This window comes from Prorops nasuta, unplaced genomic scaffold (genome assembly GCF_024137725.1).
Source record: "Prorops nasuta isolate Cenicafe-Biocafe unplaced genomic scaffold, Cenicafe_Pnas_1.2 PNAS00011, whole genome shotgun sequence".
Lineage (NCBI taxonomy): Eukaryota > Metazoa > Arthropoda > Insecta > Hymenoptera > Bethylidae > Prorops > Prorops nasuta.
This window is the reverse complement of record NW_027116808.1, coordinates 7,235,952-7,308,040: the sequence shown is the minus strand read 5'-3', so window position 1 is coordinate 7,308,040 and position 72,089 is coordinate 7,235,952. Positions and strand designations below refer to the sequence as shown.

Here is a 72,089-nt window from a genome sequence, read left to right as displayed (position 1 = left end):
ACATAGATGGATACCTGAAAATCGATTATGTCATCAGCTATGTATAATCGAATCGCGACGAGATAGAGGATAGATCCAATGGAGACTTTTGTAGATCACCTAATGGTGAATAAAAAAGTTCGCATTGACTCTATGGCTATCTCGTCGCGATTCGAATATACAGAGCTGATGACATAATTGATTTTCAGGTATCCAGCTTTGTATAATCGAATCGCGACGAGATAACCATAGAGTCAATAGGAACTTTTTTATTCACCATGATGTGATTTACAAAAGTCTCCATTAGATCTATCGTTTATCTCGTCGCGATTCGATTATACACCGCTGGATACCTGAAAATCGATTATGTCACCAGCTATATATATATACGAATCACGACGATATAACCATAGAGTCAATAGGCCCTTTTTTATTCACCATATTGTGATCTACAATAGTCTCCATTGGATCTATCGTCTATCTCGTCGCGATTCGATTATACATAGCTGATGACATAATCGAATTTCAGGTATCCAGCTTTGTATAATCGAATGGCGACGAGATAACCATAGAGTCAATAGGGACTTTTTTATTCACCATGATGTGATCTACAAAAGACTTCATTGCATCTATCGATTATCTCGTCGCGATTCGATTATACATAGCTGGATACCTGAAAATCGATTATGTCATCAGCTATGTATAATCGAATCGCGACGAAATAGAGGATAGATCCAATGGAGACTTTTGTAGATCACCTAATGGTGAATAAAAAAGTTCCTATTCACTCTATGGCTATCTCGTCGCGACTCGATTATACATAGCTGATGACATAATTGATTTTCAGGTATCCAGCTTTGTATAATCGAATCGCGACGAGATAACCATAGAGTCAATAGGAACGTTTTTATTCACCATGGTGTGATCTACAAAAGTCTCCATTGGATCTATCGTTTATCTCGTCGCGATTCGAATATACATAGATGGATACCTGAAAATCGATTATGTCATCAGCTATGTATAATCGAATCGCGACGAAATAGAGGATAGATCCAATGGAGACTTTTGTAGATCACCTAATGGTGAATAAAAAAGTTCCTATTGACTCTATGGCTATCTCGTCGCGATTCGATTATACATAGCTGATGAAATAATCGATTTTCAGGTATCCAGCTTTGTATAATCGAATTGCGACCTGATAACCATAGAGTCAATAGGAACGTTTTTATTCACCATGATGTGATCTACAAAAGTCTCCATTGGATCTATCGTCTATCTCGTAGCGATTCGATTATACATAGCTGATGTCATAATCGATTTTCAGGTATCCAGCTTTCTATAATCGAATTGCGACCAGATAACCATAGAGTCAATAAGAACGTTTTTATTCACCATGATGTGATCTACAAAAGTCTCCATTGGATCTCGTCTATCTCGTCGCGATTCGATTATACATAGCTGATGACATAATCGATTTTCAGGTATCCAGCTTTGTATAATCGAATTGCGACCAGATAACCATAGAGTCAATAGGAACGTTTTTATTCACCATGATGTGATCTACAAAAGTCTTCATTGGATCTATCATCTATCTCGTAGCGATTCGATTATTCATAGATGGCTACCTGAAAATCGATTATGTCATCAGCTATGTATAATCGAATCGCGACGAAACAGAGGATAGATCCAATGGAGACTTTTGTAGATCACCTAATGGTGAATAAAAAAGTACCTATTGACTCTATGGCTATCTCGTCGCGATTCGATTATACATAGCTGATGACATAATCGATTTTCAGGTATCCTGCTTTGTATAATCGAATTGCGACCAGTGAACCATAGAGTCAATAGGAACGTTTTTATTCACCATGGTGTGATATACAAAAGTCTCCATTGGATCTATCGTTTATCTCGTCGCGATTCGATTATACATAGATGGATACCTGAAAATCGATTATGTCATCAGCTATTTATAATCGAATCGCGACGAAATAGAGGATAGATCCAATGGAGACTTTTGTAGATCACCTAATGGTGAATAAAAAAGTTCCTATTGACTCTATGGCTATCTCGTTGCGATTCGATTATACATAGCTGATGACATAATCGATTTTCAGGTATCCAGCTTTGTATAATCGAATTGCGACCTGATAACCATAGAGTCAATAGGAACGTTTTTATTCACCATGATGTGATCTACAAAAGTCTCCATTGGATCTATCGTCTATCTCGTAGCGATTCGATTATACATAGCTGATGTCATAATCGATTTTCAGGTATCCAGCTTTGTATAATCGAATTGCGACCAGATAACCATAGTGTCAGTAAGAACGTTTTTATTCACCATGATGTGATCTATAAAAGTCTCCATTGGATCTATCGTCTATCTCGTAGCGATTCGATTATACATAGCTGATGACATAATTGATTTTCAGGTATCCAGCTTTGTATGTTAGAATCGCGACGAGATAACCATAGAGTCAATAGGAACTTTTTTATTCACGATGGTGTGATCTACAAAAGTCTCCATTGGATCTATCGTCTATCTCGTAGCGATTCGATTATACATAGATGGATACCTGAAAATCGATTATGTCATCAGCTATGTATAATCGAATAGCGACGAAATACAGGATAGATCAAATGGAGACTTTTGTAGATCACCTAATGGTGAATAAAAAAGTTCCTATTGACTCTATGGCTCTCTCGTCGCGATTCGATTATACATAGCTGATGACATAATTGAATTTCAGGTATCCAGCTATGTATAATTGAATCGGGACGAGATAACGTTAGCGTCAATAGGAACTTTTTTATTCACCATGGTGTGATCTACAAAATTCTCCATAGGATCTATCGTTTATCTCGTCGCGATTCGATTATACATAGCTGGATTCCTGAAAATCGATTATGTCACCAGCTATGTATAATCGAATCGCGACGATATAACTATAGAGTCAATAGGCCCTTTTTTATTCACCATATTGTGATCTACAAAAGTCTCATTGACTCTATGGTTATCTCGTCGCCAATCGATTATACAAAGCTGGATACCTGAAAATCGATTATGTCATCAGCTATGTATAATCGAATCGCGAGGAGATGGACGATAGATCCAATGGAGACTTTTGTAGATCACAATATGGTGAATAAAAAAGGGCCTATTGACTCTATGGTTATATCGTCGCGATTCGATTGTACATAGCTGGATACCTGAAAATCGATTATGACACCAGCTATGTATAATCGAATCGCGACGATATAACCATAGAGTCAATAGGCCCTTTTTTATTCACCATGATGTGATCTACAAAAGTCTCCATTGGATCTATCGTCTATCTCGTAGCGATTCGATTATACGTAGCTGATGACATAATCGATTTACAGGTATCCAGCTTTGTATAATCGAATCGCGACGAGATAACCATAGAGTCAATAAGAACTTTTTTATTCACCATGATGTGATCTACAAAAGTCTATATTAGATCTATCGTTTATCTAGTCGCGATTCGATTATACACCGCTGGATACCTGAAAATCGATTATGACACCAGCTATGTATAATCGAATCGCGACGATATAACCATAGAGTCAATAGGCCCTTTTTTATTCACCATGATGTGATCTACAAAAGTCTCCATTGGATCTATCGTCTATCTCGTAGCGATTCGATTATACGTAGCTGATGACATAATCGATTTACAGGTATCCAGCTTTGTATAATCGAATCGCGACGAGATAACCATAGAGTCAATAGGAACGTTTTTATTCACCATGATGTGATCTACAAAAGACTCCATTGGATCTATCGTCTATCTCGTAGCGATTCGATTATACACCGCTGGATACCTGAAAATCGATTATGTCACCAACTATGTATAATCGAATCGCGACGATATAACCATAGAGTCAATAGGCCATTTTTATTCACCATATTGTGATCTATAAAAGTCTCCATTGGATCTATCGTCTATCTCGTCGCGATTCGATTATACATAGCTGATGACATAATCGATTTTCAGGTATCCAGCAGGATATAATTGAATCGCGACAAGATATCCATATAGTCAATAGGAACGTTTTTATTCACCATGATGTGATCTACAAAAGTCTCCATTGGATCTATCGTCTATCTCGTAGCGATTCGATTATACATAGCTGATGACATAATCGATTTCAGGTATCCAGCTTTGTATAATCGAATTGCGACCAGATAACCATAGAGTCAATAGGAACGTTTTTATTCACCATGATGTGATCTACAAAAGACTCCATTGGATCTATCGTCTATCTCGTAGCGATTCGATTATACACCGCTGGATACCTGAAAATCGATTATGTCACCAACTATGTATATACGAATCACGACGATATAACCATAGAGTCAATAGGCCCTTTTTTATTCACCATATTGTGATCTATAAAAGTCTCCATTGGATCTATCGTCTATCTCGTCGCGATTCGATTATACATAGCTGATGACAATCGATTTTCAGGTATCCAGCAGGATATAATTGAATCGCGACAAGATATCCATAGAGTCAATAGGAACGTTTTTATTCACCATGATGTGATCTACAAAAGTCTCCATTGGATCTATCGTCTATCTCGTAGCGATTCGATTATACATAGGTGATGAATTAATCGATTTTCAGGTATCCAGCTATGTATAATCTAATCACGACGAAATAACCATAGAGTCAATAGGAACTTTTTTATTCACCATGATGTGATCTACAAAAGTCTATATTAGATCTATCGTTTATCTAGTCGCGATTCGATTATACACCGCTGGATACCTGAAAATCGATTTTGTCACCAACTATGTATTGTAACGTCGTATTTCGCGGCCTGGCCAAATAAGTGCTTTCACTAAGGTTATTACCTAGAAACGAAAAGTATTACTTATGGGCCTTGGTTTGCCAGGGGATAGGCAGTGACCAGAACCGACGCACAAGGCACACGGAGGGAGTTATTGGCCGGGTAATCAAATAAGCAAATGATTAGTTTCTAAAAATACAGCTTTACTTTAATTATTACGGATCAGCAAACGTTCTCATAGATACAATAGGGTATTCCCTACGTTGTATTAAAATGACAATAGTTAATTTTATAAACTTGTTATTTATATTAAATACACCATAATGAAAAGGAGATCACGTACAATAAACCGTTTACAAGGTGTTGGGCGCCAGCTTGCTAAATCCGCTAATATGACCCTCCGTGGCTGACCGGCTTGAGACTCGTCTCATGCGGGAACCAAGACGCTTTGTAAATTTTACTTAAAATAACGGGGAAACGGCTAGGGATAGGATATTCGAACGGGCTCGCGTCGGGAAAACTTCGAGAAGGCTCTGGATCGCCTTTCTCCGACGAGGGACTACACCCCGTCCTACAACGTATTCCTAGAATACAGGGAATCCCTACGCGATTCGCGACCCGTCCATTAGCCCACTGCTCTTAAACCGCTCCCGAAAACGTAACAATTAATAAAAAGGAGCAATATCCAAATTAATTAATTAGAAAATACCTGATATACGCTCAATACAAATATAAGAAGAATCATACGAGTAATAATGCCGGACGAAACTCAAGGAAAGAGGAGTATAAGATTAAGGAAACCTGACTTCGCAAGTTCGAAGTCAGCTTTACCTGGAATCAACTATATATGCAGACAAAATGGGGATCCATGCAGGGGCCTTTATAAGGACTACCATGTGCTAGACGGTTCTTCCCAAGTTCTGCTTTCCTTCCATGCTTCCTGTATCGGGTCCATTTACCATGCTACACATTTTTTCCTTAATAACCAGGGAATCCTTTCAGTGAAATCGCTATGGCGCACTATTCCAAGTAGAGAAGAAATAGAAAATACCAAACAGGGGGGTACCCTTAACGACTCAACAAGACACAACTACGGCACACAACCGGCTACGTAGGGCCCAAAAATGCGAGTGTCGTCCGGCAATTATGGCACGCGAGACAATGTATTCTGCGCATGCGCGGATCTGTTTTCTCATCGACCGCGATTAAGATTAATACGCATGATTGTCGCTAAACCCGGCAGGTGATGTTCCCCCTCCCGTTTTCCGGACTAACTGAAAAGACGAAATACAAATAAGTGACGAACATTATACTTCGTCACAGTATATACGAATCACGACGATATAACCATAGAGTCAATAGGCCCTTTTTTATTCACCATATTGTGATCTATAAAAGTCTCCATTGGATCTATCGTCTATCTCGTTGCGATTCGAATATACATAGCTGATGACATAATCGATTTTCAGGTATCCAGCAGGATATAATTGAATCGCGACAAGATATCCATAGAGTCAATAGGAACGTTTTTATTCACCATGATGTGATCTACAAAAGTCTCCATTGGATCTATCGTCTATGTCGTAGCGATTCGATTATACATAGCTGATGACATAATTGATTTTCAGGTATCCAGCTTTGTATAATCTAATCACGACGAAATAACCATAGAGTCAATAGGCCCTTTTTTATTCCCCATATTGTGATCTACAAAAGTCTCAATTTGATCTATCGTCTATCTCGTCGCGATTCGATTATACATAGCTGATGACATAATTGATTTTCAGGTATCCAGCTTTGTATGTTAGAATCGCGACGAGATAACCATAGAGTCAATAGGAACTTTTTTATTCACGATGGTGTGATCTACAAAAGTCTCCATTGGATCTATCGTCTATCTCGTAGCGATTCGATTATACATAGATGGATACCTGAAAATCGATTATGTCATCAGCTATGTATAATCGAATAGCGACGAAATACAGGATAGATCAAATGGAGACTTTTGTAGATCACCTAATGGTGAATAAAAAAGTTCCTATTGACTCTATGGCTCTCTCGTCGCGATTCGATTATACATAGCTGATGACATAATTGAATTTCAGGTATCCAGCTATGTATAATTGAATCGCGACGAGATAACTTTAGCGTCAATAGGAACTTTTTTATTCACCATGGTGTGATCTACAAAATTCTCCATAGGATCTATCGTTTATATCGTCGCGATTCGATTATACATAGCTGGATTCCTGAAAATCGATTATGTCACCAGCTATGTATAATCGAATCGCGACGATATAACCGTAGAGTCAATAGGCCCTTTTTTATTCACCATATTATGATCTACAAAAGTCTCATTGACTCTATGGTTATCTCGTCGCCATTCGATTATACAAAGTTGGATACCTGAAAATCGATTATGTCATCAGCTATGTATAATCGAATCGCGACGAGATAGACGATAGATCCAATGGAGACTTTTGTAGATCACAATATGGTGAATAAAAAAGGGCCTATTGACTCTATGGTTATATCGTCGCGATTCGATTGTACATAGCTGGATACCTGAAAATCGATTATGACACCAGCTATGTATAATCGAATCGCGACGATATAACCATAGAGTCAATAGGCCCTTTTTTATTCACCATGATGTGATCTACAAAAGTCTCCATTGGATCTATCGTCTATCTCGTTGCGATTCGAATATACATAGCTGATGACATAATCGATTTTCAGGTATCCAGCTTTGTATAATCGAATTGCGACCAGATAACCATAGAGTCAATAGGAACGTTTTTATTCACCATGATGTGATCTACAATAGTCTCCATTGGATCTATCGTCTATCTCGTAGCGATTCGATTATACATAGATAGTGTAAACTATTTTAACTGGTCAGGAATACACAATAAATTCAATGCTCGTCGTCAGACTCTTTATTTCACACACTGACTTCTTCCTACTGTACAAGGTCTATATATATTCTAATTTCGATGCGCACGCAAATAGTCTACCGCCTATCGGCTAGTCGGCGGGAATAAGTTTGAAATTTTAAATTAATGCTTACAGCTCGGCCGTTCTGACGACTTCACCGTCCTCGGTCACGCGCGAGACTCTTTCATTCCTCATATGATTCGCGAATCCAACGCTTCATCTGCTCGGGACCAATAATTCCTTTAAATGGCCTCTGGGTGATCTGGAAGCCTTCAACGTCCTTAACAACATATCGGTCGTGATCCAGTACCTTATCTATCACGTATGGTCCCTTATACTTCGGTATAAGTTTCTTATTAATTCCAAGTGTAGTATCGACGTTTTTTATCATTACATACTCGCCCTTTTGGTACGTAGTCACAGGTTTATGACGTAAGTTGTACCGCCTTTCATTGTCCTTTTGACTAGCACAGATTTTCTCTGTTGCGACTTTCCGTAAGACCTCTAGGTCATTATTGTATTCAGTGCCCTGCTCTAGAAACTCGCGCAAGATATCAACCACTTCCCCACGTTGATTTCTGCCGAACATGAGCTGACTTGCCGTCGTACCCGTCGATCTACACATAGTATTATTAATCGCAAACTCCACCTTTCCCAGAAGCATATCCCATTTCCCCTGATCGCTAGAGAGTTTGGCCAACATCGGAACAATGACCCTGTTGAACCTCTCCACCTGCCCATTTGCACGTGGGGTACCGGTGGCAACCAACACATGTTCTATCGATGCTTTTAATAAGAACTCGCCGAACTCTTTGGACGTGAACGCTGATCCTCTGTCTGATATCACGCGTCTCGGGTAACCATAAACGCGAAAAAAATCAGTTAGATGTCTGATTGTTTCGGTTGAAGTCACCCCTCGACACGCATATAGTCGAACATACTTAGTAAAAGAGTCGACGATCGATAATATGTATTGATGCCCCTTCCCCACTTTTCCTAAGGGACCCAGGTGATCAACATGGACTGTGTCCAGGGGGACAGGATTCTTGGGAATACTATGTAATCTTCCTTCAGATTTTCCGGTGATTGGGGTATATTCGATACACTTTAGGCAATTAGCAATATAGTGTTTGACTCTATCCCTTATGCTTGGGAACCAGTATACCCTTTTGATATTTTCAACCACCTTATCAACTCCCACGTGGCCCATATCGTCGTGGCACAACCTTATTATATTCTCTTCCAAAGCGCGAGGTACATAGAACAACAGTTTATTGTCTTTACACTTTCGATATATTAGTCCATCTCTCAATTCATAAAACTTCTCCTCTGCTTTCTCCAACCTGTCTCTAATGCCGCATATCGCCTGATCCTGGGTCTGTTTTATGGCGAGTACTTGCTCAAACGTATTGCCGGATAAGACCAGAACGTTATGACAGCGGCTGAGAGCATCCACATGTGCCATTCTTTTCCCAGGTCTATGTTCGATCTGAAAATCATACGACTGTAAGAACATTGCCCACCTTGATATTCGTGGGTTTATGCTTTGCTTACTCAAAGTGAGTCGGAAGCTCTCGCAGTCGGTAAGGATCTTAAAAGGAATACCGGACAGATAAATATGATAACGTCGAATAGCATAGACAACCGCTAAGCATTCAAGTTCAAAACTATGATATTTGCTCTCAGCGACAGTCGTGCGTTTACTGAAGTAAGACACAGGTTGAAGTTTTCCGCAAGGCTGTTTTTGCAGGAGAATGGCGCCAAATCCCTGTGCACTCGCGTCGCAGTGCAATTCCGTAGTCAATTTTGGTGAATATATTGCGAGCACGGGTTCAGACGCCAAACAATTCCTTAACTTATTAAATGCATCCAGTTCTTTTTTTCCGAATACAAATTCTTTAGATTTAACAATATCGTGCAAGGGTTTTGCGATTATCGATAACTGGAATACAAATCGCCTAAAGTAACTCGCTAGTCCTACAAATTGCTGTACTTCACGCAAATTGCGTGGCGTCGGGAAATTCACAATGGTCTCCACATGCTCACCACTAGGTCGGATTCCATTTCGGTCTATTGCATACCCTAAATAAATAATTTCCGAGTCTAAAAATATACATTTGTCAAACCGGAAGTCCAATTTATGGCGCTTGGCCAATACAAAAATTTCTCGCAGGATATCGATATGCTCGCTCAAATCCTCGGACGCAACCAGGATATCGTCCAAATACAATAGCATTTTATCTTGCTCAATTAGTGGCTTAAAAATTGTCGACAAAAATCTTTGAAACGCACGCGGCGCGTTCGTCAAACCGAACGGCATCCTCAGATACTCAAACTGCCCCCATGGAGTAACAAAAGATGTGTACCTGATCGACTCATCAGCCACTCTTACGTGAAAGAACCCATTTTTAAGGTCCAATTTACTGAAATATGCCTTGTTTCTTAGCCGGTCGAGATGGTCCTCAATAAGAGGAGTTGGAAAGTTATCTTTTACTGTAATTTTGTTAATTTCACGATAGTCTACGCAAAGCCTGAGGGAGCCGTCCTTTTTCCGAACGAGCACGATTGGGCTTGCATAAGGAGATTCGCTTGGCCGAATTATGCCATCCTTTAGCAACTCGTCAAGTATGGCGCGCAGTTTTCCCTTATCAGCAAATGATAGGCGCCTTGGCCTGAACGTAATCGGTTGCGAATTTTTTAAGTTTATAGACATCTTATAATTAAGTGCAGCGGGTTCCACATGCATCCTATCAATGTCGCGATATACGTTTCTCAAGCGATTGGCTGCTTCTATACTCGCATTCATATTTATATTGAGGACATCAGCGACGTCGGTATTTGAATTTATATCGATCATCATCAATTGTTTTTCGAAAGTATCACGCTCAGGGGTTTCTGGCCCGTTTTTGGTGGAGAGTTTACTTATTTCGGTCAACGGGATGTCAATACCGTATTCAATGATATAATCCCTACCTAACAAGGCCTCAAATGGCATCGTCTCCGTCGGTACTATTAAGAACTTTATAGCCCGCCTAGCGCCATTTATATAAAAATTCCAGTCGAATAAACCTAAAATTACTAATTTTGTACCATTCAGTCCACATATATTGAATTCGCCAGCGGCTACCTCACGTCTCTCGCTTTCCGGGACATAGGTGCTCACAATCAAACTGACTGGTGAACCGGTATCGATGACTGCTGTAATATTGAAGTCTTTATTTCGGCTACCGTTTATGGGAACATTATAATTCACCGGTACCATGAAGGGTGGCGGTGCCTCGGGGAGGTAGACCAAGCTAGCAGTACTGCGTTGCGGCGTCTTCTTAGGGCACTCCTTGATGCGATGCTCCGTCGATCCACATCCAAAGCAGGATCCCTTTGCTCTCCTGGGTTTGGAGCAGGTCGTGGAGAAATGGCCTATTTCGGAACAGTTGTAACATCTCATGGTGGATCGCGTTCCCGGGGTCGTCGACTGCGACGTCTTGTCCTTAATGTCATGGCGGATTTTTTGTTCCTTCTTCAAGGTCACTTTTCGGAAGGCGTCGATGAGATCGGCTTTACGGCTGAATCGGAACATCCGCGCCTGGTCCTTCAGTCGGACATCAGGTATCCCTTCGATCGTAGCATCTATTAGTTCACTTTCCTCAACGTTGACTCTATTAGCGAGAATGGTTTTCTCGTGAAAGTATTCAATGAAGGATTCGCCGGTCTTCCACATCCTCTGCTCGAATTCTTTTCTTAATTCCAGCCTAGTTATTCGATGGCCAAACATATTTGACATTTCCGCTAATAGCTCTTGCGTTGGCATCTCTAAAAATTCTGTTTTCGAGTGGAGCCATTTAAGTGCTCGGCCTTTTAGCTTGGTGGTGATTAGGATCCTAGTCGCCTCATCCTCTAACCTGTACATTTTTTTGGCCAATTCAATTTGTTTCCTCCACTCCGTAAATGATTCGCTGTCTCCCGAGAACTCGCTGACTAGGCCCCCGATAGTATTTATGTTAACATATGAACTATGATTTTGGCTGCTACCTGCTACTGAACTGGGGGTATCGAGTCCCTGTCTGTGGGATGATAACCTCAATTCGTGTTCTAGTATCGCTTTCTCGCGTCTGAGTAGTTCTAGCTCCCGCAACACATATCCAGGTATTGCGTTATCGGTTGGTTCTGGTTCATTTTGCTCCCTTGGTCGTGTCTCTTCTCTTTCCCCGCTTCCGGTATTTGTACCGGGTTCTAGTATTTCTGCCATCCTTTCTGTAATATTTGGATCTGCTGCTAATAATCGGTTTATTAGCTCCGTTTTGGAGCCTGACGACGGTATATTAAGCGAACGGAGCACTATCTTCAGCTCCTGTACTGTGTATTCATTTATTTCTCGATTTACCATTTTGATTTAGTAAACAAGGTTTCACCTACGGTTTAGGTGTTGGGCGAATTATGTAAGACGGTTAACTTGGCTGTAACACGGGTAGAAAAACTGGTCTTCCTCAAAACAAACTGTCACCGCTACGCTTCAAATGTCGCTCGCCAATGTTCGCCGACCCACTTCTAGTGTCCCTTACCGTCGGCAATTTTGCTTTAACAATCAAAATCTCGCTTTTAAATTAACAATTGTGTCTTCCGTTCGGCCCTATTGGGGATTTCAATATTTCCCAGCACTGTGGACTGACTTCAACACGTAGTCTCAATAATCCACTGTATTGTTGACGGGACTTTAACAATTAGTGTACAATATTAATTTGCGATAAGTCAGGTCTACGCCCTGTAACCTTATAGCGTTCTAAGCACGGATCCCACTTCTGAATCTGTAAACTATTTTAACTGGTCAGGAATACACAATAAATTCAATGCTCGTCGTCAGACTCTTTATTTCACACACTGACTTCTTCCTACTGTACAAGGTCTATATATATTCTAATTTCGATGCGCACGCAAATAGTCTACCGCCTATCGGCTAGTCGGCGGGAATAAGTTTGAAATTTTAAATTAATGCTTACAATAGATACCTGAAAATCGATTATGTCATCAGCTATGTATAATCGAATCGCGACGAATTGGAGGATAGATCCAATGGAGACTTTTGTAGATCACCTAATGGTGAATAAAAAAGTTCCTATTGACTCTATGGCTATCTCGTCGCGATTCGATTATACATAGCTGATGACATAATCGATTTTCAGGTATCCAGCTTTGTATAATCGATTTGCGACCAGATAACCATAGAGTCAATAGGAACGTTTTTATTCACCATGGTGTGATCTACAAAAGTCTCCATTGGATCTATCGTTTATCTCGTCGCGATTCGATTATACATAGATGGATACCTGAAAATCGATTATGTCATCAGCTATGTATAATCGAATCGCGACGAAATAGAGGATAGATCCAATGGAGACTTTTGTAGATCACCTAATGTTGAATAAAAAAGTTCCTATTGACTCTATGGCTATCTCGTCGCGATTCGATTATACATAGCTGATGACATAATTGATTTTCAGGTATCCAGCTTTGTATAATCGAATTGCGACCAGATAACCATAGAGTCAATAGGAACGTTTTTATTCACCATGATGTGATCTACAAAAGTCTTCATTGGATCTATCGTCTATCTCGTAGCGATTCGATTATACATAGATGGATACCTGAAACTCGATTATGTCATCAGCTATGTATAATCGAATCGCGACGAAATAGAGGATAGATCCAATGGAGACTTTTGTAGATCACCTAATGTTGAATAAAAAAGTTCCTATTGACTCTATGGCTCTCTCGTCGCGATTCGATTATACATAGCTGATGACATAATTGAATTTCAGGTATCCAGCTATGTATAATTGAATCGCGACGAGATAACTTTAGCGTCAATAGTAACTTTTTTATTCACCATGGTGTGATCTACAAAATTCTCCATAGGATTTATCGTTTATCTCGTCGCAATTCGATTATACATAGCTGGATACCTGAAAATCGATTATGTCACCAGCTATGTATAATCGAATCGCGACGATATAACCGTAGAGTCAATAGGCCCTTTTTTATTCACCATATTATGATCTACAAAAGTCTCATTGACTCTATGGTTATCTCGTCGCCATTCGATTATACAAAGTTGGATACCTGAAAATCGATTATGTCATCAGCTATGTATAATCGAATCGCGACGAGATAGACGATAGATCCAATGGAGACTTTTGTAGATCACAATATTGTAGGAATATTTGAAATTAACGAACTGCCTAGTCCGTATGATTCGACTATGAGGTGTGTGATTGTTATGATTGGGTAATGAGTGAGAGTGGGAAATTGTGTGTGAATGTCGTGTAGGTCAAGTCAGTCGTGACGAAGCCTCGAAGATGCGAGCATTGTTGGATCCATGTATAACATGGTGAAGTAAAATAATTTCAGTTTCTTAAAAATTAATAACTCTATAAATTGGGGGCTCAGCCGGGATCAGAGCAACACAAAAAATTGGAAAAGCCATACAGACTAAGAAACAAATGGAGTCCGGTAGTGTTAATTTGATGAGCCTTAAGCTTCAACAGCTAAAAAGCTTTTGTGTGAACAAGGGTCTATCGACGAAAGGAACTAAAAGTGAACTCGCGAGCAGATTAATAACCGCGTACCTAAACATTCAGATTGCTGAACTGAATAATTTAATCGGGGAAGAAGTCGACGCAAATATGGCGGTCAATGGAGGAGAACTGCTACACATCGACGAAAATGGCGTGAACGACGGGACTGTTGGTATGGCTGGCGAAAGAAGTATGATGACGAATAATAATGAGAGTACAGCAAATATGCGAAGTCGCGTTGGAGATACCACTCGAGTGATAGAAATAAACGAGATTTATCAGAGAGAAATCGAGGTTTATAGACGGGAGAAAGAGTTAGCGATAAGAGAGCTAGAATTAGCAAAACGTGAAATAGAATTGCTTCGATCAGTACAGCGAGACGACAATACAGTAAGACAAGTAGTTGATGGCAGAGGTAACAACGAGACAGAACATCAGACGAGGAGGCGCACCCAGAGAAACACAGCAATTCACTCTGATAATTCGAAAATGAACATAACGGCAGTGGCGGACCTGCTCAACGATTTTACGGGGAGTGCTGAAGACTTCGAAAATTGGGACCGGCGGATCAAATTCCTTAGAGACGCATATGACTTGGACGAAAATCGGACTAAGATTTTGATCGGAATGAAGTTAAAAGGACGCGCAAGCGAATGGTTTTATTCCAAGTCTGATTATTTGGAGATGGATCCAGACCAGTTATTAAGCGAGTTACGCAGCATGTTCTACCATCGCCCAAATAAAATACTACTCCGTAGACGTTTTGAAGAAAGGAGTTGGAAGAAGAGAGAAACGTTTCACGATTATGTCCATAACAATGTCATTTTGGGGAATCGACTCGACATGAAAGAGGACGACATTTTGGGATACATCATAGACGGCATACCCGACCAGCATTTGCGAGATCTAGCACGAGTTCAAGGCTTCACGACGCGAGACGAAATGCTATTGGCGTTCGAAGAAGTTAAGCTGGAGGACCGACGAAGTAACGCAGCAAGGACCAGCGAGAGCACCGACGAAAAGGAGAAGCGTGACAAACTCAGTAATGACTATAAGAAGCGAGCGAGTGATCAAAAAGAATCTAGTTTTGTAAGGCGAAATAGCGTAATATGTTTTAATTGTGGAGATAAGAACCACGTAAGCGCGAATTGCCCAGTAAAGGATAAAGGAGTGAAGTGTTTCGAATGCAAGGCTCATGGGCACATTGCGGCGAAATGTCCAAGGCGTCAAAAGACATCAGCGAATAGCGTAGAAGTGACAGGGTGGCGACAGCACAAACAAAAAAAAGAGGTAATATTAAATAACCTTCCCATGTCAGCAATCATAGACACCGGCAACGATATCACTATATTGAAACAAAGTGAGCTCGAACGGTTGGGTTTTCCATCTCTCCACGATGAACGAATAACTTTTAGCGGCATCGGGACTCAGCAAAATACGACCATCGGTGTGTTTAAAGCACAGCTAACCATAGATGGACATGCGTACGAAATACGGGTTCACGTGATCCCTGATAATTTATCAAGATATTCTCTTTTGATCGGTAAGGACTTCTTAGATACTGTCGAACTGAACATGCGACTCGGTGTAGCTATAATAAAGCCTGTATCGGATGATAATCTGGATATACCTGAAATATACCAAATTACCATAGATCCGGAGCCGAGAAACAGCGTAAAATTTCATGCTCAGAACGAAGAAGAAAGAAAGGCCGTTATGGAATTAATAGATGAATATGAACCGGGATCGACGCGTGACATAGGAGTACGGATGAAGATAATATTAAAGGACGAGGAACCTATAAACATTAGGCCTCGAAGGTTGTCGCCAATCGAGAAGACAATAGTAAACGAAATTGTCGACGAGTGGTTAGAGGCTGGAATAATACAACCGTCTGTATCCGATTTCGCGAGCCCGGTAGTTTTGGTCAAGAAACGCGACGGGTCAAATAGGTTATGTGTGGATTATCGCCTGCTCAATAAAAAAATGTTCAAGGACCGAAATCCACTACCACTGGTGGAAGACCAGTTGGACGCCCTGCAGGACTCTAAAATATTTAGCACACTAGACTTACAAAACGGTTTTTTTCACGTTCCAATCGAAGAGGCTAGCCAAAAATATACTGCCTTCGTTGTGCCCGACGGCCACTACGAATTCAGGAAAGTACCTTTCGGATTGTGCAATTCACCGGCCGTATTCCAGAAGTTTATTAATATCGTTTTTAAAGACTTAGTACGCGATAAAACGGTTTTGTTATATATGGATGACCTTATTATACCTTCCAATGATCGTGGAAGTGGAATAGAGAAACTCAAAAAAGTCTTGAGTGTTGCTAGTAATCATGGATTAGCATTTAATTGGAAAAAATGTAAACTTCTGGAAACGACCGTGGAATATTTGGGACACGTAATAGAGAACGGTTGTATTCGTCCCACCGATCGGAAGTCGGAGGCTGTTCAGAATTTTCCAGTTCCGCTAAATGCACGCGGGATTCAGCAATTCCTTGGACTAACCGGCTATTTTAGAAAATTTATCCCCGGTTATTCAATAATCGCAAGACCGTTAACAAATCTATTACGGGCTGATGTAAAGTTCAACTTTGGCGAACCAGAATTAAATGCGTTCAATCATTTAAAAGCTCTACTGATTAAGGGGCCTGTGATACGATTATATAGGATTGGCGCAGAGACGGAATTGCATACCGATGCATCTAGCCAGGGATACGGTGCCATCCTTATGCAACGCGACGTCGATGATAACAGGATGCATCCAGTCTACTATGCTAGTAGGAAAACAACTCCCATTGAAGAAAAGTATAGCAGCTATGAATTAGAAGTCCTAGCAATCGTCAATGCAGTTAAAAAGTTCCGTGTTTATCTACTGCATATTCCCTTTAAAATCATTACGGATTGTCGTGCGTTTGCTGCTACAATGGGAAAGAAAGATCTTTGCGTACGAGTAGCCAGGTGGGCACTCTTATTAGAGGAGTTTAATTATACTTTGGAGCATCGACCAGGGAGTAGTATGGCTCACGTGGATGCCTTGAGCCGAAATGCTCTACCAACCTGCTTACTGATCGAAGAAACTAATGATTCACTCGTGGCGCGATTGAAAAAAGCACAGTAAGACGACAACGAGATTATGCGAATCATAGAACTGACGAAAGCCGGGAAGTCAAACGGTTTTATTGTGCGAAATGATGTGCTGTTGAAAGAAAATGAAGGAGAGGTCTTATTCGTTGTCCCGAAATCAATGTATACAACAATCAGCGCCCACCAGCGAGGTCACTTTTCGGTAGCAAAAACAGAATTTACAATAAAACAAGATTATTTCATACCAAACTTACGAAAAAGGATTGAAAAGGTAGTTATGAACTGTATCGATTGTATCTTAGCTGAAAAACGTGGTGGTAAGCAAGAGGGCTGGTTATGTCCGATCGACAAGGGAATGGTCCCTTTAGATACGTACCACATCGATCACTTGGGTCCTCTAGCAACGACCAAAAAATCATATAAGCATATTTTAGTTATAATTGACGGCTTTAGTAAATTCATTTGGTTATACGCAACTAAATCGACAACGACGGCCGAAGTCATTGATAAGCTGAAAAAACAATCGATTGTATTTGGGAATCCCAGAAGAATAATATCCGACCGTGGAACTGCGTTCACATCAAGCGAATTTGACGAATACTGTAGAACTGAGAATATTAAACACATTGTAACCACAACCGGAGTACCCCGCGCAAACGGCCAAGTCGAACGCGTGAATAGGACATTAATCGCGATGCTAACGAAATTGTCTTCCCCAAGACCGGAAGAATGGTTTAAACATCTTCATGTAGCGCAGCAGTACTTGAACACGGTGATACAACGGAGTATTGGTACAACACCTTTTCGTTTCTTATTCGGTACACACGCTAGACTAAAAGAGGATCATCATATTCGTGAGCTATTAGAGCAGGAATGGACAGAGGCTTTCCAAATCCACCGTGACGAGTTACGGGCAACCGCAAATGAAGAAATCCTCAAATTGCAAGAAGAAAATAGAAAAACATATAATCGCAAACGAAAGAAAGCCCAACAATACCAAGAAGGGGACTTAGTCGCTATACGTCGTACACAGCAGGCCCCTGGAACCAAACTAGCAGCTAAATATTTTGGCCCATACGAAATAGGCAAGCGTATGCGAAATAACCGGTACATTGTACATAAAGTAGGCTCACACGAAGGCCCGAGACATACGTCGTCCGCGGCTGACTATATAAAACCGTGATTAGGGGATGACGAAAGTGCAGATGACAATGTTGAGGAATTTGACGAGGTGAATATAGCCGAAAACTTATAAGATATAACCACAAAGCAAAATACATTCGGGGTCGAATGAGCTCGTAGGATGGCCGATTGTAGGAATATTTGAAATTAACGAACTGCCTAGTCCGTATGATTCGACTATGAGGTGTGTGATTGTTATAATTGGGTAATGAGTGAGAGTGGGAAATTGTGTGTGAATATCGTGTAGGTCAAGTCAGTCATGACGAAGCCTCGAAGATGCGAGCATTGTTGGATCCATGTATAACATGGTGAAATAAAATAATTTCAGTTTCTTAAAAATTAATAACTCTATAATATGGTGAATAAAAAAGGGCCTATTGACTCTATGGTTATATCGTCGCGATTCGATTATACATAGCTGGATACCTGAATATCGATTATGACACCAGCTATGTATAATCGAATCGCGACGATATAACCATAGAGTCAATAGGCCCTTTTTTATTCACCATATTGTGATCTACAAAAGTATCCATTGGATCTATCGTCTATCTCGTCGCGATTCGATTATACATAGCTGATGACATAATTGAATTTCAGGTATCCAGCTATGTATAATTGAATCGCGACGAGATAACTTTAGCGTCAATAGGAACTTTTTTATTCACCATGGTGTGATCTACAAAATACTCCATAGGATCTATCGTTTATCTCGTCGCGATTCGATTATACATAGCTGGATACCTGAAAATCGATTATGTCACCAGCTATGTATAATCGAATCGCGACGATATAACCATAGAGTCAATAGGCCCTTTTTTACTCACCATGGTGTGATCTACAAAATTCTCCATAGGATCTATCGTTTATCTCGTCGCGATTCGATTATACATAGCTGATGACATAATTGATTTTCAGGTATCCAGCTTTGTAGAGTGATACCCATTTCAGCACGTGTTTATTCGACACGTCCCGATTCGACACGTCCCGATTCAGCACGTAACTTTGGACACGTCCCGATTCGACACGTAGTTTTGAATGCGTCCCAATTCGACACGTCCCTATTCAACACGTCCCGATTTGACACGTTGCATTTGCCACGTCAGAATTTGACAATTTTATCACAATTTAATTAATAAAGCAACTGTAATAAATGTTATTAATAAATTGGCTATATTTCGATTCTGCACGTCTCGATTCTGCACGTCTCGATTCTGCACGTCGCGATTCTGCACGTCCCGATTCTGCACGTCCCGATTCTGCACGTCCTGATTCTGCACGTCGCGATTCTGCACGTCGCGATTCTGCACGTCCCGATTCTGCACGTCCCGATTCTGCACGTCCCGATTCTGCACGTCGCGATTCTGCACGTCCCGATTCGACATTATAGTCAACTCTTTTAATCTTTTAATATTCAACAGATCTTACTCTACTAATAGTCAACTGATTGTATTCAAGTAAAGAATTTCCTGTGCATATGCGCAATAAGACGTAATGACAGAAAATCTTAAAATATTTAAAAAAAGAATGGTTTAAAATTTACAATGACCATTAATTTAGAAGAAAAGAAAAATTAATATAAAGAATATCTTCCATTAAAAATAGTTGATCTAGGATGGGACTCGAACCCGAGCTCCGCGCATGATAGTGCAGACTCTTGTGCGTTAGGCTATGCTCACATTGGTAACACGTGAAGTGTTCCTACGGTATTTGAAATGTAATATTTATTTTCATTTGTGCGAAATAAACCTTGATAACCATAAACTGTAAATCATATGAAATCTTTTATTGATCGTTCTTTCAAATGTGAAATCGAATTTGGCTATGAAAATAATAAAAATTCATAAAAAAAAAATATCTATTGCGAGACTTGAACCCGAGCTCCGTGTGTGATAGTCTAGACTCTAGCCTGTTAGACTACGGTAACACTGGTAACACGTGAACCGTTCTTAGGGTATATAAATTGCAATGTTTATTTTTAACCAATTGCTAGTAAACATCATCATCATACTATTGCATATATTCATGTTAATTATGTGCAATATACAGTACGGTCGCTTACTGTGATAGGACAGATGTATTGAAAACTCACCTTATAGATACAAAACTTTATTATGACATAAATTTCAAAATTATCATAAAAATATCTATAAAATTAATTTACGCGCTAAATGTATATGTTAATATTATATACATTTTATTTTAAGAAAGCAGTACAATGTTTTTTAAGGAAATCCAAATAAATGCAACTTTGAAAAAAATAAACGAATTTGTCATTTTTAATCCATTATTTAATTACATTTTGTACAACAGTTTTAACTGTTTAATTAATTCGATTACATGATAGTTATCATTTCGCTTATATACTTTACATATATGTACACTTACAACCTTTATGAAATTTTCTAATTTTTAGACTTCTTGCTTCTATCGTTACTACAGTAAATTAGGAACGTTTGAAATTTCTGTTTAACATTGCACCAATATTCTCTGTATTACAAAAATCTGTAGCAGCATCTACCTCATCTAATTTATAAAGTGGTGCATGTTTAAATAAAAGAATTGCTAATATTGATAATATAGCTTCTAATGATCTTTTACCATCAGGCAATTCGTTTAACGATTCTGTCCAAACACCAGAAAATCCAATTTTCACTTTTAGCCTATTCGTGACATTTCATTTGTTCACTTATGTTACGTTCGCTTTATAGTTGTAATCTGCATCTCTTATCTGAAGCTGCTCTCTCTAAATTACGTTCACGTGCACGATCTGTGTCTTTCTTGCCTTAAATTATCTTTTATACAGAGAGAGAGAGAGAGAACATGTTATGCAATAGAAGATTAAGAATTATTTTATTAAAATAAAAACATCAAAGTGTTTCATATAATTAAATGTAAATATACTACTTCATACTCGTGTCTTTTAAACGTATAAATTTTAACGCATCTCGATAATAAATTTCCCGTTTGATATTATTGACAAATTGACTTGCTTTTGAGTAATAGTTCATTTGTCTCGTTTCTTCAGCGCGCCCTTATTACCACACGCTGCAAAATGTACGTAATGTGTCCCTTCACATCACTTCATTCATGCCCTCGCTAATTGAGTTACTACGCTGCATATTTCCCTTTATCAATTCATTCACGCATTGCAATCCATCATCCTGTCTACCATTAATGGTTTGGTGTGACTCGAGCAAAGTCAGTGTTGCCTGAAATTTCTCGTGAACCTGAGCAAAAAGGGAAAATGGTATTATCGTGAAATTTGGAGGAATTTCCTCCTCGAATCTCACCCGTTTCTAAAGATCTGCGATATCCTCCATTTGCGTGGAGAGATGATAAATTCTCCATCCGTTGAGCTTTTGCAAAACGTGCTTTTGCTGAGATAATTCCGCAGCTGTTGGTTTTTTTTCCTCGCTGGTACTCACGTCATTCGGCCTTCTATAATGGTGAAGCCTGCTGCCGCATCTGTTCTTCCCAGTGTTTCCTAAGGGGTTTGGCCAAACTTTTAAACCATTTCTACCATTGGCAGGAACATTTTCTAGAAAATAGAGTATAGAATCGTACCTAACAAACTCGGTGTGTGCCTTATTCTTACTGGAATTGGAGTAGTGGTCGAGGAAGCTGGTGATCTTGCGCCACGTCGAATATCAGAGGAGTTTGCCCTCTTTCAGTTAATTTATCCTTTTGATCGTCCTTCATAAGGTATTGATCTGGAACTTGAATCGATTGAGTAGCAGGATGGCTGGCGGTGGCATTGTTGGTTGGAGGAGTGGCATAAACTCGAAGCACTGACGGTTGGACAGATGGTTTTATTTGTAAAGCTTGATCGGTTGTTCCTCCTTGTTGTGTTTGTTGCACAGTCTTTATCGGACCCAAGGGCACTGTTTTGTAACGACATGCAATTCTTACAGCAGTAGTTGTTGCGGGCTGTGGTATACGCGATGGATTCGAAGTATTTGCCGTTGTTGGTGTAACCATGGGAACGGAGCTCAAATTTCTCAAGGAGTTTATAGTTTGTACTACTCGTGGAGCACCTTGCTGCGATTGCACCTGTAAGTTAAAGAAAAAAAAAAGGAATGAATGATGCTTCCGTGGAAGGAATTCAGATGTTATTTAATCGTTACCTGTTGAGGAGGAATTACAATTCTACTGACCGTTACTGAAGATAAGCCTGATGTTTCTGTATTAATGGCTAACTGACGACTAACCATAGGTTGCACTGGCTATTCTATTCGCACTGCCAACTATGGTGGATGTTGCGGCCAATCGATTAACCGCAGCTATTGTACTGCTTATGGGTCTGAAAATCAATGCTGGCTGTACGCTTTGAGTCTATATTCCAGGCTGCACTAGCTATGCATTGACTGTTTGAGGAGCTGGTAATCTTTGTACCACTGGAAGCCGTGTAATACTGTTGTTGCTTTAAAGAACAGGCGCTATTAATCTCGATGTTTTGCCAGAAACCCCAGCCATCATAGCAGCTAGAACGGGCCTTCCTTGGTTACTTGGAGTTATTAATCAAGGTTGTTGACTGCTATAAACTTTTGAAGTTTCTTCCATTCTAAAAAAATATTAAAGTAATGGCACTCACACCTTATGTCATACCTATAAATTTTGCATTCTTTCGTTCCACAGTAGAAACATTCAGTCATATCATAATCGATCTCAGCAATGAATAATAAATTACAATTTGTACCTTGGCATTTATCTGGACTAAACTTTCTGATTTTTTCTCTTCTTCTATCTCGTTTAGTTTCCTTAACTTTGAAAAACTTCCTCAAGAAATCTTGTTTCTTCTGAGCCCCATTCTATCCTAAGAGCGATTCTTGCAGCATTATTTCATTTTTTTTTTGCTAATAAAACACCAACGGATAAAAATCTTGCCCATTGTGTAGAGAAGTTTCAGGAATATTTTATATATCACCATTTAATGTAGAATACAAATATTTCACCATCAATTTTGTATTACATTTGTCAGGCTCTCCAGAATACATATTTTGTGAAAATGTGTGGTGTCCTACACCGCCAGAAAAAATTTCTTTCTTGATCTAAAAATAAATAATTATTAAAATAAATTCTTCATCACTTACAATTTTATTATTTATGTTTTTTTTTACCTTTCATTCTGTTGATAGCGATTTTAAAGTTAATACAGGTAATTTTCTGCGAACAGATAAACAATTTAAATTTAATAGGTAGAAATTTTGCATTTATTTGCTAAATATTCATAGTTCCTTCAATTATTATAAAGTTTTTAATTTTTACCATTATAGATCCCGCAAAATTATTAATTTTAGAAATGGAACAATTTTTTAAATTATTTAAATCAATATTTTCAAAAATATACCCTTTGAAATTTTGGTGTTAATCTAGCCAACAATGTTCTTGAAGTTTGGATATTTGTATAAGTGTTATCCAAAGGCAAAGATTCTCTATCCTTGGAAAATTGGATAAGTCCTGGTCTTCTAGAGAGCCCTCAGATTGGGTTATTCCAATATACGGTCTCTATTAATCAGATCCTGCTTGATGGACAAGTTAGAATCTTACATTAAAAATAATCAATGCGAATATCTTCTTCATAAATTCAATTAACGAAGGGTATATTTTAAACAACACTTAAAGAAAACTTTTTTAGAAATATAAAATTGTGTCACCTCAATCGATAATCCCCCTAGAGCTGTTAAAGTAGCTTCTGTAGTTCCAGCAAAAGTAACTTGTCGAAGAAAAGCATCTGAAGCATGACGTAATAAACTCATAGCATTTTCAGTGACAACAGCAGATGCAAAAATAATCCTTGTTCCATGGGCTACATTTACATATAAACTAAGAGTTTCTGCCCTTCCGTTAGCTAGTTAACCATTTCCTAATGTCAACAAGCTCAAATTTTGTATACGAACTGCCATAAACTGAAATTTATAAGATAACATGAAATACTAAAAATCTTTAATAATTGCAACTATATTTACCTGTACAAATGTAATCAACATTGAAGAAATCTTTTTAGTACTAAAATCCAATTCTTTGTTACTTTTTTTTTATTTTACCTACTGGAACACATCCTTCATAACGACTGCCAACAATGAGGCAACGCACAATAAGAAGTTAATAAATAAATTCAATACAGAAACTTAGTTCTTATACTAGTATCTCTAATTGATTCAAGTCTAAAATAACAAGACAATTTAATTTAAAGTTTACATCAAACGCTATGATTATATAGTTATAAATTATTTACCTCTTATTTTATCCAATAATCTTTGTAGTAAGCCTTTTTTTCTATCAAGTTCTGATGAATTTTCAATAGCTAAATTGAATTTAACTATATAACACTGCTACTCTGTACAAAAAAAGGTTAAACATTTATAGGTTATACACTTAATATTAAACATTGACATATGTATGAATAATATTATATTACAAGTTTTATGCCTACGTGGTGTTGTTAAAATCATTTCAATTAACTTATGCTGCATTGCCTTTTTTGTAAAGATCCGATTTTCAGTCCGATCTATAATTGTAACTTACTCCGAAATATAATTAACCTCAGAATTATGTTAGCTAATCTATAAAATTAATAATTAATAAATAAAGTATTTATTTCCTACAAATCGTAATAAGTAGTAATTAAATTTAATTGAAAAGTAGTCAATGCCAATTTGGATGAATGAAACACATTTATAATTACCTTCTAATTGGAAAGCAGCCACGAAAAGGAAAGGAAGGGTAAGTATTAGCATTCTTAACAGCTCACTAGAAAAATAACCAATGTAAGGCCTTTAAGGATTTTTAAGTTACTTTTAGAATAGTTTTAGTGCTGTTAAGATCGCTTCATTATAAAGAATGAGGAAACCAAACGCTTATCCTATTAACAGTAATGATTAAAGGCCAACTTTTAATAGACTTTAAAGTCCTTAAGTCAAACTTCAATCATATGTTAATAAGATAAATTGATTATGTATTGGGATGAACTTTGTTATATTTTCTACAGGTTTTAAAGAACTTTATAAATTTTATAAATATTTAAGTGTCTTACGGTATTATAGCTGTTATTGAGCTATCAAATGATGTATTGCACGCAGGGCATCATTGATGCTCCAGTTTTTATTTGCAAGTTTTGCACGTTGTAAATAGGACTGATAACATTTCTGATAAGCTTACAATGCATAGTCTTGGCTTGCGTAATTCAACTAAATAAAGTTCTCGAACGACTTCTGCACTGGATAGAAATGTCTTTCGTCTTCAAATAAAAATTTCTTATTATGAGCTGCTGTGTCTATTTCTATTGCCTTTAACGTTCAAATGGTTACTACAAAAATAAAATATTAATTCAAAAAAATATTAATATCTTTCTACTAGAACCAATTTATAATTATTCCGATAACTAACCTTATAGTAGCCAGAGGTTTTCTTTTACCACATCTTTTGCTTTTTAAATAGTTAATTCTTGGCAAAACTATCTTTATTTCTTTAGATATCAACTGTGAAGCTTCTGTCGAACCTACGTCAAAATTTAATTAAATAATTAATTAAAAATGTTTGATTTTTGTAATTCGAATAATGTAAGTTAATTTATAGAATATATTGCATCAGTTTCTAGCATATACCTTTGCTATTAAACTGAGAATTATAGCTATCATTCATATTAGAGTGCTCTCTTAATGATATATCAGAGCTATAATTTTCTTGAGAGTTAATTCTGTCCGTTGCTATATTATTTGCTGAAAATAAATATATATTCAATTACTTACAGTATGGAATATGAATTATTAATTACAATTTTCTCATAAAATACTTTACCTTTAGCTAATGTAGGCTCTTCCTGTTTTTCGATATGGTAAAACATTTTTAAAAATTGATAGAGACTAAGTCTGCAATTTATTAAATCAGTTTGGGCCTGATGAATTGTAGCATCACGCTCCTTATAATAACGAGCTCGTAAAGATCTAACACGTTGACCCTTTTCAAGTCTATCTAATTTCAATTCTTCGTCAATTATTAATTTTGTTAATTTATCTACAAGATGAAAAAGTCATTATAAAAAAACAAAAGTCTATATAAAATATCCGGTTTTTAGAATTCATATAAAAATGTATAGAAATTAATAACACAATTTTAGACAATCAACTAACCAAGATATATCCATATATTTGACGTCCGTTTAGTTAGCTTAACACCTATTTCTTTATGGAAAGATTCTACCAAGTTATTAGTTCTAACTGGAGACTCGAAATTACTAATCACTGAAGCTATTGGTAGCCACGTATTTTTTAGATAATTTATAAATACTTGTAAAGATAAATAGTGTTCCTCATAGCCTAGTAAAACCAACATTTCGATCAAGTTTAACGCATCTTCAAACATATATTCTGGGATTAGCGGTAAAGATTTCACCATGAATAGTATTTCCAGTGGTTCATCAGAAAGCTCTAAAGATTTCCATTTTCTTGTTACTGCCTAAAATAGAGAAAACAAATTTTATACTTAAAACAGATATAATCACTTAAAAATCTTCAAGATCATAATATTAAATAATTATTATACCTGACAGAAATGAAACCAGCATCCGTGTATAGATGCTTCCGGAAATTGATTATTTAACGCTGATGTAGCAGCCTTCTCAAAGTCTGCCATTACAAACTTCAAATTAGTCTTCAGCTGTGGAGCTAGTTTTACAACTTCATTAAATATGGCATTATATAAAGTCATTGACTTTGATTCGCATAATATGAATATCGTAGCAATTCCCTGAAAGATTAATATATATTAAATCAAATTTTAGAAGTTCAAATTAATCTCAAATATAAATAGTTCTAAGCTATACCTTGTCGATATATCTTATGTGTATTGAGTACAATTGACTGAAATGGGGAACTCGTGGCAATACCTAAATTTAAAAAATTTAAACTGCAGGCTACAAAATTATATTTTACAACAATTATAGCATAAGTTACATTAATAATTTGCTACATACCGAAAAGGTGCCATCAACATAAATTTCCTCCGACTTATTTAAAGCATCCAGTAATTTGTCGCTGCTAAAGAAAAATGCACATTTTCCATCATCCGATACCACCTTTCCTTTATAAAAACCATTTAATGGCTCATAATTGTTTAATAACATGTCTAAATCATGTATCGTAGATGGTAGTGCTGGTCTGGACTTTATTCTTTCACGTGATAATACAGATTTCATACTACCATATGTTATGTGCGCTGCAGCAGCTGGATTATTTCTACACACTCCGTCAAAGATCTCCTTATTCGTAAGAGATGATTCTTGACACGTTTTTATCATTTCAGCTTTTAGCTGTGCAATCTCAGAGACATACAACTTAGTAGAATGATTATGATCATTTTTAAGCAAATACATATCATTTTTCCTTAACAATAATCCAGGGCATTGATGACTACGTCTTTTGGAGCATCTAAAGATATGCGTATATCTTGAATCTATGTTGTAAGTATAATTTTCGTAAAGGTATACTTTACTCCCGCTTCTTTTACCGTCAATAACTTGCATCTACGAGAAGAATAAAATTTTACATAGAAATACATGTCATCTTTAAAGGTTATGTTTGACATTTCGAAAGGGTGTTTAATATTAATGTTTTAATTATATTCTTACCTTTCTACAGGCGAAATAATATTTACTTCCGTAAACGACTCCAATAAATTTTCTTCAATCACAAGTCTCCAATTTTCTGTCCAGCTCGATTTACTCCGAAAATTGATACAGTGCTCCAATTGCTGCAATCCCGCCAAAAAATACATTTGGTAATCAGGGGTGGATTAAATTCGAGGCTACGCTATAGTTTGTGTAAAAGTCGCCCTTCGATGTAGCGTAATTAATCTTTTCAAAGGGAATACTTTAGGCGCGGTGTCAGATCGAAATTTTGTCCAACATGATAAAACCTCATATGAAAATCACGATATTTAAATTAACTTCCTGTAAATTAGAGTGACCAGAGGTAATACGAGATAAACACGGGGAAGCAAAATCGTATTTTTGAACTATTTTTCATTAACTCTAGTCACTCTAATTTACAAAAAGTTAATTTAAATATCGTGATTTTCATATGAGGTTTTATCATGTTGGACAAAATTTCGATCCGATACCGGCCCGGTGTCACAGTTAACTTCAAGACGATACGAAGTTGACGTGTGAGAAGACCTAACCAAGGAGAGGAGGTTAAGAAAAACAAGAATAGCCTAATTATTAGATAAGTATAATTTTTATTTTGCTATGAGACATTTTATTATGTAAGAATAAATACTTTGTGGAAAATTCATTGTTTTTTCAGATACAAATGGAATTTCGTGCAGCATTGCAAAGTGGATTATTGGTTAGTTCAGGAAGAAGGATATTTTGAAAATGTTTGTGGTGCAACAGCAAGTTTTGCAGAAACGCTTCTTTTAATGACAATAAAATCAATAGTTTATGATTGAAGAAGCTTGCAGCCATGTGAAATTAGTCCAAATGTGTGCAACAAGAACAGGTCGCATGTTGCGTCAGTTAATATGTATGAAACTAATTGACATATGGCAATACGAAGAAAATATAATTGCTTATTTCAAAGCAGTTTTAAATGAAAGAGTTCCCAGGTATTTCCAGTAGTTTTAGAAACAAGTTTGGCTGCATTCAAATACCATACTTCCATATTCTTAATATATTAATAAAACATATTTTAAAAGTTCTTAGCTTAGATCCTATTGGATTTGATAGCTACAGTCCAAAATGAGCGACAGCTACACCTAAGCATAAATTAAAGATGTGGCCTGGTTATGTGACGGTAGCAAATGAGTACGAAAGAGGCTTAAAACTTTGTCTAGAAACAAAACATAGAATCTTACATACTACTACAGTTTATTCATTAATGTAAGTCTTGACAATAAATATGTAGTAAGAATTGTAATTTTCCCAGTAACGTGGTTTATTATTTGATAATTATAGGCGTGAACTGAATGAACAAGAAAGGCTCTTCATTCAAAGATGCTTTAATGAAATGTAATGACTCGTTAAATAATAGAACTTATAAAATCGATGACATTGCTTGGAATAAATCTCCTATGACCACTTTTGAAAGGAAAAATGGAACTATAACATTAGTTCATTATTATATTAATTTACAAATTCAAGATACAAAACAGCCCTTACTAGTGCATCGTAATAAAATATGTATCATATTTCAAGAAATCTTTTCATAAGGTAATTTTTGATGTTTATTTCTTTTGAAAAAAAAAACGGCTAATTATTTTTATTAATTTCAGAATAATAATTGCTATCCGGACCGTATTATCGTGTATAAACAGTATACACCTTACAGTAGTAGATTTGGATTTCTGCAGCATCTCTTCGCAGATAGGTCTGACAGACTGGATTGGAACCTTCAACAATTTTCTCTGCATAGCTGGTTTGAAAAGGATGGAGAATACAAATTCTGCATATTCAATGTAAGTTAGTCTTGATAGCAATACTTTTTTTTAAACAAAGTTGTAAGAGTTATATCTCACAGATATAAAACTATTGAATTTGTAAATAGTTTTCGCAGCAACTTAATTGACATGCTTTACCATAATTTTTTAGGAGGATACGATGACTGCAAAATGCTAACTTTGCCATGCTTGGATGATTCTTCTGGAGAATCAAGGATAATTGAAGTACAGAATAAACAGCAAACTGGAATATGACAAATTATTAAGAGCAACTTTAAAATCAGAAACAAGAACAATTTAAAGTTTTATTATTGGTAAGTTTAAAAGATATTGGCCCATTTACGTTAATTAATTAAAAGTATTTTTCAGGCCTAACTGTGAAAATCAAATAAAAGAAATCTTTTATGGCTGGGATAATTCGGAATGGAATCAATTATAACTCAGCGATGACCAATAAATTAATATTGCTGTAAAGCTGAATCTTGGTGACTTAGAACATATTCTAGCATTGCAGCAAGAGAATCCTTTTGCATGATTTTAAACATTTTTAAACCAGTTAGTTAATTACTATTTACATTTGCAATTTTATTAAACTATGTACAAGCTATTTTTATGTTAAATTTGTACTGAATATGCTTGGTGTTCTATTCTTAAATTATCACATGTATAGAAATACAATTATTTGTACAATTATTATAAAAATACAATATTTCCGAAAAGTATATTCATCAATTAGTTTTCAGAGGAATTGGAAAATGCTCTATAAAGCAAGATTGGCCAATTCTGATTCTGTCATACTGCATTAACTGGAGGCAAATAATATTCCATCTTATTTGCAAAGAAACAATTAAATCATATTCTGGATAAAAAAATTTTTATTTTCAAACAATTTTCGATTGCATCAATTTATTAATTTTAAATTAAGAATTCAAGAGCGCCCTCAGGCGGATACATATAACCAAATTACCAACAGGGTTGGATTGAATTCGAGCCTACGCTATAGTTTGTGCAAGAGTCGCCTTTCGATGCAGCGTAAAGCTTTTCGGCGGGGAAAATTTTACTATTACGGGACGTCTGTGAGAGAAGTAAGAGAGGGAGATCGGAAATGCTCGGGAAACTTATGCAAATGTAGTGAATGATAAATCGGTGAGAAGCAGACGACTGTATCACTGTAAGTAAAGTGACAGACCTAACCAAGGAAAGGAGGTTAACAGGACATTATTAGATAAGTATTTTTTACTAAGTTATTGAATATTTTAGTATTAAGAAATATATACTTTGTGGAATTTTTATTTGTTTGTTTCAGATGCAAATTAAATTTCATGCGGCGTCGGAAAGTGGATTATACAATGAATGCAGTTTTAAATGAAAGAGTTCCTACGGTAGGTCCAATAGCTTTATAAAATAGTATGATCATATTGCGTGTTTTATCCATAAATGAATTATTTATATTTATATTTAAAATTATAGAAACTGCAGGAAGTTCATTTTAAATAAACTGGAGCATGAGCGTAACAAGCATGATGAGTCTTTCGCTCCAATCATCTTCTTCTGTGCCACCTCTGTTCTGTGCAAGCTTCAAGTTCAATGGATCCACCTTAACAAGCTACATATTCGTCTAACCTACAAGGAAGTCTAATGGGTCCTCCCCAACATAATTATCATAGTTTACACAAAACTATTTACCTGGGTCACCGATGCCTCTTTAGTGAACCACCTATGTCTCAGCCTTCTCCACGATCATTATCACACCAAATTCTACCAAAAATGTGTTCACAAGTACTCATTATGTATATATTTTACAATTAAAAATTATATTGTGTTTATACATTGCACAAAATTATTTGAATAAATACAATTAAATAATATATATTGTACACTTTTTAAAAACTATTGCCTATATTTTTTTCATTATAGAAACTATAACATTACAGAATATAATCTCAATATAATTTAAAACAAAAGAGCATAACGAAAAACACATTTCAATTAACAATTCATTCCTGGATAAAACACGCAAGCATATTGGAAGTATGGTATTTAAATGTAACCAAACTTGCTTCTAAAACTACTGGATATACCTGGGAACTCTTTCATTTAAAACTGCTTTGAAATAAGCAATTACATTTTCTTCGTATGGCCATATGTCAATTAGTTTCATACATATTAACTGACGCAACATGCGACCTGTTCTTGTTGCACACATTTGGACAAATTTCACATGGCTGCAAGCTTCTTAAATCATAAACTACTGATTTTATTGTCATTAAAAGAAGCGTTTCTGCAAAACTTGCTGTTGCACCACAAACATTTTCAAAATATCCTTCTTCCTGAACTAACCAATAATCCACTTTGCAATGCTGCACGAAATTCCATTTGTATCTGAAAAAACAATGAAATTTCCACAAAGTATTTATTCTTATATAATAAAATGTTTCGTAGCTAAATAAAAATTATACTTATCTAATAATTAGGCTATTCTTGTTTTTCTTAACCTCCTCTCCTTGGTTAGGTCTTCTCACACGTCAACTTCGTATCGTCTTGAAGTTAACTGTGACACCGGGCCGGTGTCAGGACGAAATTTTGTCCAACATGATAAAACCTCGTATGAAAATCACGATATTTAAATTAACTTCTTGTAAATTAGAGTGACTAGAGTTAATGAAAAATAGTTCAAAAATACGATTTTGCTTTCTCGTGTTTATCTCGTATTACCTCTGGTCACTCTAATTTACAGGAAGTTAATTTAAATATCGTGATTTTCATATGAGGTTTTATCATGTTGGACAAAATTTCGATCTGACACCGCGCCTAAAGTATTCCCTTTGAAAAGATTTACGCTACATCGAGGGGCGACTTTTACACAAACTATATCGTAGCCTCGAATTTAATCCACCCCTGATTACCAAATGTATTTTTTGGCGGGATTGCAGCAATTGGAGCACTGCATCAATTTTCGGAGTAAATCGAGCTGGACAGAAAATTGGAGACTTGCGATTGAAGAAAATTTATTGGAGTCGTTTACGGAAGTAAATATTATTTCACCTGTAGAAAGGTAAGAATATAATTAAAACATTAATATTAAACTCCCTTTCGAAATGTCAAACATAACCTTTAAAGATGACATGTATTTCTATGTAAAATTTGATTCTTCTTGTAGATGCAAGTTATCGACGGTAAAAGAAGCGGGAGTAAAGTGTATCTTTACGAAGATTATACATATAATATTGATTCAAGATATTCACATATCTTCAGATGCACCAAAAGAAATGAGCTTAAATGTATCGCATTACTGAAAATGAAAGATGATACTTACCACCTGGAAAAAAGACACAACCATGCTGGTGATTCTTTTTTAAATCATATTACACAACTAAAGGCTGAAATGATAAAAATGTGTCAAGATTCAACTCTTACGAATAGAGAAATATTTGACGGAGTGTGCAGAAAAAATCCAGCTGCTGCAGCGCACATAACATATAATAGCATGAAATCTGTATTATCACGTGAAAGAATAAAGTCCAGACCAGCACTACCATTTACGATACATGATTTAGACATGTTATTAAACAATTATGAGCCATTAAATGGTTTTTATAAAGGAAAGGTGGTATCGGAGGATGGAAAATGTGCATTTTTCTTTAGCAGCGACAAATTACTGGATGCTTTAAATAAGTCGGGGGAAATTTATGTTGATGGCACCTTTTCGGTATGTAGCAAATTATTAATATAACTTATGCTATAATTGTTGTAGTAAAATATAATTTTGTAGCCTGCAGTTTCAATTTTTTAAATTTAGGTATTGCCACGAGTTCCCCACTTCAGTCAATTGTACTCAATACACATAAGATATATCGACAAGGTATAGCTTAGAACTATTTATATTTGAAATTAATTTGAACTTCTAAAATTTTATTTAATATATATTAATCTTTCAGGGAATTGCTACGATATTCATATTATGCGAATCAAAGTCAATGACTTTATATAATGCCATATTTAATGAAATTGTGAAACTAGCTCCACAATTGAAGAATAATTTGAAATTCATAATGGCAGACTTTGAGAAGGCAGCTACGTCGGCGTTAAATCGACAATTTCCGGAAGCATCGATACACGGATGCTGGTTTCATTTTTGTCAGGTATAATAATTATTTTTTATTGTTACTACTTAAAATTGATTTCTTATAATGTAATTGTATTTTTCTTTTTATTGTAGTGTATTTTGCGAAAATGGAAAAAATTGGGCCTTAAGAGTGCACCAAACAATTTGCTTTCAATGTCAATGACACTGCCATTGTTACCGCATGAAACTTTCCAAGAAGCTATGAATATTATGCAGGAAATCGCAGATAGACAATGCGATGAATACCCGAACATTTTATTGTTCATGACATATATGAGGACTACATGGTTACCAATTTCGCGTAAAGTTAGCGTGTATGGTTGTCCGATTCGTACTAATAATCTCGTTGAATCGTTTCACAACGTTTTAACACAGAGAATGCAACAAATACGACCAAATATTTGGTCATTCATAGGTATTATATTCAAATTACTTTGGGATTTGCATGTAAATAATAATTATCATAAAAATGTATTTTTCATGTTTAATTTTTTATAATATATATAAAAGCAATGATAATAATTATCATTGCTTTTAATATATATTATAAAAAATTAAACATGAAATATACATTTTTCTAAGTACAGTTTAATATATTAATTCAATAATCTTCATATTTCTATTAGATAATATTATAAAGTTAATTAAGGACCATGAAATAGATTGTAATCGTATAGAAAGAGGATTAAGTGTAAAAAGGCCTCGTTCGAGGTTCAACAAAAATAAAAATATAAAAATTAAAGAAGCACAAGAAAATTTGGATATGAAAATTTATACAGTCAAGGATTTTCTAAATATGTTTAATAAAGAACACGAGCAGCAACAGTACGAGGCATTTTTGCTAAATAGTAAGTATTTGTATTTACCAGCTTATATTTTAAATAATTGAAATTAAAACAATTTTACATTCTTTATAGATAATGTTGAGATCGAAGACGAAGTGATAGGAAATATACATGCTGAAGGTGAAATTGGAACAGCAAACATGCAAAATTTAACGGATAACCAACAACAGGTTCAGGGAGAATTTGAAGAAATTAATGGTAAAAATATTGACTTTGATATAAATTTAACTTTCTTTCCAAAAATATAAATATAAATATAAATTATATTTTTAGCTGCTTCTAATACAACAAGCTTAGGATATAGAAGAACAACTCAGCCAGTAGGAGGTAATAATTTTATGCTATAAGTACTACAATAATAATGTATAACATTTTATTCAATACTACTTAGTAACTAGCTTATATTTTTAAAAAATTTCAAATTGAAACAATTTCACATTCTTTACAGATGATGTTAACATAGAAGATGAAGTAAATGGAAATATACAGGCTGAAGGTAAAGTTGAAATAGAAAACATGGAAAATTTAGCGGATAACCAACAAATGGTTCAGAGAGAGTTTGAAGAGCTAGATGGTAAAAAAAATTACAATTCATAATAAGTTAATATTTTTAAGGCGTTCTCTGTGTTGTAGAATCTTTATACGATTTTTAATAACAATTCTTTCAGATGATATTTATTTAGTACCGGAAGACGATTTTAGTTATTTACTGAACAATGATATTGGGTCAACATTTGAGGAAGAAAGACCGTTTTATCCAGTCGATAAGTCGTTCGAGAACGTTGATTTAGTTGAATTACGCAAGCCAGGGCTGTGCATTGTATGTTTATCAGAAATGTCATCAGTCCTATTTACACCGTGCAATCATTTATGCATTTGCAAAACTTGCAAATCAAAACTGGAGCACGAACGATGCCCTGCGTGCAATACATCCTTTGATAACTCTATAACAGCTATAATACCGTAAGACACTTAAATATTTATAAAATTGATAAAGTTCTTTAAAACCTATAGATAATATAACAAAGTTCATCCCATCACATAGTCAATTTATCTTATTAACATATGATTGAAGTTTGACTTAAGGACTTTAAAGTCTATTAAAAGTTGGCCTTTAATCATTACTGTTAATAGGATAAGCGTTTGGTTTCCTCATTCTTTATAATGAAGCGATCTTAACAGCACTAAAACTATTCTAAAAGTAACTTAAAAATCCTTAAAGGCCTTACATTGGTTATTTTTCTAGTGAGCTGTTAAGAATGCTAATACTTACCCTTCCTTTCCTTTTCGTGGCTGCTTTCCAATTAGAAGGTAATTATAAATGTGTTTCATTCATCCAAATTGGCATTGACTACTTTTCAATTAAATTTAATTACTACTTATTACGATTTGTAGGAAATAAATACTTTATTTATTAATTATTAATTTTATAGATTAGCTAACATAATTCTGAGGTTAATTATATTTCGGAGTAAGTTACAATTATAGATCGGACTGAAAATCGGATCTTTACAAAAAAGGCAATGCAGCATAAGTTAATTGAAATGATTTTAACAACACCACGTAGGCATAAAACTTGTAATATAATATTATTCATACATATGTCAATGTTTAATATTAAGTGTATAACCTATAAATGTTTAACCTTTTTTTGTACAGAGTAGCAGTGTTATATAGTTAAATTCAATTTAGCTATTGAAAATTCATCAGAACTTGATAGAAAAAAAGGCTTACTACAAAGATTATTGGATAAAATAAGAGGTAAATAATTTATAACTATATAATCATAGCGTTTGATGTAAACTTTAAATTAAATTGTCTTGTTATTTTAGACTTGAATCAATTAGAGATACTAGTATAAGAACTAAGTTTCTGTATTGAATTTATTTATTAACTTCTTATTGTGCGTTGCCTCATTGTTGGCAGTCGTTATGAAGGATGTGTTCCAGTAGGTAAAATAAAAAAAAAGTAACAAAGAATTGGATTTTAGTACTAAAAAGATTTCTTCAATGTTGATTACATTTGTACAGGTAAATATAGTTGCAATTATTAAAGATTTTTAGTATTTCATGTTATCTTATAAATTTCAGTTTATGGCAGTTCGTATACAAAATTTGAGCTTGTTGACATTAGGAAATGGTTAACTAGCTAACGGAAGGGCAGAAACTCTTAGTTTATATGTAAATGTAGCCCATGGAACAAGGATTATTTTTGCATCTGCTGTTGTCACTGAAAATGCTATGAGTTTATTACGTCATGCTTCAGATGCTTTTCTTCGACAAGTTACTTTTGCTGGAACTACAGAAGCTACTTTAACAGCTCTAGGGGGATTATCGATTGAGGTGACACAATTTTATATTTCTAAAAAAGTTTTCTTTAAGTGTTGTTTAAAATATACCCTTCGTTAATTGAATTTATGAAGAAGATATTCGCATTGATTATTTTTAATGTAAGATTCTAACTTGTCCATCAAGCAGGATCTGATTAATAGAGACCGTATATTGGAATAACCCTATCTGAGGGCTCTCTAGAAGACCAGGACTTATCCAATTTTCCAAGGATAGAGAATCTTTGCCTTTGGATAACACTTATACAAATATCCAAACTTCAAGAACATTGTTGGCTAGATTAACACCAAAATTTCAAAGGGTATATTTTTGAAAATATTGATTTAAATAATTTAAAAAATTGTTCCATTTCTAAAATTAATAATTTTTCGGGATCTATAATGGTAAAAATTAAAAACTTTATAATAATTGAAGGAACTATGAATATTTAGCAAATAAATGCAAAATTTCTACCTATTAAATTTAAATTGTTTATCTGTTCGCAGAAAATTACCTGTATTAACTTTAAAATCGCTATCAACAGAATGAAAGGTAAAAAAAATCATAAATAATAAAATTGTAAGTGATGAAGAATTTATTTTAATAATTATTTATTTTTAGATCAAGAAAGAAATTTTTTCTGGCGGTGTAGGACACCACACATTTTCACAAAATATGTATTCTGGAGAGCCTGACAAATGTAATACAAAATTGATGGTGAAATATTTGTATTCTACATTAAATGGTGATATATTAAATATTCCTGAAACTTCTCTACACAATGGGCAAGATTTTTATCCGTTGGTGTTTTATTAGCAAAAAAAAATGAAATAATGCTGCAAGAATCGCTCTTAGGATAGAATGGGGCTCAGAAGAAACAAGATTTCTTGAGAAAGTTTTTCAAAGTTGAGAAAACTAAACGAGATAGAAGAAGAGAAAAAATCAGAAAGTTTAGTCCAGATAAATGCCAAGGTACAAATTGTAATTTATTATTCATTGCTGGGATCGATTATGATATGACTGAATGTTGCTACTGTGGAACGAAAGAATGCAAAATTTATAGGTATGACATAAGGTGTGAGTGCCATTACTTTAATATTTTTTTAGAATGGAAGAAACTTCAAAAGTTTATAGCAGTCAACAACCTTGATTAATAACTCCAAGTAACCAAGGAAGGCCCGTTCTAGCTGCTATGATGGCTGGGGTTTCTGGCAAAACATCGAGATTAATAGCGCCTGTTCTTTAAAGCAACAACAGTATTACACGGCTTCCAGTGGTACAAAGATTACCAGCTCCTCAAACAGTCAATGCATAGCTAGTGCAGCCTGTAATATAGACTCAAAGCGTACAGCCAGCATTGATTTTCAGACCCATAAGCAGTACAATAGCTGCGGTTAATCGATTGGCCGCAACAACCACCATAGTTGGCAGTGCGAATAGAATAGCCAGTGCAACCTATGGTTAGTCGTCAGTTAGCCATTAATACAGAAACATCAGGCTTATCTTCAGTAACGGTCAGTAGAATTGTAATTCCTCCTCAACAGGTAACGATTAAATAACATCTGAATTCCTTCCACGGAAGCATCATTCATTCCTTTTTTTTTCTTTAACTTACAGGTGCAATCGCAGCAAGGTGCTCCACGAGTAGTACAAACTATAAACTCCTTGAGAAATTTGAGCTCCGTTCCCAGGGTTACACCAACAACGGCAAATACTTCGAATCCATCGCGTATACCACAGCCCGCAACAACTACTGCTGTAAGAATTGCATGTCGTTACAAAACAGTGCCCTTGGGTCCGGTAAAGACTGTGCAACAAACACAACAAGGAGGAACAACCGATCAAGCTTTACAAATAAAACCATCTGTCCAACCGTCAGTGCTTCGAGTTTATGCCACTCCTCCAACCAACAATGCCACCGCCAGCCATCCTGCTACTCAATCGATTCAAGTTCCAGGTCAATACCTTATGAAGGACGATCAAAAGGATAAATTAACTGAAAGGAGGGCAAACTCCTCTGATATTCGACGTGGCGCAAGATCACCAGCTTCCTCGACCACTACTCCAATTCCAGTAAGAATAAGGCACACACCGAGTTTGTTAGGTATGATTCTATACTCTATTTTCTAGAAAATGTTCCTGCCAATGGTAGAAATGGTTTAAAAGTTTGGCCAAACCCCTTAGGAAACACTGGGAAGAACAGATGCGGCAGCAGGCTTCACCATTATAGACGGCCGAATGACGTGAGTACCAGCGAGGAAAAAAAACCAACAGCTGCGGAATTATCTCAGCAAAAGCACGTCTTGCAAAAGCTCAACGGATGGAGAATTTATCATCTCTCCACGCAAATGGAGGATATCGCAGATCTTTAGAAACGGGTGAGATTCGAGGAGGAAATTCCTCCAAATTTCACGATAATACCATTTTCCCTTATTGCTCAGGTTCACGAGAAATTTCAGGCACCACTGACTTTGCTCGAGTCACACCAAACCATTAATGGTAGACAGGATGATGGATTGCAATGCGTGAATGAATTGATAAAGGGAAATATGCAGCGTAGTAACTCAATTAGCGAGGGCATGAATGAAGTGATGTGAAGGGACACATTACGTACATTTTGCAGCGTGTGGTAATAAGCGCGCGCTGAAGAAACGAGACAAATGAACTATTACTCAAAAGCAAGTCAATTTGTCAATAATATCAAACGGGAAATTTATTATCGAGATGCGTTAAAATTTATACGTTTAAATGACACGAGTATGAAGTAGTATATTTACATTTAATTATATGAAACACTTTGATGTTTTTATTTTAATAAAATAATTCTTAATCTTCTATTGCATAACATGTTCTCTCTCTCTCTCTCTCTCTCTCTCTCTCTGTATAAAAGATAATTTAAGGCAAGAAAGACACAGATCGTGCACGTGAACGTAATTTAGAGAGAGCAGCTTCAGATAAGAGATCCAGATTACAACTATAAAGCGAACGTAACATAAGCGAACAAATGAAATGTCACGAATAGGCTAAAAGTGAAAATTGGATTTTCTGGTGTTTGGACAGAATCGTTAAACGAATTGCCTGATGGTAAAAGATCATTAGAAGCTATATTATCAATATTAGCAATTCTTTTATTTAAACATGCACCACTTTATATATTAGATGAAGTAGATGCTGCTACAGATTTTTGTAATACAGAGAATATTGGTGCAATGTTAAACAGAAATTTCAAACGTTCCTAATTTACTGTAGTAGCGATAGAAGCAAGAAGTCTAAAAATTAGAAAATTTCATAAAAGTTGTAAGTGTACATATATGTAAAGTATATAAGCGAAATGATAACTATCATGTAATCGAATTAATTAAACAGTTAAAACTGTTGTACAAAATGTAATTAAATAATGGATTAAAAATGACAAATTCGTTTATTTTTTTCAAAGTTGCATTTATTTGGATTTCCTTAAAAAACATTGTACTGCTTTCTTAAAATAAAATGTATATAATATTAACATATACATTTAGCGCGTAAATTAATTTTATAGATATTTTTATGATAATTTTGAAATTTATGTCATAATAAAGTTTTGTATCTATAAGGTGAGTTTTCAATACATCTGTCCTATCACAGTAAGCGACCGTACTGTATATTGCACATAATTAACATGGATATATGCAATAGTATGATGATGATGTTTACTAGCAATTGGTTAAAAATAAACATTGCAATTTATATACCCTAAGAACGGTTCACGTGTTACCAGTGTTACCGTAGTCTAACAGGCTAGAGTCTAGACTATCACACACGGAGCTCGGGTTCAAGTCTCGCAATAGATATTTTTTTTTTATGAATTTTTATTATTTTCATAGCCAAATTCGATTTCACATTTGAAAGAACGATCAATAAAAGATTTCATATGATTTACAGTTTATGGTTATCAAGGTTTATTTCGCACAAATGAAAATAAATATTACATTTCAAATACCGTAGGAACACTTCACGTGTTACCAATGTGAGCATAGCCTAACGCACAAGAGTCTGCACTATCATGCGCGGAGCTCGGGTTCGCGTCCCATCCTAGATCAACTATTTTTAATGGAAGATATTCTTTATATTAATTTTTCTTTTCTTCTAAATTTATGGTCATTGTAAATTTTAAACCATTCTTTTTTTAAATATTTTAAGATTTTCCGTCATTACGTCTATTGCGCATATGCACAGGAAATTCTTTACTTGAATACAATCAGTTGACTATTAGTAGAGTAAGATCTGTTGAATATTAAAAGATTAAAAGAGTTGACTATAATGTCGAATCGGGACGTGCAGAATCGCGACGTGCAGAATCGGGACGTGCAGAATCGGGACGTGCAGAATCGCGACGTGCAGAATCGCGACGTGCAGAATCGCGACGTGCAGAATCGCGACGTGCAGAATCGGGACGTGCAGAATCAGGACGTGCAGAATCGGGACGTACAGAATCGGGACGTGTAGAATCGGGACGTGCAGAATCGCGACGTGCAGAATCGCGACGTGCAGAATCGCGACGTGCAGAATCGGGACGTGCAGAATCAGGACGTGCAGAATCGGGACGTACAGAATCGGGACGTGTAGAATCGGGACGTGCAGAATCGGGACGTGCAGAATCGCGACGTGCAGAATCGGGACGTGCAGAATCGAAATATAGCCAATTTATTAATAACATTTATTACAGTTGCTTTATTAATTAAATTGTGATAAAATTGTCAAATTCTGACGTGGCAAATGCAACGTGTCAAATCGGGACGTGTTGAATAGGGACGTGTCGAATTGGGACGCATTCAAAACTACGTGTCGAATCGGGACGTGTCGAACCCGAGACGTGTCGAATTGGGACGTGCAGAATCGGGACGTGTCCAAAGTTACGTGCTGAATCGGGACGTGTCGAATCGGGACGTGTCGAATAAACACGTGCTGAAATGGGAACATCCCAGCTTTGTATAATCGAATCGCGACGAGATAACCATAGAGTCAATAGGAACGTTTTTATTCACCATGATGTGATCTACAAAAGTCTCTATTGGATCTATCGTCTATCTCGTAGCGATTCGATTATACATAGATGGATACCTGAAAATCGATTATGCCATCAGCTATGTATAATCGAATCGCGACGAAATAGAGGATAGATCCAATGGAGACTCTTGTAGATCACCTAATGGTGAATAAAAAAGTTCCTATTGACTCTATGGCTATCTCGTCGCGATTCGATTATACATAGCTGATGACATAATCGATTTTCAGGTATCCAGCTTTGTAAATCGAATTGCGACCAGATAACCATAGAGTCAATAGGAACTTTTTTATTCACCATGGTGTGATCTACAAAAGTCTTCATTGGATCTCGTCTATCTCGTCGCGATTCGATTATACATAGCTGATGACATAATCGATTTTCAGGTATCCAGCTTTGTATAATCGCATCGCGACCAAATAACAATAGAGTCAATAGGAACGTTTTTATTCACCATGATGTGATCTACAAAAGTCTCCATTGGATCTATCGTCTATCTCGTAGCGATTCGATTATACATAGATGGATACCTGAAAATCGATTATGTCATCATCTATGTATAATCGAATCGCGACGAAATAGAGGATAGATCCAATGGAGACTTATGTAAATCACCTAATGGTGAATAAAAAAGTTCCTATTGACTCTATGGCTATCTCGTCGCGATTCGATTATACATAGCTGATGACATAATCGATTTTCAGGTATCCAGCTTTGTATAATCGAATTGCGACCAGATAAACATAGAGTCAATAGGAACGTTTTTATTGACCATGATGTGATCAACAAAAGTCTCCATTGGATCTATCGTCTATCTCGTCGAAATTCGATTATACAAAACTGATGACATAATCGACTTTCAGGTATCCAGCTTTGTATGATCGAATTGCGACCAGATAATCATAGAGTCAATAGGAACGTTTTTTCATCATGATGTGATCTACAAAAGTCTCCATTGGATCTATCGTCTATCTTGTAGCGATTCGATTGTACATAGATGGATACCTGAAAATCGATTATGTCATCAGCAATGTATAAATCGAATCGCGACGAAATAGAGGATAGATCTAATGGAGACTTTTGTAGATCACCTAATGGTGAATAAAAAAGTTCCTATTGACTCTATGGCTATCTCGTCGCGATTCGATTATACATAGCTAATGACATAATTGATTTTCAGGTATCCAGCTTTGTATAATCGAATCGCGACGAGATAACCATAGAGTCAATAGGAACGTTTTTATTCACCATGATGTGATCTACAAAAGTCTCCATTGGATCTATCGTCTATCTCGTAGCGATTCGATTATACATAGATGGATACCTGAAAATCGATTATGCCATCAGCTATGTATAATCGAATCGCGACGAAATAGAGGATAGATCCAATGGAGACTTTTGTAGATCACCTAATGGTGAATAAAAAAGTTCCTATTGACTCTATGGCTATCTCGTCGCGATTCGATTATACATAGCTGACGACATAATCGATTTTCAGGTATCCAACTTTGTATAATCGAATTGCGATCAGATAACCATAGAGTCAATAGGAACGTTTTTATTCACCATGATGTGATCTACAAAAGTCTCCATTGGATCTATCGTCTATCTCGTAGCGATTCGATTATACATAGATGGATACCTGAAAATCGATTATGTCATCAGCTATGTATAAATCGAATCGCGACGAGATAGCCATAGAGTCAATAGGAACTTTTTTATTCACCATTAGGTGATCTACAAGAGTCTCCATTGGATCTATCCTCTATATCGTCGCGATTCGATTATACATAGCTAATGGCATAATCGATTTTCAGGTATCCATCTATGTATAATCGAATCGCTACGAGATAGACGATAGATCCAATGGAGACTTTTGTAGATCACATCATGGTGAATAAAAACGTTCCTATTGACTCTATGGTTATCTGATCGCAAATCGATTATACAAAGCTGGATACCTGAAAATCGATTATGTCATCAGCTATGTATAATCGAATCGCGACGAGATAGCCATAGAGTCAATAGGAACTTTTTTATTCACCATTAGGTGATCCACAAAAGTCTCCATTGGATCTATCCTCTATTTCGTCGCGATTCGATTATACATAGCTGATGACATAATCGATTTTCAGGTATCCATCTATGTATAATCGAATCGCTACGAGATAGACGATAGATCCAATGGAGACTTTTGTAGATCACGTCATGGTGATTAAAAACGTTCCTATTGACTCTATGGTTATCTGATCGCAATTCGATTATACAAAGCTGGATACCTGAAAATCGATTATGTCGTCAGCTATGTATAATCGAATCGCGACGAGATAGCCATAGAGTCAATAGGAACTTTTTTATTCACCATGATGTGATCAACAAAAGTCTCCAATGGATCTATCGTCTATCTCGAAGCGATTCGATTATACATAGATGGATACCTGAAAATCGATTATGTCATCAGCTATGTATAATCGAATCTCGACGAAATAGAGGATAGATCCAATGGAGACTTATGTTAATCACCTAATGGTGAATAAAAAAGTTCCTATTGACTCTATGGCTATCTCGTCGCGATTCGATTATACATAGCTGATGACATAATCGATATTCAGGTATCAAGCTGTGTATAATCGAATCGCGACGAAAAAACCATAAAGTCAATACGAACTTTTTTATTCACCATGATATGATCTACAAATCTCCATTGGATCTATCGTCTATCTCGTCGAGATTCTATTATACATAACTGATGACATAATCTATTTTCAGGTATCCAGCTTTGTATAATTGAATTGCGACCAGATAACCATAGAGTCAATAGGAACGTTTTTATTCACCATGATGTGATCTACAAAAGTCTCCATTGGATCTATCGTCTATCTCGTAGCGATTCGATTATACATAGATGGATACCTGAGAATCGATTATGTCATCAGCTATGTATAATCGAATCGCGACGAAATAGAGGATAGATCCAATAGAGACTTATGTAAATCACCTAATGGTGAATAAAAAGTTCCTATTGACTTTATGGCTATCTCGTCGCGATTCGATTATACATAGCTGATGACGTAATCGATTTTCAGGTATCCAGCTTTGTATAATCGAATCGCGACCAGATAACCATAGAGTCAATAGGAACTTTTTTATTCCCCATGATGTGATCTACAAAAGTCTCCATTGGATCTATCGTCTTTCTCGTAGCGATTCGATTATACATAGCTGATGTCATAATCGATTTTCAGGTATCCAGCTTTGTATAATCGAATAGCGACGAAATAACCATAGAGTCAATAGGAACTTTTTTATTCACCATGGTGTGATCTACAAAAGTCTCCATTGGATCTCGTCTATCTCGTCGCGATTTGATCATACATAGCTGATGACATAATCGATTTTCAGGTATCCAGCTTTGTATAATCGAATTGCGACTAGATAACCATAGAGTCAATAGGAACGTTTTTATTCTCCATGATGTGATCTACAAAAGTCTCCATTGGATCTATCGTCTTTCTCGTAGCGATTCGATTATACATAGCTGATGTCATAATCGTTTTTCAGGTATCCAGCTTTGTATAATCGAATTGCGACCAGATAACCATAGAGTCAATAAGAACGTTTTTATTCAACATGATGTGATCTACAAAAGTCTCCATTGGATCTATCGTCTATCTCGCAGCGATTCGATTATACATAGATGGATACCTGAAAATCGATTATGTCATCAGCTATGTATAATCGAATCGCGACGAAATAGAGGATAGATCCAATGGAGACTTATGTAAATCACCTATTGGTGAATAAAAAAGTTCCTATTGACTCTATGGCTATCTCGTCGCGATTCGATTATACATAGCTGATGACATAATCGATTTTCAGGTATCCAGCTTTGTAAATCGAATTGCGACCAGATAACCATAGAGTCAATAGGAACGTTTTTATTCACCATGATGTGATCAACAAAAGTCTCCATTGGATCTATCGTCTATCTCGAAGCGATTCGATTATACATAGATGGATACCTGAAAATCGATTATGTCATCAGCTATGTATAATCGAATAGCGACGAAATAGAGGATAGATCCAATGGAGACTTTTGTAGATCACCTAATGGTGAATAAAAAAGTTCCTATTGACACTATGGTTATCTGGTCGCGATGCGATTATACAAAGCTGGATACCTGAAAATCGATTATGTCATCAGCTATGTATAATCGAATCGCGACGAGATAGACGAGATCCAATGAAGACTTTTGTAGATCACACCATGGTGAATAAAAAAGTTCCTATTGACTCTATGGTTATCTCGTCGCGATTCGATTATACAAAGCTGGATACCTGAAAATCAATTATATCATCAGCTATGTATAATCGAATCGCGACGAGATAGCCATAGAGTCAATAGGAACTTTTTTATTCACCATTAGGTGATCTACAAAAGTCTCCATTGGATCTATCCTCTATTTCGTCGCGATTCAATTTATACATAGCTGATGACATAATCGATTTTCAGGTATCCATCTATGTATAATCGAATCGCTACGAGATAGACGATAGATCCAATGGAGACTTTTGTAGATCACATCATGGTGAATAAAAACGTTCCTATTGACTCTATGGTTATCTGGTCGCGATGCGATTATACAAAGCTAGATACCTGAAAATCGATTATGTCATCAGCTATGTATAATCGAATCGCGACGAGATAGACGAGATCCAATGAAGACTTTTGTAGATCACACCATGGTGAATAAAAAAGTTCCTATTGACTCTATGGTTATCTCGTCGCGATTCGATTATACAAAGCTGGATACCTGAAAATCAATTATGTCATCAGCTTTGTATAATCGAATCGCGACCAGATAACCATAGAGTCAATAGGAACTTTTTTATTCCCCATGATGTGATCTACAAAAGTCTCCATTGGATCTATCGTCTTTCTCGTAGCGATTCGATTATACATAGCTGATGTCATAATCGATTTTCAGGTATCCAGCTTTGTATAATCGAATAGCGACGAAATAACCATAGAGTCAATAGGAACTTTTTTATTCACCATGGTGTGATCTACAAAAGTCTCCATTGGATCTCGTCTATCTCGTCGCGATTTGATCATACATAGCTGATGACATAATCGATTTTCAGGTATCCAGCTTTGTATAATCGAATTGCGACTAGATAACCATAGAGTCAATAGGAACGTTTTTATTCTCCATGATGTGATCTACAAAAGTCTCCATTGGATCTATCGTCTTTCTCGTAGCGATTCGATTATACATAGCTGATGTCATAATCGTTTTTCAGGTATCCAGCTTTGTATAATCGAATTGCGACCAGATAACCATAGAGTCAATAAGAACGTTTTTATTCAACATGATGTGATCTACAAAAGTCTCCATTGGATCTATCGTCTATCTCGCAGCGATTCGATTATACATAGATGGATACCTGAAAATCGATTATGTCATCAGCTATGTATAATCGAATCGCGACGAAATAGAGGATAGATCCAATGGAGACTTATGTAAATCACCTATTGGTGAATAAAAAAGTTCCTATTGACTCTATGGCTATCTCGTCGCGATTCTATTATACATAGCTGATGACATAATCGATTTTCAGGTATCCAGCTTTGTAAATCGAATTGCGACCAGATAACCATAGAGTCAATAGGAACGTTTTTATTCACCATGATGTGATCAACAAAAGTCTCCATTGGATCTATCGTCTATCTCGAAGCGATTCGATTATACATAGATGGATACCTGAAAATCGATTATGTCATCAGCTATGTATAATCGAATAGCGACGAAATAGAGGATAGATCCAATGGAGACTTTTGTAGATCACCTAATTGTGAATAAAAAAGTTCCTATTGACTCTATGGCTATCTCGTCGCGATTCGATTATACATAGCTGATGACATAATCGATTTTCAGGTATCCAGCTTTGTAAAATCGAATCGCGACGAGATAACCATAGAGTCAATAGGAACTTTTTTATTCACCATGGTGTGATCTACAAAAGTCTCCATTGGATCTCGGCTATCTCGTCGCGATTCGATTATACATAGCTGATGACATAATCGATTATCAGGTATCCAGCTTTGTATAATCGAATCGCGACCAGATAACCATAGAGTCAATAGGAACGTTTTTATTCACCATGATGTGATCTACAAAAGTCTCCATTGGATCTATCGTCTTTCTCGTAGCGATTCGAATATACATAGCTGATGTCATAATCGATTTTCAGGTATCCAGCTTTGTATAATCGAATTGCGACCAGATAACCATAGAGTCAATAAGAACGTTTTTATTCACCATGATGTGATCTACAAAAGTCTCCATTGGATCTATCGTCTATCTCGTAGCGATTCGATTATACATAGATGGATACCTGAAAATCGATTATGTCATCAGCTATGTATAATCGAATAGCGACGAAATAGAGGATAGATCCAATGGAGACTTTTGTAGATCACCTAATGGTGAATAAAAAAGTTCCTATTGACTCTATGGCTATCTCGTCGCGATTCGATTATACATAGCTGATGATATAATCGATATTCAGGTATCAAGCTATGTATAATCGAATCGCGACGAGATAGACGATAGATCAAATGGAGACTTTTGTAGATCACATCATGGTGAATAAAAAGTACCGAATGACTCTATGGTTATCACGTCGCGATTCGATTATACATAGCTGATGACATAATCGATTTTCAGGTATCCAGCTTTGTAAATCGAATTGCGACCAGATAACCATAGAGTCAATAGGAACGTTTTTATTCATCATGATGTGATCTACAAAAGTCTCCATTGGATCTATCGTCTATCTCGTAGCGATTCGATTATACATAGCTGATGTCATAATCGATTTTCAGGTATCCAGCTTTGTATAATCGAATTGCGACCAGATAACCATAGAGTCAATAGGAAAGTTTTTATTCACCATGATGTGACCTAGAAGTCTCCATTGGATCTATCGTCTTTCTCGTAGCGATTCGATTATACATAGCTGATGTCATAATCGATTTTCAGGTATCCAGCTTTGTATAATCGAATTGCGACCAGATAACCATAGAGTCAATAGGAACTTTTTTATTCACCATTAGGTGATCTACAAGAGTCTCCATTGGATCTATCCTCTATTTCGTCGCGATTCGATTATACATAGCTGATGGCATAATCGATTTTCAGGTATCCATCTATGTATAATCGAATCGCTACGAGATAGACGATAGATCCAATGGAGACTTTTGTAGATCACATCATGGTGAATAAAAACGTTCCTATTGACTCTATGGTTATCTGATCGCAATTCGATTATACAAAGCTGGATACCTGAAAATCGATTATGTCATCAGCTATGTATAATCGAATCGCGACGAGATAGCCATAGAGTCAATAGGAACTTTTTTATTCACCATTAGGTGATCCACAAAAGTCTCCATTGGATCTATCCTCTATTTCGTCGCGATTCGATTATACATAGCTGATGACATAATCGATTTTCAGGTATCCATCTATGTATAATCGAATCGCTACGAGATAGACGATAGATCCAATGGAGACTTTTGTAGATCACATCATGGTGAATAAAAACGTTCCTATTGACTCTATGGTTATCTGGTCGCAATTCGATTCCTCAAAGCTGGAAACCTGAAAATCGATTATGTCATCAGCTATGTATAATCGAATCGCGACGAGATAGCCATAGAGTCAATAGGAACTTTTTTATTCACCATTAGGTGATCTACAAGAGTCTCCATTGGATCTATCCTCTATATCGTCGCGATTCGATTATACATAGCTGATGGCATAATCGATTTTCAGGTATCCATCTATGTATAATCGAATCGCTACGATATAGACGATAGATCCAATGGAGACTTTTGTAGATCACATCATGGTGAATAAAAACGTTCCTATTGACTCTATGGTTATCTGGTCGCGATGCGATTATACAAAGCTAGATACCTGAAAATCGATTATGTCATCAGCTATGTATAATCGAATCGCGACGAGATAGACGAGATCCAATGAAGACTTTTGTAGATCACACCATGGTGAATAAAAAAGTTCCTATTGACTCTATGGTTATCTCGTCGCGATTCGATTATACAAAGCTGGATACCTGAAAATCAATTATGTCATCAGCTTTGTATAATCGAATCGCGACCAGATAACCATAGAGTCAATAGGAACTTTTTTATTCCCCATGATGTGATCTACAAAAGTCTCCATTGGATCTATCGTCTTTCTCGTAGCGATTCGATTATACATAGCTGATGTCATAATCGATTTTCAGGTATCCAGCTTTGTATAATCGAATAGCGACGAAATAACCATAGAGTCAATAGGAACTTTTTTATTCACCATGGTGTGATCTACAAAAGTCTCCATTGGATCTCGTCTATCTCGTCGCGATTTGATCATACATAGCTGATGACATAATCGATTTTCAGGTATCCAGCTTTGTATAATCGAATTGCGACTAGATAACCATAGAGTCAATAGGAACGTTTTTATTCTCCATGATGTGATCTACAAAAGTCTCCATTGGATCTATCGTCTTTCTCGTAGCGATTCGATTATACATAGCTGATGTCATAATCGTTTTTCAGGTATCCAGCTTTGTATAATCGAATTGCGACCAGATAACCATAGAGTCAATAAGAACGTTTTTATTCAACATGATGTGATCTACAAAAGTCTCCATTGGATCTATCGTCTATCTCGCAGCGATTCGATTATACATAGATGGATACCTGAAAATCGATTATGTCATCAGCTATGTATAATCGAATCGCGACGAAATAGAGGATAGATCCAATGGAGACTTATGTAAATCACCTATTGGTGAATAAAAAAGTTCCTATTGACTCTATGGCTATCTCGTCGCGATTCTATTATACATAGCTGATGACATAATCGATTTTCAGGTATCCAGCTTTGTAAATCGAATTGCGACCAGATAACCATAGAGTCAATAGGAACGTTTTTATTCACCATGATGTGATCAACAAAAGTCTCCATTGGATCTATCGTCTATCTCGAAGCGATTCGATTATACATAGATGGATACCTGAAAATCGATTATGTCATCAGCTATGTATAATCGAATAGCGACGAAATAGAGGATAGATCCAATGGAGACTTTTGTAGATCACCTAATTGTGAATAAAAAAGTTCCTATTGACTCTATGGCTATCTCGTCGCGATTCGATTATACATAGCTGATGACATAATCGATTTTCAGGTATCCAGCTTTGTAAAATCGAATCGCGACGAGATAACCATAGAGTCAATAGGAACTTTTTTATTCACCATGGTGTGATCTACAAAAGTCTCCATTGGATCTCGGCTATCTCGTCGCGATTCGATTATACATAGCTGATGACATAATCGATTATCAGGTATCCAGCTTTGTATAATCGAATCGCGACCAGATAACCATAGAGTCAATAGGAACGTTTTTATTCACCATGATGTGATCTACAAAAGTCTCCATTGGATCTATCGTCTTTCTCGTAGCGATTCGAATATACATAGCTGATGTCATAATCGATTTTCAGGTATCCAGCTTTGTATAATCGAATTGCGACCAGATAACCATAGAGTCAATAAGAACGTTTTTATTCACCATGATGTGATCTACAAAAGTCTCCATTGGATCTATCGTCTATCTCGTAGCGATTCGATTATACATAGATGGATACCTGAAAATCGATTATGTCATCAGCTATGTATAATCGAATAGCGACGAAATAGAGGATAGATCCAATGGAGACTTTTGTAGATCACCTAATGGTGAATAAAAAAGTTCCTATTGACTCTATGGCTATCTCGTCGCGATTCGATTATACATAGCTGATGATATAATCGATATTCAGGTATCAAGCTATGTATAATCGAATCGCGACGAGATAGACGATAGATCAAATGGAGACTTTTGTAGATCACATCATGGTGAATAAAAAGTACCGAATGACTCTATGGTTATCACGTCGCGATTCGATTATACATAGCTGATGACATAATCGATTTTCAGGTATCCAGCTTTGTAAATCGAATTGCGACCAGACAACCATAGAGTCAATAGGAACGTTTTTATTCACCATGATGTGACCTAGAAAAGTCTCCATTGGATCTATCGTCTTTCTCGTAGCGATTCGATTATACATAGCTGATGTCATAATCGATTTTCAGGTATCCAGCTTTGTATAATCGAATTGCGACCAGATAACCATAGAGTCAATAGGAACTTTTTTATTCACCATTAGGTGATCTACAAGAGTCTCCATTGGATCTATCCTCTATTTCGTCGCGATTCGATTATACATAGCTGATGACATAATCGATTTTCAGGTATCCATCTATGTATAATCGAATCGCTACGAGATAGACGATAGATCCAATGGAGACTTTTGTAGATCACATCATGGTGAATAAAAACGTTCCTATTGACTCTATGGTTATCTGGTCGCGATGCGATTATACAAAGCTGGATACCTGAAAATCGATTATGTCATCAGCTATGTATAATCGAATCGCGACGAGATAGACGAGATCCAATGAAGACTTTTGTAGATCACACCATGGTGAATAAAAAAGTTCCTATTGACTCTATGGTTATCTCGTCGCGATTCGATTATACAAAGCTGGATACCTGAAAATCAATTATGTCATCAGCTATGTATAATCGAATCGCGACGAGATAGCCATAGAGTCAATAGGAACTTTTTTATTCACCATTAGGTGATCTACAAAAGTCTCCATTGGATCTATCCTCTATTTCGTCGCGATTCAATTTATACATAGCTGATGACATAATCGATTTTCAGGTATCCATCTATGTATAATCGAATCGCTACGAGATAGACGATAGATCCAATGGAGACTTTTGTAGATCACATCATGGTGAATAAAAACGTTCCTATTGACTCTATGGTTATCTGATCGCAATTCGATTATACAAAGCTGGATACCTGAAAATCGATCATGTCGTCAGCTATGTATAATCGAATCGCGACGAGATAGCCATAGAGTCAATAGGAACTTTTTTATTCACCATTAGGTGATCTACAAAAGTCTCCATTGGATCTATCCTCTATTTCGTCGCGATTCGATTTATACATAGCTGATAACATAATCGATTTTCAGTTATCCATCTATGTATAATCGAATCGCTACGAGATAGACGATAGATCCAATGGAGACTTTTGTAGATCACATCATGGTGAATAAAAACGTTCCTATTGACTCTATGGTTATCTGATCGCAATTCGATTATACAAAGCTGGATACCTGAAAATCGATTATGTCATCAGCTATGTATAATCGAATCGCGACGAGATAGCCATAGAGTCAATAGGAACTTTTTTATTCACCATTAGGTGATCCACAAAAGTCTCCATTGGATCTATCCTCTATTTCGTCGCGATTCGATTATACATAGCTGATGACATAATCGATTTTCAGGTATCCATCTATGTATAATCGAATCGCTACGAGATAGACGATAGATCCAATGGATACTTTTGTAGATCACGTCATGGTGAATAAAAACGTTCCTATTGACTCTATGGTTATCTGGTCGCGATGCGATTATACAAAGCTGGATACCTGAAAATCGATTATGTCATCAGCTATGTATAATCGAATCGCGACGAGATAGCCGAAATCCAATGGAGACTTTTGTAGATCACACCATGGTGAATAAAAAAGTTCCTATTGACTCTATGGTTATCTGATCGCAATTCGATTATACAAAGCTGGATACCTGAAAATCGATTATGTCGTCAGCTATGTATAATCGAATCGCGGCGAGATAGCCATAGAGTCAATAGGAACTTTTTTATTCACCATTAGGTGATCTAAAAAAGTCTCCATTGGATCTATCCTCTATTTCGTCGCGATTCGATTTATACATAGCTGATAACATAATCAATATTCAGGTATCCATCTATGTATAATCGAATCGCTACGAGATAGACGATAGATCCAATGGAGACTTTTGTAGATCACATCATGGTGAATAAAAACGTTCCTATTGACTCTATGGTTATCTGGTCGCAATTCGATTCCTCAAAGCTGGAAACCTGAAAATCGATTATGTCATCAGCTATGTATAATCGAATCGCGACGAGATAGCCATAGAGTCAATAGGAACTTTTTTATTCACCATTAGGTGATCTACAAGAGTCTCCATTGGATCTATCCTCTATATCGTCGCGATTCGATTATACATAGCTGATGGCATAATCGATTTTCAGGTATCCATCTATGTATAATCGAATCGCTACGAGATAGACGATAGATCCAATGGAGACTATTGTAGATCACATCATGGTGAATAAAAACGTTCCTATTGACTCTATGGTTATCTGGTCGCAATTCGATTATACAAAGCTGGATACCTGAAAATCGATTATGTCATCAGCTATGTATATTCGAATCGCAACGAGATAGACGATAGATCCAATGGAGACTTTTGTAGATCACAATATGGTGAATAAAAAAGGGCCTATTGACTCTAAGGTTATATCGTCGTGATTCGTATATACGTGGTTGGTGACATAATCGATTTTCAGGTATCCAGCGGTGTATAATCGAATCGCGACTAGATAAACGATAGATCTAATGGAGACTTTTGTAGATCACATCATGGTGAATAAAAACGTTCCTATTGACTCTATGGTTATCTGGTCGCAATTCGATTATACAAAGCTGGATACCTGAAAATCGATTATGTCATCAGCTATGTATATTCGAATCGCAACGAGATAGACGATAGATCCAATGGAGACTTTTGTAGATCACAATATGGTGAATAAAAAAGGGCCTATTGACTCTAAGGTTATATCGTCGTGATTCGTATATACGTGGTTGGAGACATAATCGATTTTCAGGTATCCATCTATGTATAATCGAATCGCTACGATATAGACGATAGATCCAATGGAGACTTTTGTAGATCACATCATGGTGAATAAAAACGTTCCTATTGACTCTATGGTTATCTGGTCGCGATGCGATTATACAAAGCTAGATACCTGAAAATCGATTATGTCATCAGCTATGTATAATCGAATCGCGACGAGATAGACGAGATCCAATGAAGACTTTTGTAGATCACACCATGGTGAATAAAAAAGTTCCTATTGACTCTATGGTTATCTCGTCGCGATTCGATTATACAAAGCTGGATACCTGAAAATCAATTATGTCATCAGCTATGTATAATCGAATCGCGACGAGATAGCCATAGAGTCAATAGGAACTTTTTTATTCACCATTAGGTGATCTACAAGAGTCTCCATTGGATCTATCCTCTATATCGTCGCGATTCGATTATACATAGCTAATGGCATAATCGATTTTCAGGTATCCATCTATGTATAATCGAATCGCTACGAGATAGACGATAGATCCAATGGAGACTTTTGTAGATCACATCATGGTGAATAAAAACGTTCCTATTGACTCTATGGTTATCTGATCGCAAATCGATTATACAAAGCTGGATACCTGAAAATCGATTATGTCATCAGCTATGTATAATCGAATCGCGACGAGATAGCCATAGAGTCAATAGGAACTTTTTTATTCACCATTAGGTGATCCACAAAAGTCTCCATTGGATCTATCCTCTATTTCGTCGCGATTCGATTATACATAGCTGATGACATAATCGATTTTCAGGTATCCATCTATGTATAATCGAATCGCTACGAGATAGACGATAGATCCAATGGAGACTTTTGTAGATCACGTCATGGTGATTAAAAACGTTCCTATTGACTCTATGGTTATCTGGTCGCGATGCGATTATACAAAGCTGGATACCTGAAAATCGATTATGTCATCAGCTATGTATAATCGAATCGCGACGAGATAGCCGAAATCCAATGGAGACTTTTGTAGATCACACCATGGTGAATAAAAAAGTTCCCATTGACTCTATGGTTATCTGATCGCAATTCGATTATACAAAGCTGGATACCTGAAAATCGATTATGTCGTCAGCTATGTATAATCGAATCGCGACGAGATAGCCATAGAGTCAATAGGAACTTTTTTATTCACCATGATGTGATCTACAAAAGTCTCCATTGGATCTATCGTCTATCTCGTAGCGATTCGATTATACATAGATGGATACCTGAAAATCGATTATGTCATCAGCTATGTATAAATTGAATCGCGACGAAATAGAGGATAGATCCAATGGAGACTTTTGTAGATCACCTAATGGTGAATAAAAAAGTTCCTATTGACTCTATGGCTATCTCGTCGCGATTCGATTATACATAGCTGATGACATAATTGATTTTCAGGTATCCAGCTTTGTATAATCGAATCGCGACGAGATAACCATAGAGTCAATAGGAACTTTTTTATTCACCATGGTGTGATCTACAAAAGTCTTCATTGGATCTCGTCTATCTCGTCGCGATTCGATTATACATAGCTGATGACATAATCGATTTTCAGGTATCCAGCTTTGTATAATCGCATCGCGACCAGATAACCATAGAGTCAATAGGAACGTTTTTATTCACCATGATGTGATCTACAAAAGTCTCCATTGGATCTATCGTCTATCTCGTAGCGATTCGATTATACATAGATGGATACCTGAAAATCGATTATGTCATCAGCTATGTATAATCGAATCGCGACGAAATAGAGGATAGATCCAATGGAGACTCTTGTAGATCACCTAATGGTGAATAAAAAAGTTCCTAATGACTCTATGGTTATCTGGTCGCAATTCGATTATACAAAGCTGGATACCTGAAAATCGATTATGTCATCAGCTATGTATAATCGAATCGCGACGAGATAGCCATAGAGTCAATAGGAACTTTTTTATTCACCATTAGGTGATCCACAAAAGTCTCCATTGGATCTATCCTCTATTTCGTCGCGATTCGATTATACATAGCTGATGACATAATCGATTTTCAGGTATCCATCTATGTATAATCGAATCGCTACGAGATAGACGATAGATCCAATGGATACTTTTGTAGATCACGTCATGGTGAATAAAAACGTTCCTATTGACTCTATGGTTATCTGGTCGCGATGCGATTATACAAAGCTGGATACCTGAAAATCGATTATGTCATCAGCTATGTATAATCGAATCGCGACGAGATAGACGAGATCCAATGAAGACTTTTGTAGATCACACCATGGTGAATAAAAAAGTTCCTATTGACTCTATGGTTATCTCGTCGCGATTCGATTATACAAAGCTGGATACCTGAAAATCAATTATGTCATCAGCTATGTATAATCGAATCGCGACGAGATAGCCATAGAGTCAATAGGAACTTTTTTATTCACCATTAGGTGATCTACAAAAGTCTCCATTGGATCTATCCTCTATTTCGTCGCGATTCAATTTATACATAGCTGATGACATAATCGATTTTCAGGTATCCATCTATGTATAATCGAATCGCTACGAGATAGACGATAGATCCAATGGAGACTTTTGTAGATCACATCATGGTGAATAAAAACGTTCCTATTGACTCTATGGTTATCTGATCGCAATTCGATTATACAAAGCTGGATACCTGAAAATCGATCATGTCGTCAGCTATGTATAATCGAATCGCGACGAGATAGCCATAGAGTCAATAGGAACTTTTTTATTCACCATTAGGTGATCTACAAGAGTCTCCATTGGATCTATCCTCTATATCGTCGCGATTCGATTATACATAGCTGATGGCATAATCGATTTTCAGGTATCCATCTATGTATAATCGAATCGCTACGATATAGACGATAGATCCAATGGAGACTTTTGTAGATCACATCATGGTGAATAAAAACGTTCCTATTGACTCTATGGTTATCTGGTCGCGATGCGATTATACAAAGCTAGATACCTGAAAATCGATTATGTCATCAGCTATGTATAATCGAATCGCGACGAGATAGACGAGATCCAATGAAGACTTTTGTAGATCACACCATGGTGAATAAAAAAGTTCCTATTGACTCTATGGTTATCTCGTCGCGATTCGATTATACAAAGCTGGATACCTGAAAATCAATTATGTCATCAGCTATGTATAATCGAATCGCGACGAGATAGCCATAGAGTCAATAGGAACTTTTTTATTCACCATTAGGTGATCTACAAAAGTCTCCATTGGATCTATCCTCTATTTCGTCGCGATTCGATTTATACATAGCTGATAACATAATCGATTTTCAGTTATCCATCTATGTATAATCGAATCGCTACGAGATAGACGATAGATCCAATGGAGACTTTTGTAGATCACATCATGGTGAATAAAAACGTTCCTATTGACTCTATGGTTATCTGATCGCGATGCGATTATACAAAGCTGGATACCTGAAAATCGATTATGTCATCAGATATGTATAATCGAATCGCGACGAGATAGCCGAAATCCAATGGAGACTTTTGTAGATCACACCATGGTGAATAAAAAAGTTCCTATTGACTCTATGGTTATCTGATCGCAATTCGATTATACAAAGCTGGATACCTGAAAATCGATTATGTCGTCAGCTATGTATAATCGAATCGCGGCGAGATAGCCATAGAGTCAATAGGAACTTTTTTATTCACCATTAGGTGATCCACAAAAGTCTCCATTGGATCTATCCTCTATTTCGTCGCGATTCGATTATACATAGCTGATGACATAATCGATTTTCAGGTATCCATCTATGTATAATCGAATCGCTACGAGATAGACGATAGATCCAATGGATACTTTTGTAGATCACGTCATGGTGAATAAAAACGTTCCTATTGACTCTATGGTTATCTGGTCGCGATGCGATTATACAAAGCTGGATACCTGAAAATCGATTATGTCATCAGCTATGTATAATCGAATCGCGACGAGATAGACGAGATCCAATGAAGACTTTTGTAGATCACACCATGGTGAATAAAAAAGTTCCTATTGACTCTATGGTTATCTCGTCGCGATTCGATTATACAAAGCTGGATACCTGAAAATCAATTATGTCATCAGCTATGTATAATCGAATCGCGACGAGATAGCCATAGAGTCAATAGGAACTTTTTTATTCACCATTAGGTGATCTACAAAAGTCTCCATTGGATCTATCCTCTATTTCGTCGCGATTCGATTTATACATAGCTGATAACATAATCGATTTTCAGTTATCCATCTATGTATAATCGAATCGCTACGAGATAGACGATAGATCCAATGGAGACTTTTGTAGATCACATCATGGTGAATAAAAACGTTCCTATTGACTCTATGGTTATCTGATCGCGATGCGATTATACAAAGCTGGATACCTGAAAATCGATTATGTCATCAGATATGTATAATCGAATCGCGACGAGATAGCCGAAATCCAATGGAGACTTTTGTAGATCACACCATGGTGAATAAAAAAGTTCCTATTGACTCTATGGTTATCTGATCGCAATTCGATTATACAAAGCTGGATACCTGAAAATCGATTATGTCGTCAGCTATGTATAATCGAATCGCGGCGAGATAGCCATAGAGTCAATAGGAACCTTTTTATTCACCATTAGGTGATCTAAAAAAGTCTCCATTGGATCTATCCTCTATTTCGTCGCGATTCGATTTATACATAGCTGATAACATAATCAATATTCAGGTATCCATCTATGTATAATCGAATCGCTACGAGATAGACGATAGATCCAATGGAGACTTTTGTAGATCACATCATGGTGAATAAAAACGTTCCTATTGACTCTATGGTTATCTGGTCGCAATTCGATTCCTGAAAGCTGGAAACCTGAAAATCGATTATGTCATCAGCTATGTATAATCGAATCGCGACGAGATAGCCATAGAGTCAATACGAACTTTTTTATTCACCATTAGGTGATCTACAAGAGTCTCCATTGGATCTATCCTCTATATCGTCGCGATTCGATTATACATAGCTGATGGCATAATCGATTTTCAGGTATCCATCTATGTATAATCGAATCGCTACGATATAGACGATAGATCCAATGGAGACTTTTGTAGATCACATCATGGTGAATAAAAACGTTCCTATTGACTCTATGGTTATCTGGTCGCGATGCGATTATACAAAGCTAGATACCTGAAAATCGATTATGTCATCAGCTATGTATAATCGAATCGCGACGAGATAGACGAGATCCAATGAAGACTTTTGTAGATCACACCATGGTGAATAAAAAAGTTCCTATTGACTCTATGGTTATCTCGTCGCGATTCGATTATACAAAGCTGGATACCTGAAAATCAATTATGTCATCAGCTTTGTATAATCGAATCGCGACCAGATAACCATAGAGTCAATAGGAACTTTTTTATTCCCCATGATGTGATCTACAAAAGTCTCCATTGGATCTATCGTCTTTCTCGTAGCGATTCGATTATACATAGCTGATGTCATAATCGATTTTCAGGTATCCAGCTTTGTATAATCGAATAGCGACGAAATAACCATAGAGTCAATAGGAACTTTTTTATTCACCATGGTGTGATCTACAAAAGTCTCCATTGGATCTCGTCTATCTCGTCGCGATTTGATCATACATAGCTGATGACATAATCGATTTTCAGGTATCCAGCTTTGTATAATCGAATTGCGACCAGATAACCATAGAGTCAATAAGAACGTTTTTATTCACCATGGTGTGATCTACAAAAGTCTCCATTGGATCTCGTCTATCTCGTCGCGATTCGATTATACATAGCTGATGTCATAATCGATTTTCAGGTATCCAGCTTTGTATAATCGAATTGCGACCAGATAACCATAGAGTCAATAGGAACGTTTTTATTCACCATGATGTGATCTACAAAAGTCTCCCTTGGATCTATCGTCTTTCTCGTAGCGATTCGATTATATATAGCTGATGTCATAATCGATTTTCAGGTATCCAGCTTTGTATAATCGAATTGCGACCAGATAACCATAGAGTCATTAGGAACTTTTTTATTCACCATTAGGTGATCTACAAGAGTCTCCATTGGATCTATCCTCTATTTCGTCGCGATTCGATTATACATAGCTGATGACATAATCGATTTTCAGGTATCCATCTATGTATAATCGAATCGCTACGAGATAGACGATAGATCCAATGGAGACTTTTGTAGATCACATCATGGTGAATAAAAACGTTCCTATTGACTCTATGGTTATCTGGTCGCGATGCGATTATACAAAGCTGGATACCTGAAAATCGATTATGTCATCAGCTATGTAAAATCGAATCGCGACGAGATAGACGAGATCCAATGAAGACTTTTGTAGATCACACCATGGTGAATAAAAAAGTTCCTATTGACTCTATGGTTATCTCGTCGCGATTCGATTATACAAAGCTGGATACCTGAAAATCAATTATGTCATCAGCTATGTATAATCGAATCGCGACGAGATAGCCATAGAGTCAATAGGGACTTTTTTATTCACCATTAGGTGATCTACAAAAGTCTCCATTGGATCTATCCTCTATTTCGTCGCGATTCAATTTATACATAGCTGATGACATAATCGATTTTCAGGTATCCATCTATGTATAATCGAATCGCTACGAGATAGACGATAGATCCAATGGAGACTTTTGTAGATCACATCATGGTGAATAAAAACGTTCCTATTGACTCTATGGTTATCTGATCGCAATTCGATTATACAAAGCTGGATACCTGAAAATCGATCATGTCGTCAGCTATGTATAATCGAATCGCGACGAGATAGACGAGATCCAATGAAGACTTTTGTAGATCACACCATGGTGAATAAAAAAGTTCCTATTGACTCTATGGTTATCTCGTCGCGATTCGATTATACAAAGCTGGATACCTGAAAATCAATTATGTCATCAGCTATGTATAATCGAATCGCGACGAGATAGCCATAGAGTCAATAGGAACTTTTTTATTCACCATTAGGTGATCTACAAAAGTCTCCATTGGATCTATCCTCTATTTCGTCGCGATTCAATTTATACATAGCTGATGACATAATCGATTTTCAGGTATCCATCTATGTATAATCGAATCGCTACGAGATAGACGATAGATCCAATGGAGACTTTTGTAGATCACATCATGGTGAATAAAAACGTTCCTATTGACTCTATGGTTATCTGATCGCAATTCGATTATACAAAGCTGGATACCTGAAAATCGATCATGTCGTCAGCTATGTATAATCGAATCGCGACGAGATAGCCATAGAGTCAATAGGAACTTTTTTATTCACCATTAGGTGATCTACAAAAGTCTCCATTGGATCTATCCTCTATTTCGTCGCGATTCGATTTATACATAGCTGATAACATAATCGATTATCAGTTATCCATCTATGTATAATCGAATCGCTACGATATAGACGATAGATCCAATGGAGACTTTTGTAGATCACATCATGGTGAATAAAAACGTTCCTATTGACTCTATGGTTATCTGGTCGCGATGCGATTATACAAAGCTAGATACCTGAAAATCGATTATGTCATCAGCTATGTATAATCGAATCGCGACGAGATAGACGAGATCCAATGAAGACTTTTGTAGATCACACCATGGTGAATAAAAAAGTTCCTATTGACTCTATGGTTATCTCGTCGCGATTCGATTATACAAAGCTGGATACCTGAAAATCAATTATGTCATCAGCTTTGTATAATCGAATCGCGACCAGATAACCATAGAGTCAATAGGAACTTTTTTATTCCCCATGATGTGATCTACAAAAGTCTCCATTGGATCTATCGTCTTTCTCGTAGCGATTCGATTATACATAGCTGATGTCATAATCGATTTTCAGGTATCCAGCTTTGTATAATCGAATAGCGACGAAATAACCATAGAGTCAATAGGAACTTTTTTATTCACCATGGTGTGATCTACAAAAGTCTCCATTGGATCTCGTCTATCTCGTCGCGATTTGATCATACATAGCTGATGACATAATCGATTTTCAGGTATCCAGCTTTGTATAATCGAATTGCGACTAGATAACCATAGAGTCAATAGGAACGTTTTTATTCTCCATGATGTGATCTACAAAAGTCTCCATTGGATCTATCGTCTTTCTCGTAGCGATTCGATTATACATAGCTGATGTCATAATCGTTTTTCAGGTATCCAGCTTTGTATAATCGAATTGCGACCAGATAACCATAGAGTCAATAAGAACGTTTTTATTCAACATGATGTGATCTACAAAAGTCTCCATTGGATCTATCGTCTATCTCGCAGCGATTCGATTATACATAGATGGATACCTGAAAATCGATTATGTCATCAGCTATGTATAATCGAATCGCGACGAAATAGAGGATAGATCCAATGGAGACTTATGTAAATCACCTATTGGTGAATAAAAAAGTTCCTATTGACTCTATGGCTATCTCGTCGCGATTCGATTATACATAGCTGATGACATAATCGATTTTCAGGTATCCAGCTTTGTAAATCGAATTGCGACCAGATAACCATAGAGTCAATAGGAACGTTTTTATTCACCATGATGTGATCAACAAAAGTCTCCATTGGATCTATCGTCTATCTCGAAGCGATTCGATTATACATAGATGGATACCTGAAAATCGATTATGTCATCAGCTATGTATAATCGAATAGCGACGAAATAGAGGATAGATCCAATGGAGACTTTTGTAGATCACCTAATTGTAAATAAAAAAGTTCCTATTGACTCTATGGCTATCTCGTCGCGATTCGATTATACATAGCTGATGACATAATCGATTTTCAGGTATCCAGCTTTGTAAAATCGAATCGCGACGAGATAACCATAGAGTCAATAGGAACTTTTTTATTCACCATGGTGTGATCTACAAAAGTCTCCATTGGATCTCGGCTATCTCGTCGCGATTCGATTATACATAGCTGATGACATAATCGATTATCAGGTATCCAGCTTTGTATAATCGAATCGCGACCAGATAACCATAGAGTCAATAGGAACTTTTTTATTCCCAATGATGTGATCTACAAAAGTGTCCATTGGATCTATCGTCTATCTCGTCGCGATTCGATTATACATAGCTGATGACATAATCGATATTCAGGTATCCAGCTTTGTATAATCGAATAGCGACGAGATAACCATAGAGTCAATAGGAACGTTTTTATTCACCATGATGTGATCTACAAAAGTCTCCATTGGATCTATCGTCTTTCTCGTAGCGATTCGAATATACATAGCTGATGTCATAATCGATTTTCAGGTATCCAGCTTTGTATAATCGAATTGCGACCAGATAACCATAGAGTCAATAAGAACGTTTTTATTCACCATGATGTGATCTACAAAAGTCTCCATTGGATCTATCGTCTATCTCGTAGCGATTCGATTATACATAGATGGATACCTGAAAATCGATTATGTCATCAGCTATATATAATCGAATAGCGACGAAATAGAGGATAGATCCAATGGAGACTTTTGTAGATCACCTAATGGTGAATAAAAAAGTTCCTATTGACTCTATGGCTATCTCGTCGCGATTCGATTATACATAGCTGATGATATAATCGATATTCAGGTATCAAGCTATGTATAATCGAATCGCGACGAGATAGACGATAGATCAAATGGAGACTTTTGTAGATCACATCATGGTGAATAAAAAGTACCGAATGACTCTATGGTTATCACGTCGCGATTCGATTATACATAGCTGATGACATAATCGATTTTCAGGTATCCAGCTTTGTAAATCGAATTGCGACCAGATAACCATAGAGTCAATAGGAACGTTTTTATTCATCATGATGTGATCTACAAAAGTCTCCATTGGATCTATCGTCTATCTCGTAGCGATTCGATTATACATAGCTGATGTCATAATCGATTTTCAGGTATCCAGCTTTGTATAATCGAATTGCGACCAGATAACCATAGAGTCAATAGGAAAGTTTTTATTCACCATGATGTGACCTAGAAAAGTCTCCATTGGATCTATCGTCTTTCTCGTAGCGATTCGATTATACATAGCTGATGTCATAATCGATTTTCAGGTATCCAGCTTTGTATAATCGAATTGCGACCAGATAACCATAGAGTCAATAAGAACGTTTTTATTCACCATGGTGTGATCTACAAAAGTCTCCATTGGATCTCGTCTATCTCGTCGCGATTCGATTATACATAGCTGATGTCATAATCGATTTTCAGGTATCCAGCTTTGTATAATCGAATTGCGACCAGATAACCATAGAGTCAATAGGAACGTTTTTATTCACCATGATGTGATCTACAAAAGTCTCCATTGGATCTATCGTCTTTCTCGTAGCGATTCGATTATACATAGCTGATGTCATAATCGATTTTCAGGTATCCAGCTTTGTATAATCGAATTGCGACCAGATAACCATAGAGTCAATAGGAACTTTTTTATTCACCATTAGGTGATCTACAAGAGTCTCCATTGGATCTATCCTCTATTTCGTCGCGATTCGGTTATACATAGCTGATGGCATAATCGATTTTCAGGTATCCATCTATGTATAATCGAATCGCTACGAGATAGACGATAGATCCAATGGAGACTTTTGTAGATCACGTCATGGTGATTAAAAACGTTCCTATTGACTCTATGGTTATCTGGTCGCGATGCGATTATACAAAGCTGGATACCTGAAAATCGATTATGTCATCAGCTATGTATAATCGAATCGCGACGAGATAGCCGAAATCCAATGGAGACTTTTGTAGATCACACCATGGTGAATAAAAAAGTTCCCATTGACTCTATGGTTATCTGATCGCAATTCGATTATACAAAGCTGGATACCTGAAAATCGATTATGTCGTCAGCTATGTATAATCGAATCGCGACGAGATAGCCATAGAATCAATAGGAACTTTTTTATTCACCATGATGTGATCTACAAAAGTCTCCATTGGATCTATCGTCTATCTCGTAGCGATTCGATTATACATAGATGGATACCTGAAAATCGATTATGTCATCAGCTATGTATAAATTGAATCGCGACGAAATAGAGGATAGATCCAATGGAGACTTTTGTAGATCACCTAATGGTGAATAAAAAAGTTCCTATTGACTCTATGGCTATCTCGTCGCGATTCGATTATACATAGCTGATGACATAATTGATTTTCAGGTATCCAGCTTTGTATAATCGAATCGCGACGAGATAACCATAGAGTCAATAGGAACTTTTTTATTCACCATGGTGTGATCTACAAAAGTCTTCATTGGATCTCGTCTATCTCGTCGCGATGCGATTATACAAAGCTGGATACCTGAAAATCGATTATGTCATCAGCTATGTATAATCGAATCGCGACGAGATAGACGAGATCCAATGAAGACTTTTGTAGATCACACCATGGTGAATAAAAAAGTTCCTATTGACTCTATGGTTATCTCGTCGCGATTCGATTATACAAAGCTGGATACCTGAAAATCAATTATGTCATCAGCTATGTATAATCGAATCGCGACGAGATAGCCATAGAGTCAATAGGAACTTTTTTATTCACCATTAGGTGATCTACAAAAGTCTCCATTGGATCTATCCTCTATTTCGTCGCGATTCAATTTATACATAGCTGATGACATAATCGATTTTCATGTATCCATCTATGTATAATCGAATCGCTACGAGATAGACGATAGATCCAATGGAGACTTTTGTAGATCACATCATGGTGAATAAAAACGTTCCTATTGACTCTATGGTTATCTGATCGCAATTCGATTATACAAAGCTGGATACCTGAAAATCGATCATGTCGTCAGCTATGTATAATCGAATCGCGACGAGATAGCCATAGAGTCAATAGGAACTTTTTTATTCACCATTAGGTGATCTACAAAAGTCTCCATTGGATCTATCCTCTATTTCGTCGCGATTCGATTTATACGTAGCTGATAACATAATCGATTTTCAGTTATCCATCTATGTATAATCGAATCGCTACGAGATAGACGATAGATCCAATGGAGACTTTTGTAGATCACATCATGGTGAATAAAAACGTTCCTATTGACTCTATGGTTATCTGATCGCAATTCGACTATACAAAGCTGGATACCTGAAAATCGATTATGTCATCAGCTATGTATAATCGAATCGCGACGAGATAGCCATAGAGTCAATAGGAACTTTTTTATTCACCATTAGGTGATCCACAAAAGTCTCCATTGGATCTATCCTCTATTTCGTCGCGATTCGATTATACATAGCTGATGATATAATCGATATTCAGGTATCAAGCTATGTATAATCGAATCGCGACGAGATAGACGATAGATCAAATGGAGACTTTTGTAGATCACATCATGGTGAATAAAAAGTACCGAATGACTCTATGGTTATCACGTCGCGATTCGATTATACATAGCTGATGACATAATCGATTTTCAGGTATCCAGCTTTGTAAATCGAATTGCGACCAGATAACCATAGAGTCAATAGGAACGTTTTTATTCATCATGATGTGATCTACAAAAGTCTCCATTGGATCTATCGTCTATCTCGTAGCGATTCGATTATACATAGCTGATGTCATAATCGATTTTCAGGTATCCAGCTTTGTATAATCGAATTGCGACCAGATAACCATAGAGTCAATAGGAAAGTTTTTATTCACCATGATGTGACCTAGAAAAGTCTCCATTGGATCTATCGTCTTTCTCGTAGCGATTCGATTATACATAGCTGATGTCATAATCGATTTTCAGGTATCCAGCTTTGTATAATCGAATTGCGACCAGATAACCATAGAGTCAATAAGAACGTTTTTATTCACCATGGTGTGATCTACAAAAGTCTCCATTGGATCTCGTCTATCTCGTCGCGATTCGATTATACATAGCTGATGTCATAATCGATTTTCAGGTATCCAGCTTTGTATAATCGAATTGCGACCAGATAACCATAGAGTCAATAGGAACGTTTTTATTCACCATGATGTGATCTACAAAAGTCTCCATTGGATCTATCGTCTTTCTCGTAGCGATTCGATTATACATAGCTGATGTCATAATCGATTTTCAGGTATCCAGCTTTGTATAATCGAATTGCGACCAGATAACCATAGAGTCAATAGGAACTTTTTTATTCACCATTAGGTGATCTACAAGAGTCTCCATTGGATCTATCCTCTATTTCGTCGCGATTCGGTTATACATAGCTGATGGCATAATCGATTTTCAGGTATCCATCTATGTATAATCGAATCGCTACGAGATAGACGATAGATCCAATGGAGACTTTTGTAGATCACGTCATGGTGATTAAAAACGTTCCTATTGACTCTATGGTTATCTGGTCGCGATGCGATTATACAAAGCTGGATACCTGAAAATCGATTATGTCATCAGCTATGTATAATCGAATCGCGACGAGATAGCCGAAATCCAATGGAGACTTTTGTAGATCACACCATGGTGAATAAAAAAGTTCCCATTGACTCTATGGTTATCTGATCGCAATTCGATTATACAAAGCTGGATACCTGAAAATCGATTATGTCGTCAGCTATGTATAATCGAATCGCGACGAGATAGCCATAGAGTCAATAGGAACTTTTTTATTCACCATGATGTGATCTACAAAAGTCTCCATTGGATCTATCGTCTATCTCGTAGCGATTCGATTATACATAGATGGATACCTGAAAATCGATTATGTCATCAGCTATGTATAAATTGAATCGCGACGAAATAGAGGATAGATCCAATGGAGACTTTTGTAGATCACCTAATGGTGAATAAAAAAGTTCCTATTGACTCTATGGCTATCTCGTCGCGATTCGATTATACATAGCTGATGACATAATTGATTTTCAGGTATCCAGCTTTGTATAATCGAATCGCGACGAGATAACCATAGAGTCAATAGGAACTTTTTTATTCACCATGGTGTGATCTACAAAAGTCTTCATTGGATCTCGTCTATCTCGTCGCGATGCGATTATACAAAGCTGGATACCTGAAAATCGATTATGTCATCAGCTATGTATAATCGAATCGCGACGAGATAGACGAGATCCAATGAAGACTTTTGTAGATCACACCATGGTGAATAAAAAAGTTCCTATTGACTCTATGGTTATCTCGTCGCGATTCGATTATACAAAGCTGGATACCTGAAAATCAATTATGTCATCAGCTATGTATAATCGAATCGCGACGAGATAGCCATAGAGTCAATAGGAACTTTTTTATTCACCATTAGGTGATCTACAAAAGTCTCCATTGGATCTATCCTCTATTTCGTCGCGATTCAATTTATACATAGCTGATGACATAATCGATTTTCATGTATCCATCTATGTATAATCGAATCGCTACGAGATAGACGATAGATCCAATGGAGACTTTTGTAGATCACATCATGGTGAATAAAAACGTTCCTATTGACTCTATGGTTATCTGATCGCAATTCGATTATACAAAGCTGGATACCTGAAAATCGATCATGTCGTCAGCTATGTATAATCGAATCGCGACGAGATAGCCATAGAGTCAATAGGAACTTTTTTATTCACCATTAGGTGATCTACAAAAGTCTCCATTGGATCTATCCTCTATTTCGTCGCGATTCGATTTATACGTAGCTGATAACATAATCGATTTTCAGTTATCCATCTATGTATAATCGAATCGCTACGAGATAGACGATAGATCCAATGGAGACTTTTGTAGATCACATCATGGTGAATAAAAACGTTCCTATTGACTCTATGGTTATCTGATCGCAATTCGACTATACAAAGCTGGATACCTGAAAATCGATTATGTCATCAGCTATGTATAATCGAATCGCGACGAGATAGCCATAGAGTCAATAGGAACTTTTTTATTCACCATTAGGTGATCCACAAAAGTCTCCATTGGATCTATCCTCTATTTCGTCGCGATTCGATTATACATAGCTGATGACATAATCGATTTTCAGGTATCCATCTATGTATAATCGAATCGCTACGAGATAGACGATAGATCCAATGGATACTTTTGTAGATCACGTCATGGTGAATAAAAACGTTCCTATTGACTCTATGGTTATCTGGTCGCGATGCGATTATACAAAGCTGGATACCTGAAAATCGATTATGTCATCAGATATGTATAATCGAATCGCGACGAGATAGCCGAAATCCAATGGAGACTTTTGTAGATCACACCATGGTGAATAAAAAAGTTCCTATTGACTCTATGGTTATCTGATCGCAATTCGATTATACAAAGCTGGATACCTGAAAATCGATTATGTCGTCAGCTATGTATAATCGAATCGCGGCGAGATAGCCATAGAGTCAATAGGAACTTTTTTATTCACCATTAGGTGATCTAAAAAAGTCTCCATTGGATCTATCCTCTATTTCGTCGCGATTCGATTTATACATAGCTGATAACATAATCAATATTCAGGTATCCATCTATGTATAATCGAATCGCTACGAGATAGACGATAGATCCAATGGAGACTTTTGTAGATCACATCATGGTGAATAAAAACGTTCCTATTGACTCTATGGTTATCTGGTCGCAATTCGATTCCTCAAAGCTGGAAACCTGAAAATCGATTATGTCATCAGCTATGTATAATCGAATCGCGACGAGATAGCCATAGAGTCAATAGGAACTTTTTTATTCACCATTAGGTGATCTACAAGAGTCTCCATTGGATCTATCCTCTATATCGTCGCGATTCGATTATACATAGCTGATGGCATAATCGATTTTCAGGTATCCATCTATGTATAATCGAATCGCTACGATATAGACGATAGATCCAATGGAGACTTTTGTAGATCACATCATGGTGAATAAAAACGTTCCTATTGACTCTATGGTTATCTGGTCGCGATGCGATTATACAAAGCTAGATACCTGAAAATCGATTATGTCATCAGCTATGTATAATCGAATCGCGACGAGATAGACGAGATCCAATGAAGACTTTTGTAGATCACACCATGGTGAATAAAAAAGTTCCTATTGACTCTATGGTTATCTCGTCGCGATTCGATTATACAAAGCTGGATACCTGAAAATCAATTATGTCATCAGCTTTGTATAATCGAATCGCGACCAGATAACCATAGAGTCAATAGGAACTTTTTTATTCCCCATGATGTGATCTACAAAAGTCTCCATTGGATCTATCGTCTTTCTCGTAGCGATTCGATTATACATAGCTGATGTCATAATCGATTTTCAGGTATCCAGCTTTGTATAATCGAATAGCGACGAAATAACCATAGAGTCAATAGGAACTTTTTTATTCACCATGGTGTGATCTACAAAAGTCTCCATTGGATCTCGTCTATCTCGTCGCGATTTGATCATACATAGCTGATGACATAATCGATTTTCAGGTATCCAGCTTTGTATAATCGAATTGCGACCAGATAACCATAGAGTCAATAAGAACGTTTTTATTCACCATGGTGTGATCTACAAAAGTCTCCATTGGATCTCGTCTATCTCGTCGCGATTCGATTATACATAGCTGATGTCATAATCGATTTTCAGATATCCAGCTTTGTATAATCGAATTGCGACCAGATAACCATAGAGTCAATAGGAACGTTTTTATTCACCATGATGTGATCTACAAAAGTCTCCATTGGATCTATCGTCTTTCTCGTAGCGATTCGATTATATATAGCTGATGTCATAATCGATTTTCAGGTAT

General features: G+C 36.6%; 2 pseudogenes; one reads left to right on the top strand and one right to left on the bottom strand.

Annotated features, from left to right (window-relative positions):
• Window positions 1–21,587: 21,587 nt before the first annotated feature.
• On the bottom strand, window positions 21,588–24,648 carry LOC136777318 (histone deacetylase complex subunit SAP130-like; annotated as a pseudogene).
• Window positions 24,649–36,918: 12,270 nt separating this feature from the next.
• On the top strand, window positions 36,919–39,978 carry LOC136777317 (histone deacetylase complex subunit SAP130-like; annotated as a pseudogene).
• Window positions 39,979–72,089: the final 32,111 nt, after the last annotated feature.